Genomic DNA, 70990 nt, shown 5'->3' on the forward strand with positions numbered 1-70990 from the left:
GATGCACACCCTGGGCAATGGCCATCCAGACTCTCACTCCCTCCCCATGTGTAGGGAATTCCCTGCCACATCGTCCTGGTAGGAGACAAAGCCCACTTGCTTGCAGAAGATGAAAGGTCTAGATACTGCCCTCCAGTATCCTGGCAGTGGGGACATGGGCATGTGGCTTTGTCTCCAGCAAGGATTCCCACCCTACCTGGGACTTTGAATCAGGAGCTGGTGACTCAGAGAAGCAGGGACGGGGGAGAAAGCGTTTGGGTGATGGTACCTACAGGATTCAGTTTCTGGAAATGGCATGAGCTCTGCCTGTCAGGGTCTATCAGGAAATAGAAAGTACTGTCAGATGGAGGGACTAAAGAAAATTTAGTAAAGAGACTCTTGACCAAGATATGGGCCACAGTAAGAGAAACTGGTTAGAATTGTCATTGGTGAAGCAATAGGATGTATAACAGGGAAGAAAGAGTGACTCCCTACCTCCTGTAGGTCCAAGGAGCAAGGAAAGGGAGCTACAACTAGAAATTGCAGGCCGTGGCCTTCGGTGGGGGTGAGTGACACAACATGGTGATCAGGCAGGGTCTTTCTCCTCCACCCTCTGGTTTCCAGTCAATACTTCTCAGGGCTGAACCCAACTGGAAGCCAGAGAGCAAGGCGGGGGTGGGGGGGGGTTGTCATTGATGTGTCCATAGGGGTTGAGTTTCTGGAGGATGGAGTGGGATGGGAAAGAGTGCATCAGGAATGAATGATAGAGAGCATCTAGCACTGAAGCCTATGTCATACTTCCTGTGGTCTCCTAGGAACACATAACATACATAGCGACTCACGTAATTCTCAGAAGAAGCGTGGGTACTGGCATCACACCATTTTCCAGAGAGGCACCGCGAGGTTAAATAACTCATCCAATGTCAGCGTGAGAGTAGCTGCAATTCAAACCCAGACAATATGAATCCAGACTCTGTTCTTAACCGCTCTGCTGAGCCATCCAATAAACTAGCTATACATGGCTACACCCACTAGCTACACATGACTAAATATAAATTAGTCAATAGTAAACAACATCCAAATCCAGTAATTCCCCTGAGGCACATTTCAAATGGCTCACTACCTATGTGTGGCTAGCGGCTACCATCTTGGACAACACGGATAGAGAACGTATTCATCCTTCCAGACAGTTCTGCTGGACAGACCTGCGGTAGAGCTGGACACTTTAATCTGCACCATTTCAACTCCCTAATGCCTTGCAGAACACATTTGCACACGCTCCCATCAGTGGCTGTGACGTTCCTGGGCCAAAAAGGACAGGGGTCAGTCTGATTTGAAGATTTCACTGCCTTCTCAATGGCTGCTAGATGATGTGGCCTCAAGCCCAGCTCAAGAGATAAATCTGAGATGGTTTTATATAGGCCATGCCCTTTCTACAATCCCTCTGCTGTCCTGCCCTCTCCTCTTGAAATGGCAAGAACATCCCATAATAAGCAGCAGCACTTAGATCAAAAGAGACAGGGGATATGGCTTGTTCCTCAGCACTCTCCCCTCCACCCCACTTCAGAGATACTTGTCCTCAGGGCTTATGAGATGCTGGCACCCAGTGATATACAGCGTCCTTCCATCAGCCCCCAAGAGACAGTTCCGAGTTGGATTTCATGACCCCTGCCTCTTGACACCGATACGTCATCTCCGAAATGTCCAGCATTAGTAGATGAGATAAATGCTGGAGATGATGTAAATCCTACCTACCAGATAGGCTGAAGGTGAAGTCTAGCTCTGTCTAAACTGTTGGGACATCATGGAAAGGAATGTGAGTCAATATAAGGTGACCCTCCCTTCACATAAGGAGATGCAGGGTCTTTGTAACCTATAAAAGCACCTTCTGGGAGAGGAAGCAAAAAGTTAGAACTTCTCTACCTCTCAGCAAGCATTAGGGCCAGCATTTTATACACATTGTCTCTCACCCAATCCAGCGTGCATTGACACGTGTGTGATCATGCCATGCATGATCTTTGTCCAGCGCATCTGGACATTTTTGCATCTTATTAAACAATAATAGAGGCTATCCTTCATTGCTACTCATCATGTGCTGAGCCCTGGGCATGTTACATGGGTTACCTCACTTCTCACGACAGTAGCAAGATGGGAAACGTTATTATGCTTGCTTTACAGGCAAGGAAACAGACACAGAGGAATCGAGTACCTTGCCTGAGGTCACAGAGCTGGTTTCATGGCAGAACTAGGACTATAACTAAATCTGTCTGACTTTCAAACCCATAACTATCCTGCCATGGTGCTATTCTATACCAATATCCTGCAAACTGTTTTAGCCCTAGTATGATTTTTTTTTTTTTTTGAGAGAGAGAGAGAGAGAGCGCGCGCACAAGTGGGAGGGGCAGAGGGAGAGGGAGAGACAATCTCAAATAGACACTGTGCTGAGTGCAGAGCCTGATGTGGGGCTCGATCTCACAACCTTGAGATGACAACCTGAGCCAAAACCAAGAGTCGAATGCTCAACCAACTGAGCCACCCAGACACGCCAGCTAGCATGCATTCTTTAAGGGATTTTCTCCACCAGCCTAATAATATATAACAACAAATAGAAGTGGAACTGGACTGGTTGAAATGGAAGCTCCTAGTCTTACCTGCTCCTATACCCTGGCTTTCTCCCCTCCTACAGTTCCCCTGCACCCCCTCCACAGGCAACCACTGAATCAGCTCAGGGAATGCCTCAGACTTGGGAGGGGCCAGTTTGGAAAATACTGCCTACGCACCCTTTTAACAGACTGCACCGTACGCACCTTAATGCATACGGCATCATTAATGCAGCCAACTGCCTCCTGCTCTGATAAGCAATCTTGATGATACATTTTGTACACATTCATGATTCTTTCCTGGATAAAATTTCTGGAAGTGAAATGTTTGGGCCAAAAATGTGCCAGTTTTAACACCAGATTCTCCTTCAGAAAGATTTTACTCTGTAAATTCCCATCTGCAGAAACAGGTTCTGCACATTCTCCCCAAAACTGGGTATTACTATTTAAAACCAATTTTTGTCAATGCAAAGTTACATTGCAGTTGTTTTATTGTTTTTGTTGTTGTTGTTGTTGCTAAAAAACACATTTTAAAGTCTGCCAACTACTTGCCTTTCTTCTTATGAATCTCCTTTGCTGTTCATATACTTTGTTTTATTTTTTCCCTCATCTGGGGCAGTGATCTTTCATTATCTATTTGTAAACTTTATTTATAATGTAGTCATTAATCCTTTATGTATCATAATGACTGTAGACCATCATATATTCATATCTGTTATATGTGTCATGTAGAATATGTAACATTGAATTTTATCTTTTATATATGGTGTTTTTGATTTACAGAGTCTTAAATTTTGACCATGGGCTTACATTCTCCTCTCTTTTAATTCTTTCTTTTTAAACCTCAATCCTTTAATCCACTGGAAATTTAACTGTGAACCAACAGCTAAAATTTAAAACATAAAAGTGAACTAACTCCTCTGTATAACTAACTATTTCATTTTCTTGTCTGATTGCAATGGCTTGAACTTATCAGAATGGTGTTAAGATTTAGCAAGATGGTTCTCAATCCTGGGTAAAGTTTGACCACCCCCACCCCACCCCCGCCCCAGCCCTCAGGCACATTTGGCGATGTGTGGAGACATTTTTGGTTGTCACAACATGTCGTGGGTAGGGAAGTGTGTGTGCTGCTGGCATCTAACAGCTAGAGGCTGGAGTGGGGGGTGGGGAGGCTACTACACATCCTATATCGCACAGGACATTCCCCCACAGCAAAGAATTTTCTGACTCAGGTTGAGAAGCCTTGTGTTAACTCTTAGTGGAATTAGCAAGTCCCTTTTCTGTCTTGTATTTTCCCCATTGCAAACTAGAGCTTCATTTGTTAAAGGCAGCTTGCCTTAGCGTCTCTGTGACGATCCCTCTGGAATGCGCCTACCACAAACAGAGGGATGCAGGCAGTGCCATAAAGAACATAGATGTCTGGGTCGACATGGAATAAAGAGAGGAAAGCAATGCAGACACAAATCACACATTAACAGTGTATAGTGTTGCTTCCCGTCTCGAGGTATAAGAGCCTCATTGGCTACCTTCCTGTTGATTCTCTCCTGAGACTTAAGACCACCATAGGTTCAAGCACCACAAGACGTGTTCTGCAAGTACATGAACTTTGGAGTCATGAAGACCTGGGATCAAATCAGAGCCCAGTCACTCCCTGGCTGTAGATGTGAGACCCTGGGCGGGGTCCTACTTTCCCAGGGTTCTGGAGCCTGGGCTCCCTTATGGCAGACACTGACCTTGGGTGTCATGAGGTGAGTCCCTAGCTCAGGATCTGGAACATGGTCAGTGCTTATTTAGCATCTGCATGGAGTCCCAGGCACATGCAATCCCGCTCAGGTGTGATGAGCAACCCTTGTTCCTGAACAGCTCCCAGGAGCCTGAAACCCAAAAGAGGAGGCCAGCTGCAAGTCCCTGGCCAGTGTTTTGTGCTGGTTACTGAGATAGATCATTTTATTCTCACCACTGTACAGATGAGAAAGCTGAAGCACAGAGGTTAGTACCTTGCTCACCGTTATTCAGCTAGTAAGTGGTAGAAGCTGGGTTAGAGCCCCGGCACTTAGCCGCTTAGTCATGCTGCCTCTCAGCCCCTCCCAAGCCCCCACCAGCAGCTCAACTGAAGGAACCCGGCCCGGCCACCCCACCTCCAAGGCTCTTGCTGTCACTCCTCTCAGCGAGGTCACCAAGCCTGTGTTTCTGGCCCGAGGCCTGCAGGGAAGCACTGGCTGGATGCTGAGAAGGGGATGGCATTCCACCTGCAGCCCTTGTTCAGAGCAGCTGCTGGGGCCGCCACCAGTTGGCAGAAAGAGCTCTCGGCTCAAGTGCCGTCCCCAGAGGGCCTGACACTTTCCAGCATCCCGGAACTGTCCCCGAGGAGCCCTGGCGGCAGCTTCATGGTCTTGGGAAATGTACTTAACCTCTCCGAGCAGCCTCAGCTGGCATCTGGAAGGAGATTCAATTGCATGGTAATAAGCTTGAATCCTGCAGAGCCTGCCCTTTAATCACCAGCTGGAAAATGCAGCCCTGTAAGAAGCAGGCGGGCCAGAGAGCGGCCACGACCTCATTAACCTAATCCTGCTAGACTCCTCCGCTCCCCTTAGCTCAGCTGCAGCGCTGCTGGGAAGGTGAGCTTCTGGAGCAGAGGGCCCCTCGCCCAGGGACGCTGCATCCAGGCGAGCTGCGCCGTGGTGGGGAGGGTACACGCGTGGCCTGGCTGTCGCAGGGGTGCGGCAGAAGTCCTCAGGGCTGGGTCTCGAGAGACACCTGTTGCCAGCCATGTGGTGCCACATCCCTCTCAGTGGGAGCCCCACCGCCAGCACTGTCCTCGTCCTCGACAGCACACCGGGCTCAGCCCCTTCAGGGCTTTGGAGTTAGCCACTGCTCCCGCAGAACGTCATTTAATCCTATAATGGCACTGCTGTACCATCCACATTTTCCAGAGGGAGGAGACTGAGGCTCCGAGTAGTCAGGTGGCTTCCCCAAAGACTCACAGCAGCAGCACTGGCTTTGATCCATCTTGGGCTAGCCCCAAATTCCACGCTTTTGGAATAGCTACAGAGACATCGGGATACGTTAGTAATATGTTCCTGTGACATGTCTGTGCTTGTGGCTTAGAGCTTGTAGTGTGTGTTGGGGGATTGCCAGAGGCTTGAAGCCCTCGTCTCTCCAGGACAGAAGAATGAATCCTCCCAGCTCTGAGTGCTTAGTGGGGTTCTGGCCTCCTGCACTGTGGGTCTGTGGAAAGAGTGGGACGTCAAGCTATTGGTGTCCTAGGGACCTGGCTCTGTGGGACAGTCTGAGCAGAGCTGCCCCAGTCACAAGGTGTCCTCCTGTGCATAAGATTGTATTTTCCCCAAATGGCCACATTTTGTATTGTATTATATTTCCAGTTCCACAGATGCTTCTAGAACTTTGCCACTCCCCCAGGGAGGAATCGGAGCCTGTTTTCCCTCCCCTTGAGACCTTGTCAAGGACTGGACCGTGGGGGACAAATGCAGTGTGACCTCCAACATCTGTCCTAAAAGGCAACAGAGCTTCCTTCTGCCTGGCTCTTTCTCTCCCAGGCTGCATGGCTTTGCAACACAGCTGCCATGCTGTGAGGAAGCCCGGGCCATGTGAACAGGTGCATGGTGTCCCACTGGATGGCTCCTTGGTGGGTCCCAGCCCCCAGCCCCCAGCCTCAAGGCCGCCCCAGCAGACACTGAGCCGGGCACATACAATCTCTCTGCTGAGCCTGGCCCAATTTTGCAGATTTGTGAGTAAAATGAATGATGTTACATTTTTTAAGCCACTAAGTTTCAGAGTGGTTATGAGGCCATGGTAACAGGAGCATTCTGGACTCACTGCTTCCCAAGACAGCCTGTCATGCTCACAGGCAGTGCTGCCCAGTGGAGTTGTGCATGTTGTGTGGTCATGCATGTTGTAGGTGTGGGCACAGCTCACCAGGCCTGGGCCCTAGCTCCAGGCTGCATCGGCCTCATGAGGTGCACTTGTGTGAGTGGTCTTGTCCCAGGCATACCCCTCTTTTCCCCCTGACCCCACAAAGTCTCTGTATAAGCTAGCTGCCTCCCTACCCCCAGGTTGGAAATTCTATTTTGGGTTTTTTTTTAAAAGATTTTATTTATTTATTCATGAGAGATGCAGAGAGAGAGGCAGAGACACAGGCAGAGGAAGAAGCAGGCTCCCTGCAGGGAGCCCAATGTGGGACTCGATCCCCAGGACCCCAGGATCATGACCTGAGCCGAAAGCAGACACTCAACCATAGAGCCACCCAGACGCCTCAGGTTGTAAATTCTTAGAACATTTTTCTTCATATCAAACAAAACCTCCACTTTTACATTTCAGCCCATTTGTCCTAATTCTATTATCTAGGTCCCTGCAGAGTTAATCTAGTTTCATTCTGGTGTTTGGATGGTTGAAGACATCCCCCCTCTCTTCCCTTTGTCTGGTGAAATCTGTGGAGTTCTTCTGGTCTTTCCCGCTAGACAGAAGAGCATTTAGATTCTTCACTACCTGGCTGTCTTTATCCTTCCATAGCTCTTTTGTGGCGACGTCTGGCTCTACTCTGGCCACCCTGCCCTAGGTAGGGTCTGACCTGTGGCTGAAAGGAGCACTCGGGAGGGTCTGTTGTACTATTTCTCCAGCTCTCTTGAAACATCAGTTTAATTGCTTGTGGACCATGGGCTCTGGGCCCGCTGCCCAAGGATCAGGGACTCACTGTTGGGACCGGAAGACAGGTCCCAATTTTGCATTTGCCTCTAGGCCATGACTCTGCATCATCTCTTCCAAACATTTGTCTTCACTGTGCGGAGATCCCGTCCCCATGAAATGCTTACTCTCCATCCTCTGCTCCCCTGGCAACCAACCATCTGCTTTCTGTCTCTGTGGATTTGCCTCTTCTGAATACTTCATATCAACACAATGATAAATGTGACCTTTCGTGTCTGGCTTCTTTCACTTACAGAAGTGTTTCGAGGTTCATCCACTTTGTAGTATTTCTCTCTATCCCTCGTCCAGTCCCAAATGCTGGCCCAGTCAGGGGTTGGTCCTGACTGTCTCCCTTCTTACCCTGGGTGAACTTACAACTGTTTGGATCGGACATTGTGGGTTAGCAAACATGGGACACTGCCCGGAGGACCAGGCCCCAAATCCATCCTTCCATTCATGGTGAGGAAGATGTATGGGGGGGGGGGGGTACTTTTCTGTTCTCAGATTCTCTCTTGCCTCTGAGAAGAGGCCGATGGACACCTTGGCCTCTCGTTGGTGGGGCCTGGGTGAGACCCTGGTAAGAGGCTGGGGTGGGGTGAGGCCCTCCTTCATCTCCCCCAGCTAACCTCCCGGGCAAGGTGGAGCCCAACCTTTGGAGCTCCAACTAGGTCAGCAAAGAACGCCTCAGCTCCTTCACTTCCTGGGATCTTCGCCTTCCAACCTCCAAAGCCTCCTGTGGAGGATCCTTTCTGATCGGTCCATCAGAAGGGAGGTCAGAGCCCAGGGGACGCATCCAGCGGTGGATGAAGGCAGGTGCCTCCTGGACAGTGAGGAGTGTTGTCAACACAATAAAGAGACCTGCAAAGCTTGCTTAGACTTCTGCAGTATCTGGTCAACCAGAAAGAGCAGCAACAGCGGTAGCAGCAAGGAGACAGAGAGGCCATGGAGAGGAGACCCCGGGGCAAGCGGGTCCCTAACACCCTCTCCCCTTTGCTATCCTCTCAGAGACAGGCCTCTTTATATCCCTCTTGGTCTTTTCTTCTGCTTTTCACTTTCTTCTCCTCCTCTGCAGGTTTTCCATCTCAGAGTAAAAGCCGAAGTTCTTGTAAGGCTGATAAGCCCCTACTGATCTGCTTCTTCCTCTTCTGCCCTCTGGACTCATCCCCACTGTTTCTTGAACTCCCTGGATCTGCAGCCACCACAGGACCTTTGCATCTACTACTCTCATCTTCTCCTAGCTCTCTGCACCTGGCCTCTCTCACTGTCCTCATGCCTTTTACTCCAACATCATCTTCTCTGCCACTTATCTTAACCCCCCGCCTTCATCCTGTCCTTTTCTGACTTTATTTCTTGGCCTTAATTGCTAGCTAATGTGCACACATGTCTTGTTTTCTATCTTTTTTTCCCCATGTCTGTCCATCCAACTAGAATGGAACCTTCCCGAGGGTGGGGATTTTGTGTTTGGTTCACTGCTATGTGTCCCAGAGCCTGGCCCCTAGCAAGCGCTTAATAAATATTAGTTGAATGAGTGAATGAATGCTCTGCATCATGCCTAGAGGATCTGAAGCCTTGTTGGGAGGGGGTTGCTATCTTCTGACCCTGGGTGTAAAGTGCAGACTGGACTTGAACATGCAACTACCCCCACTAACCCTGGCATCGCTGGCTTCCATGCAGGGAAGCCTGACAAGTGGGAACAGGGGATGCTAGGTGGCCTACATCAACCACGTCTTTGCCTAGTACAGAACATGCTGCATAACATACCCAGGTCGAACCTAATAAAGTTCCAGAAACCAAGATGCTTCAGTGTGCTATGTGGCAGCTCTGGGGGCAACTGGTGGGTGTGGACCGGCTGATGCCGAGACCTCTCTGGATGTTGTGGTCCTCGGAACTCGGAAAGAATGGGGAGTGGGTCAGGGCCTGGGAGATTTTCCTGAGTTCTGATATCTGACGTATGTGATGAACAGCATCTGGTAGACACCAAGGGGTCCTATAATCCTGGAGTGGTAGGAACCTGGTAATCCCACATTGAGGTTTGGGTATGAATCATTGAGAAAAGAGGGCCAGTCTTAATCCAAAAAAGTGTAATGTGTACTTTATGTATCATCAAGTTGTCATATGTGTGTGTGTGTGTGTTTGATGGGGGGTGTCTCTGTGTCTGTCTATACGTATGTCTGTGTGTACCGAGGAGATGGGCACCAGAAGGGCAGCTCTGGATTCTGCCTCTGGGACACTCCAGACGGTGTCTGGTGAGTGTGGTGTTTTAGTGGCAATAAAGCTCTCTGAGACTCGAGTATAATTGCTTTATCTCCTTCTGTTAGATGTCTCTGGCACAGCGGTTTTTCAACCCCGGGCTGCACATTGGCCTCGTGCGTCGAGCTTTATTAAAATGCCGATGCCCAGGTATTACCCCCACGCCGGTTAAACCAGCTTCTGGATGTGGGACCTGGGCACTGATATGTTTCTGAAGGTCCTCAGGTGACTCAGGCTGGAAGCTGAGCAGAGTCCGCAGCCAGGAGATTTCGGGCCTGGCTTTTCTGTTAAGTCATCTTTGGCCTTGAGCAAGTTGCTTGATCTTTCTGGTTCTTCATTTCCTTTCTGAATAAGACAGGAATCCCTGCACCTTCCTGCCCACCCGCTGCCCATGGTTTGAGGTCGTTTATGGGTGAGAAGTTTTGTACATTCTGAAAAGAGAGCCACACAAATGCAAGGAAGTATTTGTGTCAGGCCTTTGTAGAAACCAGAAAATGAGGCCGGAGGTGGGTGTGTATAATTAGAGCGAGATCGTAGTGAAAGAGAAAAGCAAATCTACGAACTACAAACACTTTGCGAAAGTAGCCCAATCGGTTAAGGCCTGTGCTTGTTATTCCAGAAGCTGCCACTGGGTGGGGCCTGCCCCATGGCCTGGACCTCAAGGTATCCTTGGAGGACCTGTTTTGCCCTCTTTGATTAAAATAAGATTATTTACTGACATAGAGTGTATATATCAAGAGTTTATTGTTTTTTAAAAGATTTGTTTATTTTATTCATGAGAGACACACAGAGAGAAGCAGAGACACAGGCAGAGGGAGAAGCAGGCTCCCTGAGGGGAGCCCGATGCAGGACTCCATCCCAGGACCCCAGGGTCACACCCTGAGCCAAAGGCAGACGCCCAAACCACCGGGCCACCCAGGCGTCCCAAGATAGCAGTTTAAATGCCCTTCTTACAGGGTCTTTCCGGATCGGGTGGTGGTTTTCATTCTGCCCAGAGCCTGGGTCTTAGCTTCCTCCTCTCCTGACACTTCTGGGAGGAGCAGCACAAACCCTCCATCTGGAGGCCTGGAGTGGGCTCTGCTCACCCCTCCCTGCAACATCAGAAAGCTTGGCCTGCTGGCAGCGAACCAGGAAGAGGCCTGCTTGGCTGCTGCGGACCTAATTAGCTCTGGAGGGGCTCTTCTGTCAATCTGGCCGGCTCTGCTCCTCCCCCAAGCCCTGCATTTAAGGAGCAGAATCTGATTTTCTTCCCCCAGGGGCCCATTCTTTGCAAGTCACTTTAGCTCTCTTTCCTTTCTGCAGTCTGATCTGGAGACATCACGGTGGGGTAATTGTAAAAGCTGACTGACGTGTTTTTTTATTTTTATTTTTATTTTTCTCCCTTCAGTTAAGGACTAGAGACTTTGGTGCAGAAGCTAGGTCATTCATACCCACTGTCTTTAAAACTGAGCCCAGTGTACGAATGACTTTGCATAAAGCCGCCCAACACTTTCCTACAGCCACCCCAGCAATGTTCATCAGGTTGGTTGGCTGTTTCCCACCCCCCACCCCAACACCCCAACTGCTTGGAATACATAGCTGTGGATGTTATGATTCAATTTGTATAAACACAAAATGTTTAGAACAGCACACGTGAAACAATTCACAATAATTGCCTCTGGGGAGGGGACTAATGTTTGAGCTGGTCCGTGTTCTTACAGAAGATCTTCTATAGCAAGGAATCCTTGGGGATTCTTTTTTTTTTTTCTTAAAGATGTTATTTATTTGAGAAAGAAAGTGTGCATGAGTAGGGAGAGGGGCAGAGGGAGCAGCACGCTCTTCGCTGAGCAGGGAGCCCCAGGCGGGACTCGATCCCAGGACCCGGGATCATGACCTGAGCCACCCTGGTGCCCTCCTCCCCTCCAGGGATTCTTTAGCTGACTAAGTACAGCCTAATTCACTCAGCCAGACCCCAAAGACTAGATGCAGAGCAAGGGGATGCCCCTACCCCACCCTCTCATTCACAGTCCAGGTCCCTAGTGGTCCTTTCCTTAGGCTCACAGGAGCTCAGGGGCACGGGGAGTGGGTTTTCCAGGTGAGGTACCCAGATAGGGGACTAAGGAAAGAGGTCACTGGGAAAATTGCCGAGTGCTGTCAAAGCAGTGTTCACTGGCCCCCAACGGGAGGGTCAGCTTGAGGGGTTTCAGAGGGTAGGCAGGGGAGGTGCCTGGTCTGAATAGAGGCTGGGAGCCTGTACAACTTCTGGTCTCTAGAACAGGTGCCTCTGTGGTCTTCTGTCCCTCTCCCCACCTCCTTAGCTTTGCCACATGCAAGCCTTCCCCTTTGGTGGGCACGTTCCCCAGAATCGTCACCCAGCTCCCTGCCAATCCTCTCTCACAACACTTTCCTCTCTTCCCTTCTTTCTAAAACCTCATTTTTTTTAAAGATTTATTTATTCATGATAGACAGATAGAGAGAGGCAGAGATACAGGAGGGAGAAGCAGGCTCCCCACTGGGAGCCCGACATGGGACTTGATCCCGGGACTCCCGGATCATGCCCTGGGCCAAAGGCAGGCACTAAACCGCTGAGCCACCCAGGGATTCCCCTAAAACCTCCTTTTAAGTCACTGGGAAATCCTTCCCTTCTCTGGAGCCAAGACCTTCCTTGACTCTCCTTCTGGTTCTTGCATTGTAGACCGGGATGGCCCATTAGACCCGATCCTCAGTCAACCAAAGACCACATTTCCCCTCCTTTGAGGGCAGGCAGGTGTGGACCTTCCAACCTCTTCAGTTGGCAAAGATAAGTAGCAAAAGCAAAAAAGCAGTCAATGTTTCATCCTTCCATGCTCTGGCCAGTGATAGCCCTTTGTGTTTAAATTAAAGCACATCTGAAGTTGGTTTGTTGAGTAACCTCTGCACCTAGTGTGGAGCCCAACACGGGGCCTGAACTCACAACCCTGAGATCAAGACCTGAGCTGAGAGATTAAGAGTCAGACACTTAACCAACTGAGCCACTGAGGGCCCCCTGAATAAAACAGAGGCTCTAAGTGAAGGTACCCTACCTTTGCCTTTTATTCCAGCCCCGGTGACAGCTTTCTGTCCTACTTCTAGGACTTTGCAAATACCCTTCCCTCTGCCTGGAGCACATGTCCCTTCACTTCTCTGACCCCTGTCTTCTCACAGGGTTCCTCCTGGGCATCTCTTCATCCTACGAGAGCATAATTCTCTGACCAAGTTATTTGTTAGCATGCAACAAACTTTCATTCTGCTCGAATGAGGTGTGATAAGGTATTGCAGTGATGGCCTCCAGTGTATCCGCACCACCCTGTATCTACACCTTCCCACCCAGCTTGGCCATGTGACATGTGTGACCAAAAGGATGACAACAGATGAGATACAAGCAGAAATGTGAAGCAGAGTACTTGCCCCTTGGTGCTTGCCCTCACTTGTTGCTCTTGGAATCCAGCAATGTCGTATAAAAGCTTGGGCTAGTCTGCTGAGTGATGAGAGACACAGGCTCCTGTCATCCCTCTTGCACTGGTTAGCAGCAGGCCCATCACTTGATGTGTAAACGAGGCCATTTCAGATTACTCAGGGGCCAGGTATTTGCCAGCTTACTGCAGATGTATAAGCAAGTGCAGTAGGGATTACTCATGTTACCCCAAACCAGAAGGACTTCCCAGCCAACACAGAATCAGGAGCTAAATAAATGGCTCTTGCTTTAAGCCACTCACCTTCGGGTTTCCTTACACAGCTGAAACTAGCTGATGCATGAGGGAATTGACAGAAAGAAAAACAGCTGGTTCACTAAAGATATATGAAATTCGGATTTATGAAGTCAGCGGGAAGATGAATGCTAGCATAAAAGTGTAAATCTGATTAATATCCAACAGAGCAATAAAATGTAACCTTTGGAGTTATCTTCTGTCAAAAACCCAGAGATGATTGTGGTTAGGAAACAAAAGAGAAAGTTTTCCTTCCAAGAGTGTCAGGGAGTTAGACTTTCTGAAGGGCTGGATTGCCAAATACAAAACACACTGACCATTTAAAGAGAAAAAAAACTGCAAAATCACCAAGGTTATCAAGTTTCTGTGATCCTTTCCATGGTGAAAAACATCAACTTTCTCAGGCCATTGTCATAATTCCAAAGGCCATGACATATCTTCAGATATCAGCATGGCAAAAATCAAGGATAAATGGATTTTTGTGGGGAATTCAAGTTTATGGGAAATAGCCAAGGTTTTATGACGTAGGGCACCAGAGCCAGGCAAGATGATCCTGTTATTTTTGCTTTAGTATTATTATTTTTCCTAGCTGTGGTATAAACTTAATTGTCCTAGAATTGAAGTGTATTGGTGTCTGTTTTTATTTCCATACTTATTTACTAGACAGGAAAAAAAAATCATCTCTCCTTTCAGTTTTATACCTGTTAACTTATGATTTTATGCCCAAGCTCTAATGACAAATTTGTCCAACAAAGATACATTTCCCAAGATGACCCTTTGGTAGGCTTTATAGAAAACACTCCAGCATGGCATTAAATAGTCACACAATCTTTTTGTCTTATTTCCAAGTCCTACCAGATAATTTTCCATGCAGATCTTTCCGTGACTCATGAGTCCAGATGAGGTGACCCTCCTTTGTGCTGTCACAGCTCCTGTACCCACTTATCACAGCCTGGCATCCTTGGGGGTGGGGACATGCGCATTCACATTGAGGTTCCCCAAGTGGAATTCAGTGCCTTGTATAATCATTTGTAGAGTGTGAGGATCATCTAATTGTTTCCTCATAGAGCCAAGGGCAGTGGCTTTTGTACTTTGCTAAACAGCTTCCCAGATGATTCCCATAAAGTGGTGTATTGGAGCTGCCGGATCCTGGCTTGTGGGAGCCGACTGTGCACCTCTTTTCAACCCTGGTTCAGGGACATCACGTTGATGTTAGAATTTGGACTTGGTGGGAGCATTTACACCATGGAAGCCAGCAAATGCTACAAATGAGGGTTTTGTTTTGGTTTATGAGAGCCGGTTTGCCCACACCAGAGTCTGCTCATTTCAGATCCTAGGACTAATGTTTGAGAGTTGCTGACCTAAAGTGGGATCAGCAAAGTACAGCCTGTGGGCCAAGTCCAACCTGCTGCCTATCTTTATATTGACCATGGGTTAGGAATAGTTTGTACATTTTTAAAAGATTATAGAAGGAGGAGAAGAAAGAGGGAACAAAGGGGTTGGAGAAGTGACAGAGATCTTCTGTGGCCTGCAAAACCTAAAATGTTTAATATCTGGCATTATATGGGAAATCTCTGCAGATCTCTGACCTAGGGAAGCTTCTTAACCTAGATTGCATGTTAAAACCACCCTGGAGAGCTTCTAATACATTCTAATGCTTGGACCCCATAGTGCCTGAGGTGGGGTCTGGGGCCTCTGTGTATTTTAACAGCTCCCTGGGGGACTCACACTTTTCTGTCTGCGGGTCCCAGATATCCTGGCTCCCACCTTCCTCACTATTTCCCTAAATTGCCTCTATTCCCATGCCCCACCTGGTCCCAGCCACCCTGAGTGTTCCCTGTCTTACAGAGACGGTCTCTTTAGGGTTGCCTTGGATCTGAAAGGCATGTTTCACTTGGGAGCTAGTAAGAAGATGGGCAAGGCCTAAAGATGAGCAAACTGTAGACTGGGGTGCAAGGAGTGCTGATAGTCAAGCTGAGCCCTCACCCCACCCCAAAACATTGAGCTCATCAGAGACACTGGTCCCTTCCTACTGCTGATTATTTTTTTCCTACTGCTGATTTTAAGTTTAGTTCCATTATGATCAGAAAACATACGTTGTATGATTTCAATTCCTTTGAATTTGTTAAGATTTGTTTTATAACCCAGCATATGGTCTGTCTTCGAGTGTTCCACGTGCACTTGAAAAGAAAGTCTATTCGGTTGTTGTTGGGTGGAGCATTCTATAAATGTTAATTAGATTCAGTTGGTTTATGGTTGTTCAGTTCTGAGCTGACAGCAAGTTTCAACTTTACGGTTGAAACCTTGCTGATTTTCTCTCGACTAGTTCTTTTAATTACTGAGAGAGGAGGTGAAATCTCCTAACAAGTTCTAAATGCATCCATTTCTATTTCTCATTTCCATTCTGTAAGTTTTTGCTTTACATTTTTTGAAGCTCTGTTATTAGGTACATATACATTTATGATTATTCTGCCTTCTGGTGAATTGACCCTTTTATAATTATATAATGTCTCTCTTCATCCCTGCTAATTTTCTTGACTCTGAAGTCTGCTTGTTCTAATTTAACATAACTTTATAATTTATATAGCCACTCCAACATTTTTGGGGAGCATGTTTGCATGTTGTATCTTTTCTTATCCATTTACTTTTAATATACCAGTATCATATTTGAAGTGAGTTTCTTGCAGACAACATATAATTGGATAATAAAAACAAATCCATTGGTATAATATCTTTTTGTTTATGTATTAGATTTATATCTACCATTGTATTATTTGTTTTCCCTATCTCTTTAAAATATATTCTCTGGTTTCCACTCTTCTGCACTTTTCAAATTCCATTTCAATTATTCTTTTGTGTTTTTGACTATACTTTACTTATTTAAAGATTAAAAAAAAACATATTCATGAGAGACACACAGAGAGAGGCAGAAACATAGGCAGAGAGAGAAGCAGGCTCTCCGTGGGGGGAGTCTGATTCAAGATTCGATCCCAGGACCGCAGGATCATGACCTGAGTCGAAGGCAGACACTCAACCACTGTGCCACCCAGGCGCCCCTGGCTATACCTTTTTTTTAAAATAGGGTTTTTTTTAGTGGTTGCTCTAAGGATTACAGTATAGATACTGTGCTTACCTGCTCTCAGGGTACTTGGAATCAGTATCACGCTGCTTCTCACAGAATGTGAAAACTTTCTCATAATGTAGGTGCCTCTGCCCTTCTCCTATATTGTAGTTATCGTATATCTTACACATTAAATGTGCTATCAAAAACTTACGTTGTTTTGGAATTCATTTTTTACTCAGCTCTGTCCATTTGTTATCACACCACTCTGAGACCTGACCAAATATAAGGTTATAAAGATAACATATGGAATGTGGTAAGCATGTTTTTTGTATACAGGAAAAACATTTCTAGGACGGATTTTTATAGATATACCCATAGTGGGTGTTGGCAGTAGACTGCTTCCATTTTGTAGCTGGTTTTGAACATTTGTGAGCAGAAATAGGGGAAACTTGGAGAAACAAGGAGGAAGATGTTGCTTCAGCTGAAATGTACATCACAAGAGTAAGGAAGTAAGATAACCGGGTGAGACTGGAGAGATGAAGAAACAGGATGGGAGGAGGAGGAGACAGTGTTCAAGAGCCACAGACCTCTTAATTTTTCTGTTGGAGCAGAAAGACTTGGGTGATTGGGTTTGAATCCCAGCTCAGCCTTTTAGAAGCCATTTGACCCTGTGTGCATTACCCCTCCTCTTCAGCCGTGGTTTCTCTGTAAGAAAGCTGACAGGTGTTTATGTGCATAAGAGAACTTGCCAGTAGCACATATGAGGCATTTCATAAATGACGGTAATTATTACTGCCACCCAGGCCTCTCTGTATGTAGTCTGTTCCCTCATAGACATGTCAAAGCAGCTCATTTTATTCTAAAAATATTGACCTGAGGTTCACCCTCAGAAACTTTCCCTTACTGATGGTTCTCAGCCCTAGCTGTACATTAGAATCACCTGGACTTCTTAAAATATGTCCAGGCCCTCCCTCAGAGGTTCTGATTCAATTGATCCAAGAGTGATAGATGATATATAGATAGATAGATAGATAAGATAGATTAGATAGCTAAGATAGGTAGATAGGTTGAATGCATGGATAGATTAGATAGGTAGATAGATGATAGATGATATATACGTAGGTGAGATAGGTAGATAGGTAGATAGGTGAATGAATGGATAGATTAGACAAGAGGATAGATAGATGGGTAGATTGATGGTAGATATAGATGGGTGAGATAGGTAGGCAGATTGATGAATGAATGGATAGATAGAATGGATTACTGAGAATTGTTCAAGTAAGGACATTTTTGGCTGAGAGAGGTGCAGGTGTGCAAATGGAGGTAAGTGTCTAGTAACTGGCACATCCCTGTCCCCATGTCTCCTTGAGTGTGGTCTGTACTCTCCTAGCTGTGCCAAAGAAGCATCTCCACACATCTTTTTCTTGAGATAATCTTCCAGTATGGGTAAAATAGAGGCAATTGTACAATGAACCTCCATCACTCAGCTCCCACAATTACCAGCATTTCATCGATCTTGTTTCATGTATCCTGCCCCCTCCAGCCCCTTTCCTGGTGCTGGATCATTTTTAAGAAAATCCCAAATATCTTGTTATTTCACAACAGCGATTTTAAAAATCTCTCCAAGTGATTCTAATGTTGGTTGGGATTTGAAATTCACTAAACGAAGCCTCTTGTGGGCAAATGCTTGAGCCATTTAGGAGACCAAATCCTTCACAGGGTTTCCTAATCGAATAAAGCCGTGGAATCCATCTGACATAGATGCGCTGTATGTGCAGTTTCATTGTGTGTATGATAATCCAGCATGAATGGTAAGTAGCTCATGTAAATAGGTAATTAGCATGATGCACCTAATAAACAACACTAAGGTAATTTACTTTTCATGATATGCCCACAGTCCCAGAAACATACCACTAATACTCTTTAACAAAATTCAAAGACCTATGGATGCTACTCCGTAAAAGCCAGCATGCACCATTCCTAGGACTCAGAGGTCTGGCACTTTCTGTTCGAGCCCCTCTCATCCCCACCCTAGACTCCATACTGCCAGACTTGTTTCAGGTAAGATGTATCTAGCGGTCCCTAATCTACTAGGTACTGTTTTGAAATCATTTGCAATGCAACAGTAGGCTGTAAACAAATGATCTTAGATTGATCTTTGCTCTCAGTGGAAAAACAGCTACAGAACAGTGAAAAAACAAATGGTCCTATGATGGGAAAAAGAGAAAGAAGAGTTATTTAAGTTGTTTATCATTCATTCCCTTGGTGAGTTTTTACTGAACATCTACTATGTGACAAACAGTGGTCTAGGTATTTTAACACACATAGAACCAAATAGATAAAGATCTCCACCATCATGCTTACCAAAGCAGTTATGCTGCACCTCCCCCACACAGCAGCTCCCACAATCTGTTTCCCCACAAGTCAGTTTTGTTTTCCCTACAGTCAGCTCTTGCCATCATGCCCACTCTGCTAGCCCCTTGTTTTGGGGAGAGCGAAACTGTAGAAAGTGGCTATAGCAAAGGGAGTTGGGCAGGATGAGGAAAGTGATAAATTTCCCAGATACTTCTAGAACCACCCAAACTGGACTTGGGTGGATTTTGGTGGATACATTTGACTTTCTTGCAGAGAGGATGAGAAAGAGGGTGCCAACGGTGGAGACAAACCCCAGTGCTCAGTTGCACAATGGAAGACCCAATGAGAAGGACTCAGGACGAACATTGATGGGTATCATACATGCCCAGGTGGACAGGAAGTCATCACTATCAACTGGCAACATCTGCTCTGGAGTCAGGAATTGAGAGTAAAATAGGGAGTTCATCCCTTAATCCCTATGCTAAATGTTGAAATCCCATCTCTCCTGGTCTACCTCCTCCCTCCCACCTGCCTCCAGAGATCTGTTTTCTTTTACTATAGCTTAATCTCTATAGTTTTTTAGAGAGGGGGATGATAACAATATGTGCTCTTTCACACCTGACTTCTTTCACTCAGCATTGTTATTTGGAGATGCATCCTCATTGTTGCCTGTATCTATAATTCATTCTGTTCTATTGCTGAGTTGTATTCCATTGTTTGGATACGCAGCCATTTGTGTATCTATTCACCCGTTGAAGTGTTGATGGATATTTGAGTTGTTTCCAATTCTTGGCCACTACAAATAGAGCTGCTACAATCATCTGTGTGCAAGTGTTTGTATGGCTATTTTCTTTGTTTTCTCTTGGGTAAATAGCCAGGACTGGAATGGCTCAATCATCCGGTAGGTGTTTGTTTAAGTTAAGAAGGTACTAAACTCTTGTCTGAAGTGATTGTGCCATTTTACATTCCCATTAGCAATGCATGAGAATAACAGCTAGTCCACACCCTTGCCAACGCTTGAGGAGGTCTATCTTTTCTCATGTTAGTTATCCTAAGACATGTGTATGGATATTTTGTTGTAGGTTTAATTTACCTATTAATGGATAGCAATGTTGGGCATCTTGTCACATGCTTATTCGCTTTCCTCTTTGGTGAATTGCCTTTTGCCCATATTGTATTGTTTGCTTGCTTCTTGTTAAGTTTTGAGGGTATTTCATATTTTATTTTTAAAAATATTTTATTTATTTATTTATTTATTTATTTATTTATTTATTTATTTGAGAGAGCATGAACTGGGGGAGGAGCAGAAGGCAAGGGACAAGCAGACTCTGCGCTGAGCATAGAGCCAATGCAGGGCTCGATCTCATGACCCTGAGATCATGATCTGACCTGAAATCAAGAGTGGGAAGCTTACCGAGCCACCCAGGTGCCCCTGAGAGTATTTTATATAATTCAGTTAAAAGTCCTCTATGTGGTATGATTTGGGAAGTTTCTAAATTCTCTTAATGGTGTCTTTGCAGAACAAATGTTTTTAATTTTTAAGAGTCTAATTCCTTAATTTTTTAAAGATTTTATTTATTTATTCATGAGAGACACACAGAGAGAGAGGCAGAGACACAGGCAGGGGAGAAGCAGACTTCCTGCGGGGAACCTGATGCAGGATTCGATCCCAGGATCCCGGGATCACACCTTTAGCTGAAGGCAGATGCTCAACCACTGAGCCACCAAGACTTCTCACCTTAATTCTTTCTTTATGGATTGTACTTTTAATATGTCTGACAACTTTTAACTTTTTGCTCATTGCAACTTCACAAAGATTTTCTCCTTTTTTTTTTTTCACTTTTTAGAAGTCTTCTTGTTTTTGGTATACTGTTTAGGTTTATGATCCCTTTTGAGTCATTTTTTTGTACAAGGTGTTAGATATGGGTAATTTTTTGGGTGTGGATATCTGCTTATTCCAATGTGATTTATTGAGATGAATACTCTTTCTTGACTGAACTGCCTTTGTGCCTTCATTTAAAAAAAGTTCTTCATATATTTTTGAGCTCTATTCTCTTGATCAAATTATCTTATTTGATGACAACACCACATGATCTTGATTATTCAAGCTTTATAACAAGTCGTGAAATCATGTAATGCTGATAAGTCTTTTCCATTTCCATATGAATATTAAAGTGAACTTGTCAATTAAAAGAATAGTCTGTTGGGATTTTCATTAGAATCATTTAACTCTATAGATCAATTTGGGGAAAACTGACATTTTAAGACTAATAAATCTTAGACCCATGGACAAGGTATATTTTTCCATTTCCTTAGGTTTTCTCTAATTTATCTCAGCAGTGTTTTATAGTTTTCAATGTAAAGAAATGTTTTTTCTCTGAACGTTTTTAATTACATATTCAATTTCTTTAATAGATATAAGTCCATCGATTTTTTTCCTGAGTATGCATTTATAGTTTGTCTCTTTCAGGGAATTAGTCCATTTCATTTTGTTTGTCCAATTTACTGGCATAAAGTTGTTCATATTACTCATTTAATATTTTAAAAATATCTATAAAATCTGGGCATGTCACTCTTCTCACTTATAATATATATAATTATGTCTCCTTTTTTCCTGATTAGAGGTTTATCAATTTTATTTATCAAAAAAACAGCTTTTGGTTTTATTCATTTCTTTTTTTGAAAAAAAAACTTATTATTTCATTGATTTCTACTCTGATTTTTTTATCTGCCCTTCTGCTTGATTTGAGTTTATTTTGCTGGGTTTTTAAAAGACAGAATATAAGGTTTTAAAACTATACATACATTCCTTATAAGTACTTCTTTAGTTGAATCTCACAAATTTGGGTATGTTGCTTATCATTTTTATTCAGTTCAAAATACTTTCTAATTTCTTCTTTGAATGATGCACTACTTAAAAACGTAATGATCACTTTCAAAATATTTGGGAGATTTTCCTAGATAGCTTTCCGTGATTAGTTTCTAATTGAATTCTGCGGCGGTGAGAGAATATGCTTTGTATGATTTGAATGACTTAAAATTTATTGACACTTGTTTTATGGCCTGGAATATGGTTTGTCTTGGTTAATGTTCTGTATTCACTTGAGAAGAATGCATATTCTGGTGCTATTGGGTGAAATGTTCGATAAATGCCACTTAGGTCAAGTTGGTTGATAGTATTGTTCGCTAAGAGGGTAAACTGTGTAAAGTGCTAGCACCCGGTAAACGATTAATGTTATTTTTTAAAAGATTTTATTTATTTATTCATGAAAGACACAGAGAGACAGAGACAGAGACACAGGCAGAGGGAAAAGCAGGCTCCCTACAGGGATCCTGATGCAGAACTCAATCCCAGGACCCTGGGATCACGCCCTGAGCCAAAGGCAGATGCTCAACCACTGAGCCACCCAGAAGTCCCTAATGCTAAGCATGGTGGCAATACAAGTATTATAGACTTAAAGTAGGACTATACTGATCAATAAGTCAGTAATTAATCATCATTCTTTCCGGTTTAAATTACTTGTGGCACAGGGCATGGAGGGGGCTGTGATTTATAGATGTCCGCCCATTGTGGTTGCTGGATAACCAACCACTCACAATTGGCGTATATCAAGTATAAATGATAGGGGATGATGATAAATGGATTTCACCTCGGGAGCCAAGTTCCATGACCCCTGCAGTGCCTGGTGAAGGCCTAATGGCACAGTTACATGACCCTTGATTGATGCCTTCCATTAGGGCAGGTAGGTCATAGGCTGGGTTTGCCATCAGTGTTAGAATCAGTCTCCCAGAACTGCACACAGGGCGAGAGAAAGGGTAGGATCAAATGCGTAGGGCTCCACCCAAGTTTTCCCAGCATGGGATCAAGAGGTACCCTTGTACCTTTCCAAAGCCCTTGATGTGTGTCACCCAGCCTGCATCTCAAACGGCCCCCTGGAGTAGATGGTTCTGGCCTTAATATTCCCAACCTATAGAAAGGGCTCAGGAAGTTTCCCTGAGGAGTGCTTGAGAGAGTCCTTCTTCACTGCCAGCCCTCTGCCTTCACCCAGAGAGGAGGGATGGGGTGGCTGGACTAGTAGGGGGGAAGGAATCAGAAGACATAGGTTCCAGACCGGGCTGTGTGGTCTTGGGTGAGTTGTTTCATGTGCTGGGGACTGAGCTTTCTCACTGTAAACATGGGGCTTGGGCAAAAGAGGTGCTTCCTGATTGTGGGTATGGGTGCCAGGCATGGCTGGACCTGCCTGGCCACCTGCCCAGTGCACCTGGCCCATATCCACATGCAGTGGGCTGAGGAGCCTCCTGGGAGGGGATGGCTACCAACCGTGAGAATTGCTTCTCACCTGTGCTACATGACCCCCTCAGGGTCTACGCCATTTTGCTGGGGGAAGTAAACTCATAGGTAAAAGGAAATCAATTTTGTTTGAAGATTCTGGGACATTTTATAAGTAGTGAATAAGCACAAATGTGTTGTGGAGCAAAAGACAACCTTTGTACAAATTTTAAAGAGCAAAAGAAGTTTTTAAGAAATTCCTTGTTTTGGGGGTGCCTGGGTGGCTCAGGTCATGATCTCTGGGATCCTGAGATCCAGTGCCTCACCGAGCTCTCTGCTCAGTGAGGAGTCTGCTTCTCCCTCTCTCTTTGTGCTCTCTCTCTAATAAATAAATAAAATCTTAAAAAAAATAAATTTATTGTTTGAGGCAGGCCTCCACCAGCTCCACCCCCGGTTTTGCTCCTTCTCTCCTCTGCCTCATGGTGCCTTGGTTGACAAGTGTCCCAGGCAACAATGGCGCCATGCCTACCCAGTGTAGCGGGAGCAAAGCCTTTGAGATTCAGGAGGACAGGGGGTCCATTGTTCAATCTGTCTCCAGCTCTCCTCTCCCAGGGGTTTGTGTCTGAGCAGGGCTGCATAGACAGAACTGGGAGAAACCACTTCTCTAGCACCTTGCATTGCACTGTGGCCCAAGCAGCTTGGCTTTGACCTTGCTGTGACAGAGGGGCACAGCCATCCACTCACCCCCACCCTGCCACCGACCACCCACCACCATTGGCCTGGTGTCGAGTTTCATGGTAAAGAGTCAAGACCAGCTCTAGCATTTGCAGAAGGTGCAGGTGGGGTGGGGGTGGGGAGTGGGGGACAGGAAACCAGTCATGCTGGGAAAGTGGGGGATGCAGGAAGGGGCAGAGGAGCAGGTGCCCTGCTCACAGGCCTCACCTGGTTTAGTACAGCCTTGTTTGTGAGTCCACGAGATGCTCTTTTAGGACCCCCAGAAATAGGGGGGAAGGTGCCATTTGTGGAAGGGACAAAATGGGCTGAGCATGGTAGGTGGGGCGGCAAGAGCCTCTAAGCCATTGTTTTCTTCTCATACTACCTCCGTCCACACAGGCCCTCGAGGTCTGCAAATTTTGGTTCATTTGTTCCTCCCCAAATCCCCAGGGGGGTTTGTGGCAGTTCTAATGGATTGTTCTAAAGGTTTCAAAACTCTAATGGAAATCATAATACATCTGTTTTCTGCTTTTTGCATACCCTGTTATGGATGTAGTTTGATTAATAAATCATGGGGAAATAAATTAATTATTCCTTGATGATTAGTCTCCTTGGCAGACAGCGTATTTCAAGACAAGGGAGATACGGGGGGAAGAGAACAACAAAGAAGGGTCTCGATGTTGGAATAGGTTGAGGAGGAACAGATCAGAGGCTCCTTGGGGTTCTTTCCAGGCCCACAGGTCTTCCAGGAGAAGGCAGCACGACCTGCCAGAGGCTGGTGGTACCAATGATACAGTGGGAGTGATTGAAGATTGAAGACAAGGGTGGGGGGACGGCCCCTGCAGATTCAGGGGATTGGTAGGTCAAGAACGAGAGGTGGTATGTGTGTGTGAGAGTCACATGAGGTAGACCTTGGTCTCTCTCCCAGGTCTGCTGTGCCCAAGGCAGACCTTCAGAAACACTGGAAAAAAATCCAGGATCAAGAGGCAATAGGCCTGGGGTGCCTGGGTGGACCAATGGGTTGAGCGTCATCCCTGCAGACTCTTTCCCTGCCTCTTCCCTCTTTTTATCTTATACCAGCACCACCACCCCCCACCTCCCCAGAGCTCCCACACCCAACCTTCTTCCTAAGCAACAAGGAACTTGAGTTTCTTGAAAACCAAAATGCAGACAAGGCCAGAGGAACAACCAGTTCATGCCCCTGGCCAGCACAGGACACTAGTCACAGGCGACTGGGGACTGCATGGGCTGGCCAGGACTCGAAGTTCCCCACATCTGATGGAGCCGCCTGGGGTGGCACTGCCTGGCCAGGGTGCTGTGTGATGGTGGGCAAGGTCTGTTCTCCCGTGCCCGGGGAGACGGAGGAGATGGGGACTCCTGGAGGGCAGCCTACGGGCTCGAAGGTCAGCTTTGGAGATCCGTCCCTGTGACGGTGTTGAGGCTTGAGCATCAGAGCCACCCCTGGGGTGGGGGGCTTGGTCCACATGGTTACAGAGCCCACCCCACAGCCTCTCTCTTTGTAGATCTGGAATAAGAACTCCCTGGGTCGAGGTGGGTACACCTGGATTGAGTTGCTCACCCAACCAGGGCCGGACACTTTGCCCTTCTAAGAAGTTCCCAGGAGAGGCTGACTCGGCCTGTCCCAGGGCCACATCTTGAGAATGGTCGTGTCATTGTTCCCAGGTGGCTGCAGAGAGGTGGGGTAGGTGTCCTATATCCTGAGAGGCTCAGAGCAGAGCCAGAACTCAGATGTGGACCTGGGACCTTGGGCCACAAGACTGAGATTGATGAGGGCCAGGAGGGCCACTCAGAAAGGTGGGATCGGGACCAGGGGACATGGGACTGTGGCTGTGTGTGCTGGGGACGTGCCACTGGGGACACCCTCCAGAGGGTCTCTGCCCTCCTCACACCCGGGGACAGGCCTGTGGTCTGGGCTGGAAGGGAAGACAGTGAAAAGGAAATGACCATCTAGAGGCTGGGGCTCGCTTGGGAGCAGTCCACTTGGAGGAGGAGGAGAAGCAAGGAAACAAAGACACAGAGTCGGGGCTAATGCACATCCAGGTTGTTAGCTTGGAAACATAATCTGTATCTACTTTATTTCTTCCCAGGCCAACTCGGGGGGTTTGGGGGTGCACAGCCCAGCGGAGTGGGGGCATAGCAGAGGTGTCGGGAGGCCATGGGACTCAGTACCTCATGTCCCTCTCCCTTCCCTGAAAGACACCAACTTCAGATGTGACAGGATCTCCTGAGAAGAGCAGTCTGTGGGATCCCGGAGGGGCCAGGGCCAGGGGGGGATATTTGTTGGATAAAGAAAGGAAGGAGAATCTGTGGGTGCCTTAAGTTCAGAGACAGCCCTCGCTGGGACTTCCATGCTTGGTCCTTAGACACAGACAGAGTGCTTTGTCCTCACGGAAACCTTGGCATTCCCAGGCGTTGCTCAGCGTCCAGCATTCTGATGCCACCATCCAAGGGTCCCCGACAAGGACCCATAACCTGTTACCTGTGTTCTCCCGGCTGTCCCTCTTCCCCTGTGTTCCTACCCTGCCAAGAAACTTCTTGAAGCCTTGGATGAGCCAATTCAGCCCAAACAAGCTCAGCTAACTCTTAGCACCTACTGTCTCATGTGTCTGCCAGGAACTAACACAACCGAAGTCTACATCAGATGCTTCTAAGTGATGAGATGCGGACCCCAATATCCCACACAGCTTCCGCCCACCCTGCGCCCTCCCCAACACTGCCCCAGCTGTCTCACAACCCTTCTTCCTCAAGAACAAATAGAGGTGGTGGGAAAATGAACGAACGCGAGCATACCTATGGCTGAGCTTGTCTCTCTGCCTCTCTCTTCCCTTAGGGTTGGTTTTTACCCAGAAGGCTCTTTGGTCCCTCATGCAAATGTGTTTCCAGGCTGGCCTCAATAAGGCTGGACTCAGGATTCACCCCCCTTCTCCCATCACACTGCAATGTCACCGAGAAAGGAGTGGAAGCCTGGCAGCTTCAAGGCTTCTGGCTGAGGGTGGCTGCAGAGCCTGGGTAGAGCCACCCTCTGCCCAGAATGCCCTCACCCCCTGCACCTGTGGGTCCCTGCTGGCCATCTCTGCAGTAAACTATAAGGCTAGGGGTGTGTAAAGTGTGGACTTGCCGGTTAGTGGCAGATTTGACTCTAAATAGCTTTATAAATGGCAGGTGCTGAAGTCTTAGAGTCGCCAGGCATCCAAAGTTTATAGCTCTGTGTTTTAATTTCTGCAAAGGAGCAGTGTTGCTTTCTCAGGCATTTGCCCATTCCGGAGGTTGTGCGGATCTCTGGGGGCCAAAACTGAGTCCCCTTCGATCCTTGTAACCATGAGGTCATTGTCATGACCCTCAATAGGTGAGGATCACCTAGAAGGTCACTTAGCCCGTCAATGGCAGAACCAACTGAGTTAGGTCATTGAAAGAGCCCAGCTGTCTTCCCAGGGAACAGACACAGGGAGAGGCCACAGAGATGGTTCCTTGGGAGAACTTTCGGGAGGATGAGCCCAGTTCCAGGGGCCCTGCCCATAGAAACTTGGCCGCTGTGTCCTTCTCCCTCTCTGCCCTGCCTTGCCTGGCGGGATGGGCCCTCATGCGCTCATGGCTCTGGCATCTGAAGAGACAAGGAGCAGTGTGGAGGCCCGGGCGCTCAGGACCACATTTCCGCGCACGCAGTACAGTCACGTTGAGGCCCGAGGCGCACTGGCTCCTGACTCACCGGCAGCACGAGTGTGCCTCACCTCCTCTGGGCACTGTCCTGCCTGCTTGCTTGCTTGCTCTGCCCCAGGCTCAGCAGGGCTCTGGAGAAGCCAGTCAGCAGTGTAGGGAGGGGAAGGAGGGCTCGCCTGGCAGCCTATGACACCTGGACACCAGGGCTCCAGTTCCGCGTCTCTAAAATAACAGGGCTGCTCAAGATCGTGGCTCTTCAGTGTGTCATGTGGCCTGCCTGCAGTGGCACCACCTGGGAGCTTGTTAGATATGCAAAGCCTCAGGCCTCTCCCCAGACCCACCGGAATCAGAATCTGCATTTAACAAGCTCCCAGGGAGATCTGCGTTCAGTGGTAGTGCTGACCCCTGAGAATGACTTCTGTCCTCCAATTCTGTCCCCTACGGGGTCCCTGAGCATTATCCTGGGATGCACTCCGTTGTGGACCAAACCCTGCCCCAGAGGGGCAATGTGGCCCCAATTTCCACACGCACTGTCTAAACGTGCCTTCTCCATTCTAGCTCTTAGCCAGGGCTCCCCGATGGTTGATGCCTTCTTACGTGGACCCCCTTCTTCTCGGGGGCTAATGGCAGGGCAAGCAAAGTGACCAATTGAGTTTGCATGCAATGCACCCCCTACTGCTACTATCACAGATTCTCTCCCCATTGGTTCTCCAGAGGAGCTGGAAGCAGAAGCTATGCCCTCTAACTTGGGAGAGGGCTCAGGGATGAACACGTGCACAAAGGAGAAGACCATCGTATGTGCATTTAAAGTGCCCACTTAGCAGCCACACAAAAGTGAGCACGGGAAAGCTGCAGGTCAAGTGGGCAGGTCCTCGCAGTGGGTATGACAGGGGATACCAGACCCCACAGCCTGCTCAGCCTATCTCAGGCCCCTCTGAGACCGTAAGCTCTGGGCTCAGCACAAGCCCACTCTTTTGAGATTGGCATATCTTGAACAGCGTGGCTGCTGTGAAATGAAAGCCAACAATTGCATTTGGGTCCCAGCCAAAGAAAGGAAAACCTGTTCCACTTCTAGAATTAAAATAAAAAAAAAAAAAACAAGAAGGAAGTTAGTTGGCTTCCAACACAGTATCTTCCTCAGGAACTAGCTGCTCAGGGTGGTGTTGATGACACACCACCCTTCTTTCTGTGCTAACATTTATTAGCACCTCAAGTGAGAGGAAGTGCTTCCTCACTGCGTGGAGTCAGGTGAGAAACACAAAGAAATGTCCAGGTGGGAAAATCAATAGGATTACACAGATGGTCAAGGAATCTTCTGGAGTAGGAGGGGGAATCATTCTTCTTATTATTCTTTTCTTTTTTTTTTTTCTTTAAGATTTTATTTATTCATGAGAGACACAGAGAGAGGCAGAGACACAGGCAGAGGGAGAAACAGGCTCCCTGAGGGGAGCCTGATGCAGGACTTGATCCCAGGACTCCAGGATTATGCCCTGAGCCGAAGACAGATGCTCAACCACTGAGCCACCCAGGCAACCCTGGAACCTTTCTTCTTAATGGCTTATCTGGAATGTTCTTTTGTGAGAGCTTGTCAGGTTTCTGAGTCCAGCCTCAATGCTGAGAGGCCAGGCTGGTGGCTGAGCATGGAACTTCCAGAAGATTCATGGTGTCAGGAGAACCCATGATGTATTGTCTCTGTCCACTGGGCTCTGTGTGCCCTTTTCAGAAGGTGCTATGCCCAATGTCAAATTCCAGAACTTGCACAGAAGCAGATTCATCTTTTGAAACGAGGCTGCTGTCAAGCTGGGAGTTTGAGAATTCTTAGAGACAAAGCAGACTCAGAAACAAGTTGCATCATGGTAAAGCCGAAGGCCAAACATACTTCTAGATTTAGAGAACTACCTCGTACCACAGGGCATCTGAAGTAACTTATAGGGAACACTTATACTTTTTTAAGGTGAAATATAAATAAAAAGTACAAAATTAGACCAAGGAAAATATAAGTTATTGAGGCAGGTCAAACACTGGAGACGAGCACACGCACGTCTGATTAGCCTCTGAAGGGGGACTGTCGTAGGTGGCTTTGATAGTCGGGCTGCATTTGACTAGATGCAACTGAGTTAAGATAAAATGAGTCCTGCTCTTAGGATCAAGAAATGCAAAACAAGAGGACAGCACAACAGAGGCAGAGAATCGCCTAGAGGACAAGGATTCTAGCCGAGTAAAAGCTCAATGTGAGCCACCCGGGCAGCCTGGCTGTGCACATGGGCAGGGCTGCGTTCATCATTAACAGCGTCCAGCACTGAGGAGGGCAGCCTCTTGCACATGGCAGGCCCTGCTTTGCTTCCGCAACCAACATGTTGCTATATGTCTCCTGTTCCAGCTGGGCCATACCAAGAGATGGGGTCCACTTGGGCCATACCAAGAGCTTCCTTCCGAGGCTCCCATGGCTTGTCCATGGAGCCAGAGAGAAGTAGCAATAACACAGCACGATGTGTGCTTGCAGGAGACCCCATTTAGACTTTTGCGCTTGGTTCTGTTAGACTTTAACAGGACATTGACAAGAGGAGCAGCGGGGATGGGACTTGTCGTGGCATCTAAGCCCACCATGAAGTTTATTCCATCAGAGTCCCAGTGCAAGAACTTTGAGGCTTCTCAGGTTCTCCTGGAACAGGCAGGGCACCAGCAGCATAGATAGTGACGTGGTGCAGGGGCACTGGACTCTTGATGGAGATTGGAACCTTCCAGAAGCCTGGCATTCATGCAATGCAGGGGCATCCCAGCGGGTGCTTTGAAAGCCTCTGCCTCGCAGCCTCTGGATCCTCCTGGGTATGAGTAAAGGATGCGGGGCAAAGTGGAACATCTTCCCGCTTTGATGCTACTCTGTCGACAGACGGGACCTGTGTTGAATGAATGAAGATAAAATGGGTCAGCTCGAGATTTGAACACATCATTTCAAACCTGTGTGTTCTTGGAGTCAAGAGGACTTAGGTGTGAATTCTAGCACTGCCTCTCCATAGCGCAGTGTCCCTGGGCTAGTTGGGAACTGCTCTGAGACTCAGTTTCCTCCACCTGTAAAATGGGTATTTGAATCCCTGAGCTGTGAGCATCAGATGAAGTCCTGAAAACAAGTGATTGGCCAGTAAATTCCCAGTCACTCATCAAGTCTGAGTTCCCCCTCCCCAGCCTTTACTGTGGGCAAAGCTAATGGCTCTCCCAGAGCTCTGGATTCCACCCCCAGGTCCACCTTGGACATGGCCAGACATCCGGCTGTCTTCCTTTCTAACTCTGGTGTCTTCTTTGCCTGTACCCTGGCTCCCCCCCTCTCTTCCCCTTACCATCCTGCTCAGTCTTCTTGAAGATGGATCTGTGCTGGCCCCTGTCCCTTTGGACATCTTGACAGCCACTCCACATGCAGCGCTGGTCCTATTTTATCCCCACTTGGTAGTGACAAAGGCTCATGGCCACATCCAGCCCACTCTGCTCCGGCTACAGGCATTCGATGGTCGGCCCCCTACTCTTGACATCATATCCTCTTTGTCACCTGCAGGATGTCGCTCCCTTATTACTACCGGGAAGGTCCCTGTAGGCTTCCCAGCCTGCCTTCCTTCTCCCACTCCCCCCAAAGCAGGCATGGCTCAAGGTTCTGCCTTCGGCTCCCGTGGGAAGTAACCAGGGCTGGGCCAGAGGTCAGCAAACTATTCTGAAGGAGACCAGAGAGTAAATAAGGTAGGCGTTGCATGCTATATGGTCTTCGCTGCAATTTCTTGGCTCTGTCTAACTCTGTAAAAAGCACTCTGGACAGTGAGTGAGTGAGTGAGTGAGCCTGGCTGGGTAGTAGACTCACAGAATGGGAAGGGACTTCGACTCGGTGCTCCTTGACCCTCATCTGTACAGGTGATTAATGATCGGTGATAATGATGACGGGTTCTGCAGGGCAGTTTGATAGGGTGAGTGGGATCATGTGCAGGGCCTCCTTTAGAGAATCCTAGGCATCCCCCCCTTCCATCTGGTCCCCACCCCCCCCCACACACACACACCCTGCTTTCCTCCTCTGTCTCTACCTGTGCAGCCTGTACAAGCTTATCCACGGTCCCACCTCCATGCCCCATCTCCCTTCTAAATTTAAAACCTGTGCATCCCACGCCAGCTGGGCCATTCTGCTCAAAGGCACCATTTGCCTCTCAAATGCTGGTGTGTGCAGGAAAGAGCATCATCGGAAGCAATCCTGAGCCGTCCCTCGACTTCCCTCATCCTCAGGGCAGCTGGGCTCTCTGCAGCCTTTGACACCACCGCCTGGCTATCCGGGACCAGGATGGACCATCCGCTGGGCCTGTCTGTCCCCACTCACGCTGTCTCCATCTCCTCTGCTCTCCATGGCCCTCCGTTCCTGTCCGTCTCTTACTATCTGCCTGCTGAGCTTCCTGAGTGGTCCCCTGCCCGCCCCGCCCCCCTCACCTATCCCTGCACCTGTCCCTGCACCTGCTACCATAAGCAGAGCCTGGCCATTTCCCTTCACAGCCTCTGAACTCTCCTCCTTGCTTTCCAAACATCCCAGTCCTCATCTTGCATCCAGTGGCCTCCAGTGAACACTCCCGACCTAGTCCCACCTGTTTGCTTGCTCCTTCCAGAATATTCTTTCATTTTGTTCTTTCTGCAGTCCTTCCCTCCAGCTCTTCCCAAGTGCCGTCTCTGCCTGTCACGTTCTTTCCTGCTCCCGGGGACCCAGGCCAGATGTCTGAAGCCACACACACACACACACACACACACACCCCTTCTTCACCCCTACCCCACCCCACCCCTGTAGGATCTCTTCCTCAACGGGGTGCTCAGAGCACCGTGCAAGACCAAGCTTATCTCCTGGCACACATTTTCTGTGTGCTTTTGCGGAGTATTGTGTACTTGCTTTATCTCTCCCCCTATATTAAACATTCCTCCAGGGATTAGAGAAACATCTGGCCCTTCACGCTGCCCCAGGACTGTGTGTGCACCATGGCCTGGGTGTGCGGAGCTGGCGTGCAGGCCTTTCCACCGGGCCGTACCCTGAGCTGACCTGGCAGCCCCTGTGGGCAGACGGGGTGTCTGCATGTAGGAAAAATGTCGATGGTGAGGAAGAGGTTTCACTTCCCCGGGCCCAGGGCTGCGAGCCACCCATGCCCTTGGGCTTCGGTTGCTAGAGAGAGAGAGAGAGAGAGAGAGAGAGAGAGTGTGTGTGTGTGTGTGTGTGTGTGTTTCTGTGAGTGTGTATTTCTGGTACGTGTGTGGCAGGTGTGAGGGTGTATGTGTGTGTATGTTTGGGGTTGGGTGTAGACGTACACCCTCATGTAGAAAGCCAAGAGTCCTCACCTGACTCTGCCTGGGGGTTTATCTCTAGCTACAAGAAATGCCCAGCAAGTGAAACCATGGAACAAACAGATCTTTCGAGAATATAGTGACCGAGTGATAAAATCAGGTGGCAAGTTGCCTCACTTGGTACACAAGGCACTCATTCGAAATTCCTGGGGGCGGCTGGGGGGCGGTGCTTTGAGGTTTAGTGGCCAGGCTGCCCTCTAGTCACTGGAGAACCATGCAGGCCACAGGCTGAGGGCTCTAGAGACTGCCAGGCCCTGCCCTGTCCTGACCCCAATTCTATACCAGACCTTGTGCCGGGGGTGCAACCCGCTTATCTTGGGGAGGGGGTGGTAGTGTTCTAGCAAACTCATCGTCCCAAAACTGAAGGATGAGCTCGGAAGGGCGGCCTCGGACTCTGAATTAAGGGGAGTCCATGCTCTTTCCTTTTACTCCACTCTGAGAATTGGAGAATTGACGGTGCCAGTTGTAAACTGCCCATAAATCCTGAGTGTGGTTAGAAATTATGCCCAGGCCAAAGGTCACAGACTACATGTAAGGGGATTGGGATGAGTCGTTTTCAGAAATACGTTTTAGCATTAGGACTTGTGTCCTCAGGAAGCCTTCTGTGACAGTTCAGTAGATAAAACTGTGGAACACCCCACTTTTCTGGAGCTGTATATTGTCGGGTGGGTAGGGCTGCTGTCCTCTACCCCAGGCCCTGAGGGGTCTTCTCAGAACCTGGTTAGAACTTTCCATGGGGGGCACCTGGGTGGCTCAATGGTTGAGCATCTGCCTTCGGCTCAGGGTGTGATCCCGGCCCAGGGTCTTGGGATCAAGTCCCACATTGGGCTCTGCTTCCCCTCCTGCCTGTGTCTCTGCCTCTGTGTGTGTGTGTGTGTCTCTCATGAATAAACAAATAAAATCTTTTATTTTTTTAAATATTTTATTTATTTATTTATGAGAGACACACAGAGAGAGAGATAGAGACACAGGCAGAGGGAGAAGCAGGCTCCATGCAGGGAGCCCGACGTGGGACTCGATCCCGGGTCTCCAGGATCAGGCCCTGGGCTAAAGGCAGTGCTAAACCGCCTAGCCACCTAGGCTGCCCCAAATAAAATCTTTAAAAAAACATTTTTAAAAAAGAGGTGATCATATGACACTTGAGGGGTGTCTATCTCAGAGGAAGGCCTTACTTTTCTGTAACGCACCAACTACCTGCATTGTGACAGAGAGGTTCCCTGAAGTACCCTTGTGTCAGTTAATTATCGCTCATGGGTGCCACACACACATGAGCCCACTTGGTCTCTGCAACATCCTTATGAGGCCGCCCGGGCTCGTCTGATCATCATCTATGAAGTCGGGGCTGTCATTAGCACTATTTCCATTTTATAGGTTTGGAAAATAGGGCATGGGGACGTGAAGTAGCTCACTCCAGGAGTTACTTACACAGCTCGTAAGGGACAAAGCTGGATTCAAACCAGGCAGTCTGGGTCTTGGCCCATGCTCCTCACCACTGGGCTACTGAACTCCTTTCTGGGGAAGGACGTAAAGGGCAAGGACCCTCACACTAGGAACCCCTAGCTGTTCGAGCAAGTGACTTGGCTTCCCCAAATGAACTTGAACTGGTGATCATCACCCTTACCACCGCCACCACCACCACCATCATCTGTGCCATGGCCAGGTTGTCTTTTGAAACATAGATCCAGTTATGTCAAGCTCCCACCCTTGCTTACATTCTCTTTAATCACTTCTTACTGTTCTGAAGATAATGACCAAATTCCTGCTTTGCTCACGCAATTGCCTCTTCCTGAAAGACTCCACTTTCTGGGTCAGCTTCTCTGTTGGCCGTTCCCATGAAGTGATGTCCCTTTCCTAGGACAAAAGGAAGACTAGGAAGTTTTCCCCTGACTCTGTTATTGGGCCTCCATCTCACTAAGAGTCTCCTCAACGGGAAACCCCTTGAAGGTAGAGACCTATGTACCTTATCCTTCATGGCATCCCTAGTGCCTTGCACAGTGCCTGACATGCCTTTGGGAAAGAGCCAAAAATTAGGGTTTTTTTTGCTTTGGGGTGCAAGCTGACTCCTTCACTACCAGTTTGAGGTGCACCAAGTACTCTCAGTGGGGACTCCAGGTCAGTTTACTCACCCTCTATTATATGGTTAGTAAGGATATGTGACATTTGTAAAAACCACAGGGTCTGCAGAGAGCCATACCTCATTTTGGCCCCAGTGATGACAAGGGTGGGCCGTGTCAGCCTCGTATTACAGATGAGGAGACTGAGGCTTGGGGCATGGTGCAGCCTGCTCCCGTGTCCCCCAGGCAACAAGTGATGCCACTCGGAGTGGGACCCAGGCCCTCAGACTTCCCATCTCTTTTCCTTTCACCTGCCGGGATCAGGTTTTACCCTCCCTTCCAGAAACCTCTTCAAACTGCTGCTCTGGTCTCTCCATTCCAAGGGTCAAACAGAAACCCCCAGAAGAGACACAGGAATTATTACCTTCTGCTTCCAACACAGCCATGACCTTTATCCTCGCAGCCAGGGCTGGAAAGGGAGTGCCCGGCTGTGCCAGGCTCCCGGCCACTGGGGCGGGGTTGGGGTTGGTGGGGGGAATGGTGATCATCAGCCCAACGAGGGCTCCTGTTTCACTCTCCTGGGGAGGGCTGCCCATAATGCAAGGCTGTGGGGGGCCAGACCAGCTCAATCCTTGGCGCTGAGTTGCCCCTGTGAAAAATCTTACAATTATCTGCCTCCTGGGTTACATGCAATCAACCGTGCAGCCGGCCTGGCTGGGAAGGGCCGCTCGGTCAATGGAATGGCCCGCCATGGTCTCTTGACTTCTGAGTCTCCCAGACCAGCCGGGGCCGGGTGGGGATTGGAAGGTGGGGTAGGGAGGCAGTGGTGGCTGCATGGAGTGTGTGTGAGGAGGGTGGGGTGAGAGCACTGGCTGAGAGAGAAGACAGGTCCTCCGCCTGTTGGTGCATATCCCATCTGCAGGTGGAGGGAGGAAGCAAGGTAGAAAGGCCCTTCTGGGCCATTCCCCGCTGCAGGCCAGCCTGCACCACCTCCATCCACACAAGGGCACAAGCAACCATTGGGGCATCTTCCATCCTCTCCCAGAGCTAAAGGCTTTCCTTGCCACCTAGAGTCTTCCCAACAGAGAATCAGGATGGGCTCTTTTCTCCCAAGTTCTGAGCTGAAGGAGCAATTTCATGCTCTGCGTGGCATATGAGGAGTGGAAGGGGCTGTGGAGACCCTCTATCTAGACTCCATAAGGGCCCCAGGGGAGGCGACATCTGTGGCCCACCACAGGTGAGCTGGGGCCCAGGTCAACAGAACCCCCAGGCAAGGTGCAGGCTCCCAGCTGCTTGCCCACTCAAGCCTGCCCTTGCTCGGCCCAGCCTCCCTGGCCACTCCTCCAAGCAGACCTGGTGTGCACTCACCTCGTCCCTGGTGGAGCATCCTGGGTGGGAGTGGCAACGTGTCCCCTCTCTTCCGACAGCCCCAGGTTCAGAGCCAGGTGCCTGTGCAGTCCGCATCCCTCCTTCCCTGCCTGCAGCCAAACTAAAAGTCCAGTTTCTCCAGAGGTTCCTCGATGTTGAGGGAATACCAGCTGATCCAGAACAGCAGGCTGAAAGCCAGGATCAGGGCCCCCGTGTAGACCAAGAAGTCCCAGTAATCGAGGGAGGCGAGGATGCCCAGTAGCAGAAGCACCAGGCCCACGGCATCGAGCAAGAGGGCCAGGACAAGGAGGAAGGCGCACCGGCCCGGGTTGCATCTTCCCCACCGCCTCCCCAGGAGCATTGCCCGGGGAGAAGCGGGAGGAGCCGAGCTGCACTCCCGGGGGTGATTTGCATGGGAGGGTGGTGTTTCTGCGTCTTGCCTCTGCCCTTGCTCCCTGCTGGGTGTGAGCAGCCGAGGGAGCCGTCAGGCTGTCTGGAGCCACAAGGAAGTACACGTGGATCTACCTTTATGAGCATGGTAGCCAGTGGGGCAGGATATTTCTTAACTGCTTCATGACTCAGGAATGGTCCCGACCAAAATAGCCTGACATCACCGGCAGTGGGACTGGTCATCGCTGGGCCAACCGAGTTACGAGGTGGAGGCGGAGTCAGGGGCCCTGGGAGGGATCTTCGGTGTCAGCGAGGGGCCCTTGGGTGGCCGGTCCTGGGACCCTCGCATCCTGGGCAGGTGCTGGCAGGTTGCTTCACCTCCCGTGGTAGGTGCGGGACTTTCCTCCCCCTCACCCCCTCTGCCCTACTTTTCCTGGTGCCGAAGGGAGGTTTTTAAGTAAAAGATGTGGGAGAGACCTTGTTGGCACAGATAGATTTTGAAATTGTGTCGGGAGAGTCGGTCAGTGCTAGAGACCAAATAGAGACCCAGAGAAGGTGCTGTGTCTTGTGGATCCCTCCACTGTGAAGACCTGGGGGCCTGGCTTCCTACACGCTGGCTCAGGCCAGAGCCTAAAGTGACAGAAGATAGACGGGGTGTGTGTGTGGGGGAAGGGGGTGCCCTCTGGCCTCCAGCTGTGGACCAACAGGCAGCGCCAGGCGCAAGTCAAGAAAGGCCTACCTGGTTCTCTGCGTCTCCCGGACCTACTGACTTGACCTTGGCCTCCTGTCTCGGTGGCACTGCTCGCACCCCCCAGGGGTTATGTAGGACACGATGGCCTTGTCACGGTGGCCTCTCACAGTGCCCCTCTGTCCCTGATTCACTGCGGGATCCTGACCTGCACACCGAACCTCTCCGGGACTCGGTTTCCCCACACAAGTGAAGGGAATCATTTCCACTCTTTCCATGCCTTCCCGGGGGGGTGAGAATGAACAGGTGACCTCAGCTTTGTTTCAGAGTGTGAAACAACCGAGCACCCCAGACTGTGCTGTGTCCAGTCAAGCGAGGGCTCCTGCTAGTGACCTGCCCCTGGCCTGGGCTCCCCTAGTGCTCCCTGTGTCCCCCCAGCCAGCCACGCCCTGCTGGCTCCTCCTGTCCCACCCCTCTTCCAGTGGTCCCACCCCTGGGCTCCAGGCTCACCTGGACTGAGAGACTTTCAGCAATAAAGCCCTGGGGTGGGGGGTTGGACAATTAGTGTCATAGATTTCTTTAATTAATCAATTAATTCACAAGCAGGGGGGAGGGGCAGAAGGAGAGGGAAAATCCTCAAGCGGACTCTACGCTTAGCGCAGAGCCCGAGGGGCGGGGCTCCATCCCATGACCCTGAGATCATGACCTGAGCCAGAAACCAAGAGTTGGATGCGCCACTGACTGAGCCACCCGGGGGCCCCCTGTGTTAGAGATTTTAGGATCTGAAATACCAAGAGACTTGACTCAAGCCAGGTAGCCCATCTGGAGCATCGCCAAGTGAGAAGTAGCCGAGGCCAATCTCCCAGCCAGTGTTTGCTTCCCTTTCTGAGTACATCCTCCAAAGCAGTTAGGTATCGATACAGGAGCACCTCCCGCTGCTGGAGAAGCTGGTGTCCTTCCCACTGTCCCCCCCACCTCCCGTCGGCAGCTGTGACCAGGAGGGGCTAGGGAAGAACAGCTGGCAGACAGCAATGCCCATCTACGGGGGTAGGTTTAGTGTCTCAGCAGTGGCTGTGCAGGGCCAGGTGGGTATGTCCAGGCCTGGCTGTCTACAGGTTCCCAGGTGCCTTTGCAGAGTCCTATGTGCCTGCGAACAATTTTATTATTATTTTTTAAAGATTTTATTTATTTATTCATGAGAGACACAGAGAGAGGCAGAGACACAGGCAGAGGGAGAAGCAGGCTCCCTGCGGGGAGCCCGATGCAGGACTCCATCCCAGGACCCCAGGATACCCCCCAGGACACCCTGAGCTGAAGGCAGATGCTCACCCACTCAGCCACCCAGGCATCTCCCTATGAACAATTTTACAGTGAAAATCAGAATGGTTGATCCCCGTACTCCCATCTGACTTCAGAGGACAGGTCAGAGAGAAGCCAGCTCAGCCTTACTGGGCTCAGACCCCCACTTAGTATCCCAGGGAAACATGGGTTCTTCGGGCACTAGGGATCCTTTTTATTGCTACTATTTTCACACATACACATACACACACACACACACACACACACACACACGCACATGCACACGCATACATGTTTCCAGCTGAAGAAACTGGCCCTCTCACTAGCAAAAGGAACAAAGATCCAAACCACTCACAATTTCGTATCCACAGCTAATCGGCATCCCCCACTTGGTATTCAACCTCCAGAACCATAAATACCCCTTTTCTTATAGAAATAGGCTGCGTTGTGCACCCAGTTCTGCAGCCTGCCTTCCTTTGTCACCCCATGTGGCCGTTCTTCCATGGGGTGAGCGGTGGGCCCCAGGAGGGAGACCACCCAGGCTGAGGGAGCCCCTGATTGTCCTTCCTGATCCTGTTTCCTGCACACGGAGCACTCTGGATGTTTACACAGCTGGGACAGACGGGGCGGTTGGTGGAAAGCCAGGTGAGCCTGGAGCCCGGGGGTGGGACCACTGGAAGAGGGGTGGGGACAGGAGGAGCCAGCAGGGTGTGGCTGGCCGGGGCCGGGAGGGGGGGTGGACACAGGGAGCACTAGGGGAGCCCAGGCCAGGGGCAGGTCACTAGCAGGAGCCCTCGCTTGACTGGACACAGCACAGTCTGGGGTGCTCAGTTGGAACAAGGACACCAGCCCCTCTGGCTCCCACACAGAGCTTTCCTGACCTGTCGCCTTGTGGGCTGTAGTAGCCACTGTGGGAAACAGCCATGTGGTGTTCCCGGGGCTGCTGTGACAGTGAACCTCAGACTGGGGCCTCCAACCACAGGGATGGATGCCTCCCGGTTCTGGAGGCTGGAGGTCTGAGATCGGGGTGTCCTCAGGGTGGGTTCCTTTGGAGGGCCATGAGGGAGACTCCATTCTCTGCCCCTTCTTTGCTTCCGGGGCCTTAGGGGCAATTTTGGGTGTCCCTTGGCTTGTAGGTGCCTCACCTTCCCATTCAAGCATCATTCCCCTGTGTGCCTGTCTCTGTGTCCAAATGTCCCCTTTTAATATCAGATGAGGGGTGCACTCCACTGCCGTGTGACCCCCTCTTAACTAATTGCATCTGTAACGACCCCGTTTCCAAACCAGGTTCCGATCCTGGGGTCTTAGGGGTTAGGATGTCAATATATGGATTTGGGGGGATGCAATTCAACTGGTAACAATGGCTAAGAAGGTTGTTCATTTGGTTTTTGAACCTTCTTTGACTTCAGCTACAGCACAGATTCAAGATTTAGACTTGCAAACCGAGCTTTCTGATACAAACGTAATTATGAAGCCAGCACCCCGTTAGAGGTGGCCCACCATGCCACCAGGCACTGGAGAAAACAAGGTGGCCCGGCTATGTCACTGGGAGAGGAGCTGAAGAGAGATTCTCTCTTTCTCTCTCCTTCTGCCCCTTCCCCCACCCTCTCAAATAAGATAAATAAAATCTTAAAAAAAAAAAAAAAAAGAATTACAAAAACAAGGAGATGTAGGACAATGGGTATCAGGGATCCCTTCCCGACTACAAACGTGGGGTGTGGGGCACCACTGGATGCCACCCTTTGGCCCCTCCACTCCACTCAAGGGACTTCTTGGGCTGCTGAGGCTGTCCCTACCTCTATGGCTCAGAGACATTTGTCCTCCTTGCTGCCTCACAGACCTGCCTCCTCTTGGCAATCAGCACCTTGTCACTCCTGTGGAAAGCTGTGATTTGTCATCTCCCTGTGATGTCACCGGGATGACAGTGTCTCCATGACCTGGATTCTAAAGGTCAGGCCAAGACCAAGGGACCAGAGACAAGCCAGCTGGGTGCTCAGCTGACACAGAGTCACAGTTCCCGGGCCTGACTATATGGATGACCAAGGCCCGGTCATCAGCTGAGTGTCAGGGCTCAGATGCTGGGCAGGCATAGCCACATCAGCCTGTGCCACTCACTGAGTGACCTTGAGCAAGTCCCTTGCACTCTCTGTGCCTCAATCTCTTTATTATAAAATAACCCCTTATTTCCTGGGGTCCCTGGAAAGATTACATGAGTTCATAGGTGTAAATTGCTTGGCACCTGCATGCTGTAACACAGACAAGTGTTTAGTCATGGATGTCTTTACATCATGCCTGCCCCAGTGCGTCCACAAGGAACACCCCAGGTTGGAAGGGATCCACCATCAACTCTCCTAAACGAGCATCTCTCCCCTTTATTGGTCTTGACTTCTCCTGGTTGACTTCTCCTGTTTGCGGCTTCCTGCCCTCCGAGTCCTTTGACACCCACTGAGACCAGTTAAGTCATGCTGGGCCTCTCTCCAGCCTCATTGGGCACAGGGGCTCTGGAGATGGATCCCTTATTCTCATGAAATGCTCTCCTGGTCCCCAGACTCATCTTTATCTGCACCATTCTCACATCTGTTGCCTTACCCCTATCCTGTAGTCTGGTGTTTATCGAGCCTTGTCTGGGATTTGGCCCCGTATGTGCTAACTCCATGGTTTGGCCACAGCTATGGTCTGCTTCTGTTATTTGTTATATAATAATTTATTAATTTGTTAATATGTTCTTATGGTAGCTTGTTAATTTCATTATTTTGTTAATTTTTTGGATTCTTTTTTTAAGCTTTTATTTATTAGAAAGAAAGGGGGGCAGAAAATGAGCAGGGGAGGGGCAGAGGGAGAAGCAGACTTCCGAGCGGGGAGTCTGATGTGAGACTCAATCCCAGGACCCCAAGATCATCATCTGAATTGAAGGCAGATGCTTAACCAACTGACAGACCCAGGTGCCCCCTTTGGATCCTTTTTTTTTTTTTAACTTAAATTAATTATTGTCACCATCAGTGGAAAGCTATCACTCACTATAGACAGCAGGTATTTTAGAATACATACACTGAAAACAAAACAATGTAATTAAACTAGACCAGGGGTCCTCAAACTTTGTCTGTAATGGGCCAGATATTAAACATTTTCGACATTGTGGGCCATGAGGTTTCTGTTATAACCACTCAGCTCTCCCATGGGAGAAGAGCTGTAAACAATATATAAAATGAATGAGGTGGTTGTGTTCCAATAAAACTTTATTTACAAAACAAGGCAGTGTGCCAGGCTTATCAACTCCTACAACCTGAAGTTGCTGAACCTGAAACCTATACTTACTTTGTCAAGTAGAGGCCTGAGATTCACATGTTTCGGAGGGGATTGTTTCACAGTGTTTTCCCAGGTGGAAGCCTAGGGTCTTTATTTCCAGAAATAGATTCCTGCTTGCCTCAGGAGTGTCTGACAATATTCATAGCTCTTCGTTGGGCTACAAGGGGCTGTTGGGCTACAAGGGGTGGGGGGTGCTTGAGAGACTTTCCTTTAGTGTGTATTGACTGGGCTTCTAGAATCCAGCTGCCTGCTACCCACAGGCTCAGCAAACATTTCAGCTCTCTCCCCTGGTCTTTCCATCTTATTCTGCACCGGGCTGCTCTAAACCATCATCATTCCCATCCAGACCTCAAGAGTATCTCCCTAACCCCACAAGCCTCCTTCCCCTTGCTCGTCACCTTCACTCTCACAGGTTGAAGACGTCACCCACTATTTAGCAGAGAATTGTATTTCTGTGCCCTTGTGTTGCACTTAAATTTCCATGGGGCATCTCTCCACCTTCGGCATCTGCTTATCCCCACGGCAGCCCTATACCTGCCCCAGCGTTGAGAGCAGTTAGGAGATTCACCTACATTCACTTGGCAATTAAGGAATGACTACAGCTACGCCCTGGTCCTGTTGGCTGGGATGCACTGAATCCCTCTTTTTTCTGCTCTGAGTCCCTGTGCCAGCTCTCTCCCCAGGACCTGTGAGAATCAAGTTCATTTCTTTCCTACTCATGTTCAATTGTTACATTTTTTAAAACTGAACTATAGAAAAATATATACAACACTCATTTAGCATCTTAACTTTTTAAAAAGATTATTTATTTATTTATTTGAGAGAGAGAGAGCTGGGGAACAGAGGGAGAGGGAGATAGAATCTCAAGCAGACTCCACGCTGAGTGCAAGCCCGATAACAAGCCTTGATCTCATGACCTTGAGCTCACGACCTGAGCCCAAAACAAGGGTTGGATGCTCAACCAACTGAATCACCTAGGCGCCCCACATTTTAACCATTTTTAACCACATTTTGTTTATCCAGCCACCTGTCACTGGATGCTAGGGTTGCTTCCACTTTTTGGCTATTGTGAATAATGCTGCCGTGAACACAGGGCTACTAATACCTGTACGGTGAATCCCTGCTTTCAGTTCTGTTGGGTATATACCTAAAAGTGAAGTTGCTGGATAATATGGTGACTCTGTGTTGAACCTTTTGAGAAGCCTCCAAACTGTGCTCCATGGTGGTGCACCATCTTTCATTCCCACCAGCGGTGTGCAAAGGCTCCGATGCCCACATTCTCTCCAGCACTCGTTATTTCCCTTTTTTTTTCTTTTTTAAGATTTTATTTATTTATTCATGAGAGACACACAGAGAGAGGCAGAGACACAGGCAGAGGGAGAAGCAGGTTCCCTGTAGGGAGCCTGATGCAGGACTCGATCCCAGGACCCTGGCATCATGACCTGAGCCAAAGGCAGATGCTCAACTGCCGAGCCACCCAGGCATCCCTGTTTTTTGTTTTTTTTTTTGATAATAGCCATCCTAATGGGTAAGAAGTGGATTCCTATTTGACTTGATCGTTGTTTTTATAATAGTCCCTGATACATTTGCAGAGGGCATTTGTCAAGTTCTCCTTCGTCCTCATGCAACCAGGCATTCCTTCCAGCCCGGAAGCAGCTCCGCCTTCTTATAACTAACACCCAGTGTTCATTGCATAGACTCATTTCATAACAGCCGACTCCGGGCTCTCGGGAAAGCTGAGTGTCTTACCAGAGTTGCTCCATTTCTGCCCAGATCCGTTCCAAGTCTCTGTGTATCTTTCCTCCTCCTCCTCCTCTTCTTGGTTTCTACTTTCTTTCTTTCTTTCTTTCTTTCTTTCTTTCTTTCTTTCTTTCTTCTTTCTTACTTTCTTTCTTCTTTCTTTCTTTCTTTCTTTCTTTCTTTCTTTCTTTCTTCTTTCTTAAGATTGTATTCATTTATTTATGAGACACACAGAGAGAGAGGCACAGACACAGGCAGAGGGAGAAGCAGGCTCCCGGCAGGGAGCCCGATGTGGGACTCGATCCCAGGACCCCGGGATCATGCCCTGAGCCAAAGGCAGATGCTCAACTACTGAGCCACCCAGGCGCCCCATCCAGTGCTCCTACAGCTCCCTTTCCAAAGCAAAATGCCTCCACGGTAATACCTTGAAGTCTTATCACTCAGGAGAAACGGTCTCTTGCACTTCTGTTTGTTTTTTTCCCATCACACCCATTTAGTTTTACTGTCCATTTCTACTGGCACTCAACTCTGAAGGCATTGCTGGGCATATAGTCAGAGATGTCCGAGCTGTGAGTCCTAAGACATCACCACCGGGTTATCTGCTGGGTTTGGTGCTAGAATCTATCTTTCTGTCACAATTCTGCTTGCCATGGCTTGCCTGCCTCAGGAGCAATCCGCTGTGGAGCCTGTTTTCAGGGTGCCAGGGTTAGCGGCGCAAGGCTTAGCTGCCCGTGACACACTTCCTCTCCCAGCCAAGCCCTGGACCAAGCTCCAGGGTTATGCTTCGGTGAGTTCTCACCCAGGCCCCCAGGCCGGAGCTTCAGGCCTGCCCCTCCACTCGTGGGCTCTGCGGGGAGCTAGGCTCAGCTCTCTTGACCTGCTGAAGCATCTATAGGTGCAGAGTCAGCTCTAAGTGAGCAAGAGAAAGACAGTGTCTGCCTTTAGGGAGCTTATGGTGGCAAGAGGGTAGAGGGGAGAGAGAAGCAGGTGCCCATCAGTCATGTCAATTAACACATAAGTACAACAGAGATCAGTGGTCCAAAGTAAACTGAGATTATTTAAATAAATATATTTTTTAAAAAGCTATTACATATCATAATAAGTTACCAAAAGAGCAATGGGAACCAAAGAACACAGGAAGCAGTAAAAACTGAAGATAGATGCTGAACTTAAAAATGTATATATATAAATAGAAAAACAAGGGAAAGAATGTTATTTTTCTAAACTCAGGAAGGCAACAAGAAGACACAGCCTAGGACCTAATTACGGATATGAAAAGGGTAGTATATAATACATAGTATATAGTATGTGGTACCTAGCATAGAGTACTTAGCACAGTATATGTGTAACATGGGACTGTAGACGGTCTGAAGAGCCCCATTCCCAAGTGGGTTCTCAGCTGTGCTGGTATAGACCAACGCTATCCAGTAGGGCCCTCTGCCATGAAGGAAATGCTCTATCATCTTTGTTGTCCAATATGGTAGCATGTGGCTCTTGAGCGTCTGACATGTGGCCAGTGTGACCGAGGAACTGCAAGTTTAGTTGTACTAAATTGTAGCCAACCTAAATTCAAATGTAAACAGCCAGATGTGGCTACCATATTTGGGTGGTAACACCATCCATCTCTTGAAAGGCTTGGACCTTTCCCATTTGGCCGGGTCCCAACTGGCCCTCCTGAGCAACCTGGGCCTCCAGACAGGGTGCTTTGGCCTTAGGATCAAGAGACCCAGCTCGAAGCCTGATTCTGCCTCTGTGAGCCAAGGGCCCGGTGTCCAGCCTGGCAGCTTAGACACTGCACTGGTGCCCATGAGCTCTGAGAAGGTTCAGGGTTCTCCCGCAGTGATGACGTCTAAGGGCAAACAGATGGCTCCTTGAGGAAGAAGCTGGGGAAGCAGAAGGAGGGAAGAGTAGGGCACAGAGGGACTAATGTCTTTGCTCAGACCCATCTGTAGTGGCATCTAACAGAGCACATCCAGGGGTGGATCCTTGCCTCCCCTGGGCCTACTTGGCCTTGCACTGGGTTCTTTGAGACCTGCGCTCCTGAACCCACAAAAAATTGGGGACTCTCTCTTCCCAGGCTCTAAGAGCTTTGTCCTCACCAAGCCAAACTTGTACAAGTACTTCTTGTACTCTCTGGAGAAGGAAGGAGGCTGAGGAGCGGGAATAGGACGGGGTAGAGGTTGAAGCCGACTTCTCCCCGGACCCCTTGTCCTTTTCTACAGGATGGCCTATAACTGTGGGCAAGTCTGGATTTCAATTTCTTCACCTGTAAAACGGGAGCAGTACTATCTACCCTCGTGACTCCTGTGCAGAGTCACTGGAAGGACAAACTGCCCTATAGGGTACTTCAAGGAAGGCTTCCTGGAAGAGGTGATGCTTGAGCTAGGAGTCAGTTAGATGGAAAAGGGGATAAGAATAAGCATAGGCCAAGGAGGGAGCAAGTTGAAAGACGCAAGGGGCGTCTTTTAGAAAGATGCTCTGGTTGGAATATGGAGAATGGATTGGAGCAGCATGAGCCCGAGGGCAGGGAGGCCTATGAGGATGCTGGTGACCTAACCTGGGGGCCCTGGGGCTGGATAGAGGGAGGCCTTGGAGGGGTTTAGGACTGGGGGGATTGGGTGTAAGGGTGTGGGCAAGGAGGATTGATTGGTGGTATCACCCTCTGCTGGCGCACAAGTGGATCCGAGGAGGCAGTGCGGGGACACACAGTGAATTCTTCTGACACCGCTCAGCAAGCGTCCAGGGCCATCCAGGGTGGGAGGTGCTGCCTGGGGCTCAGCACAGGTGACAACAACAGAAGCCAGCCAACTTGAGGGCCATTAACTGAAGCCGGAGCTCAGCTTGCAGGCAGCGGGGCAGCTGGGGTTGACGGCAAAGGGTGACGGCACAGAGGGATGGGGGGGCTGAATGGACGTGAGGAGGAGGAGGATGGAGGTGAAGGAGCAACCAGAGCAGCAGGAGAGGCGCCTTCCAGCAAAGACACAGGCCGACAGCAGCGCACCTTGTCCCCCCAAGGTCCCCTTTGGGAAGGAGGTGGTATGGCTTCCCTTCTCAGGGAGGCTCCTTCGCTGGAATGTTCTGCTCCAAACCTTCCCCTGGAGGCCTCCTTCTCCTTCTTCAGGCCTCAACACCACCTGCCTGCCCCCCACCCTATTGCTGCCCCCTGACCCTATGGCCTGCATCGCTCTCTGACGCTGGTTTGTTCATTGACGGTGTCCTTGCTCCTTGCTCCTGGCCTGTGTGCCTCTGCTGAGGCCAGCTTCGGGGCTCTGTTTCCTTCACCTCCTTCTCCCCGGCTCCTAGCGATGTGTCCGTGTCGAGTGGATGGATGGAACAAAGTTGTCTTTCAGGGACCACATGTGAAAGGCCTCTTTAGGTCATCCCAGGCCCTTCCCAGGCAGGGCATCCTCTGTCCTCCGGATGAGGCAGGGACCTGTCTGGCCTGGCCGCGGCCACACCCATCCCAGCCTTCCTGCTCCCCAACACCCGCCTACTAGGGAGTCACCCCCCTCCCTGGCCTTGACTGCAGCTCGCTCGCCGGGCACCTCTCATTAGTCTGGGTTACGCTGCTCTGTCTCCCGAAAGCAAACACACCCTCACCCCAGGACTGGCAATTCCTGCTGGCTCATTACGTGGAGCTTTTCTTCCCTCTGCCAGTGAATGGGCACTGGGGGAATGTTTGGCGACTGTGCTCAGAATTAGTCACCTGAGGTCCTTACCTGGATGCTGAGTGACAATGAGCACGTTGTGAACCGGTCTGGGACCAGCCTCTAACTATAAACAGTGATGCCACTGGGAAAGCCTAGCACGTGGTTGCAAAAATGCTGCTTTTCTTCTTTCTTCTTCTTTCTTTCTTTCTTTCTTTCTTTCTTTCTTTCTTTCTTTCTTTCTTCTTTCTTTCTTTCTTCTTTCTCTCTCTTTCTTTTTTTTTTCTTTTTAAGAACTTGTTTATTCATGAGAGACACAGAGAGAGAGGCAGAGACACAAGCAGAGGGAGAAGCAGGGTGGGATTCAATCCCAGGACCTAACCCAAAGGGAGACGCTCAACAGCTGAGCCACCCAGGAGCCCCAAGCCTAGTGTCTTTATGAGAGGGGATCAGAACACAGACACACACACAGAGGGAAGACCTTGTGAAGGCCCGGTGGGGTGGGTGGGGGAGAAGGCGGCCATCTGCAAGCCCAGGAGAGAGCCCTCAGGAGGAGCCAGCCCTGCCAACACTTGGATCTTAGGCTCCCAGTTTCCAGAACCATGAGAAAATAAATGTCTGTTGTTTCAGCCGCCCACCCCCCACCCAGCCTGCGGTACTTTGTTCTGGCAGCCCTAGCAAACTCATGCAAGGATCTGGCCATTTGGAGAGATTATCTTGGATTTTCAGGGGTGGAGGGGCCCAATGTAATCTCAAGGATCCTTCTAAGTGAAAGAAGGAAACACAAGGGCCCAAGAAGGAGGTGAGGTGGCCATCAGTGGAGAAGTAGAGATCAGAATTGTTGTGATTGCTGGCTCTGAGGACGGAAGAAGGGTCCACGTGCCAAGGGACATGGCAGCCCCTAGACGCTGGCTAAAGTGAGGAACAAGTCCTCCTCTAGAGCCCCCAGAGGGAACGCCGCCCCACCAACACTTTGATTTTAGCTCCGTGAGATCCTTTTTAGACTTGTGACTTCCAGAGTGGTAAGATCATAAATGTGGTTGTCTTAAGCTACTCAACATGTGATTTTTGGACACATGGAGATAGATTTGGGACCTCACAGAACAATTGAACTGTTAATAAAGAAGCCCTTTGCAGACACGTTCGAATGAGGCCGGGCTGAGGTCGAGGGCAGCACCCACAGAGAGACCAACATCCCAGGAGAGGGCAACTCCCACCGAGTGCCTTTGACAGGAGGGAGGGTCTCAGGACAGAAGTGTAGCCACGTGGAGGAAGTGATTCACCACCACCATCCCCCAACCCCCCTCATCACACACACCAGAGCATGTTCTTCAAAAGTGGTGCTGTTGGAAGGCTGTGAGGAGAAAGGTCTTGGAAGAAGCAGTGAAAACCAAGACCGTGAAAATAGAGCGGTGAATATAATTGGGAGGGGGCGGCTCTCTCTGTGCGAGCCTCCCCATCACTAACCAGTGGGGTGCTCCCGCTGCCCTGCTGTCCCCACCCCCTGGGGCCAGTCTTCCCCTTCCCGCCCCTGATGTGGGCACCTGGCACGGTGCCATTCCAGAGCCTGAAAAGGTCAACTGTGGGCCGGGTGGTCCTCCCACAGCGTCCCAGCTTATTCCCTCTGGCCCATGATCAGTGGCCCTCGGCGCCCTCCTCCCAGGGCCACCTGCCTGCTTGCTAGGCCAGAGCCTGAGCCTCCATCCCTTCATCGGGCCCAGATCCCATGTCTCACACGTAGTCCATGCTTGGGGGAAGGGGGATTGAAACGCAGGGCTAACTGCTGCTCCCAAGACACAGATCCAGAGGCTGCATCAGAGAAAGAGAGAGCCGGGGCACCGGCCGGGCCGTGAGTTAGACAAGCCCTGCTGTGGTAGCATCTGGCATCCTTCTTCTTTTGGGCCTCCTTGTCTTGCAGCCCTGCAGGAAAACAGCCATTCCTTACATGTATGCTTCTTTATTGCTGGAAGAGGAGCCCAACCTGGTCTGCATGATTATCAGATGGGCTGTTGGCAACCGCTCCTCCTGTGCTTGGCAGTCACTCGCTTTGGTGCTTTGGCTGGAGGGCCCTGCTGGGGAGTGGGAGATGGCCTTCACTGTGGGGGAGCGGGGGGGTTGGGGAGGTGGAGGTGACTCTTGCTGAGCCTTCCTTCTCCTCGAGGTAGGAGACCTGACCTGGAGAGCCCCTCCTCCTTGCACCTGCAGCTCCCAGGAGATGTGCACATAGCCCCTCGAGTAGAGCAGGCCCCCGGTGGAGACCCAAGGGAGTGGGCAGCGTGGCGCTGAGGCCTGGCTCAGCTGGTATCACCCCTGGAGCTTTGGGCAGCAGCCTGCATAGTCAGAAAGCTCGGATGGGAACTGGCCACTCCCTGGGGGTTCTGAGAGCACAGGCTCAGGGGGCCGAGGTCCGAGGTGTGCCAGGAGGTAGGACCTGGATGGGTGACCACCAGTGGAGCTGCAGCAAGGAGAGACCAGGCCCAAGGCTCATCAGGGACTCCCTTCTAGTCTTAAAAAGACGGAGGGAGGGTCTTTTAAGAATGGGGTTGGGGAAACAAGCCCTGAGCCCCTCTCTCTGCAGAAAGCCTTAGAGCTCAGCCACTTTGCTTCCTGGAAAAGTGACACTGGATCTTGACTTAGATCCTTTTGGTTCTAAGCACTAAGCACCCCCGTCCGTGGGGGGTGGTCTGGAACTTTCCAGTGGGTTATGAAGTTGTCCTGTGATGTGATGTGAGGCCATAATAGGCCAAAGTGCGAGCCCGTTCCAAATCTTCCTACTGGTCAGCAGAAGAGCCTGGCCTATGAGGCAAAGGCTTGGAGGTACCATGGTTACCAGGCTCTGGTAGTGTCACCATTCCTGCCTCTGACCCTATTCTGTGAATATTACCCCTTGCCTGGTGCCTGGCTCGTAGGAGGTGCTCAGAACCCTGGGCTCTTTCCTGGCTGGAGGCTCCTCTTGTCTCTCCGCCTGGCTCCTGGCTACTTTCCTGGCTGGCCTTCTGGGCTCCTGCTTGGTTCGTCCTCCACTGCCTGTCTCCAGACCCCAACTGTACTCCTGCTTCTCCCCACTTGCTGCCCCGAGCCCACCACTGTGACCCTAGGGCCTCTGAAGAGCTGAATGGGGTGAGAGGGGGAATGGGTGTGGCCTCAGGAACCAGACCTTCGGGGTCTTAGTCCTGGCTTGTGTTGTCCTTGCTTGGTGTCCCCAGGCCTCATTTATCCTATCTGTAAGGTGGGGATGGTGGTAACAGTAGCAATGGAGAACAGGGTTTTGGGGAAAGATTAAGTGACACGGGCAGGTTTCTGGGATGCCCTCTTCTAGACCCTTGATCTCCGAGGGCTGGAGACAGTGACCATGTGTTGGATGTGGGGGGCAGGGGAGGGGACGGGGCGTCATGAGCCTGGCAATGCTGCTGGAACCAAAGGAGGAATAAAACACTGCCTGTTCATCCAAAGCCGTCCTTTCTTTTCCCTTTAAGGACAGAGTACACTGGAGGAAGTGGAAAGTCGAGGTCACAGTGAGTCTGGTAGGGGGCCTAGTAGAAGAGGGTCAGGCTTTAAGACCTGGAGAAGCCAAAGAGGCTGGACCAGGAGAGAGGAAGAAAGGCTTCGTAGGGAGAGGGTTGCCACCCTTCTAGAGTTCATGGGGACAGGCTGACCTCCAGGTAGCTGCCTGCCTCACCCTGGCCCACTGGCTCATTCTGGAAGGTTCTTCTCCCCTATCTCTTTTTGGTCTCAATACTGAGTTTGTAGCGGAAAGGAAGAGACAGAGTTTCTGCTCTGCGTGGGGCTCTCAGCTCCCACCAGGCATCTGAGGCAGGAAACCCGCTCTCCCCCCCCCCCCCCCCGCCCCCTTTCTCCCAGATGGCATGCTGCAGGGAGGGGCAGGTGGTGAGGCGGGTGCACCATTTAGAGGAAGGAATTAGAGGACATGGTCTCGGAACTCCAAGCTGGATAGAAAGGAATGAAAACACAGCGGACACTGCAATAGAATACAATTCAACATTACAACAGTTCCTTTGGGACTCCGAATTAAATCAAAGTCGCCCAAACAGAGAAGCAATGGGTGGAATGATACCATTCAGGTAGCCGAACATGCGGGTGCTGGCCTTGTCCTCTTGATCCACGGGCACCAAAAGAGTAGTGGGGGTGATGCCTTTTTTCCCCCAGAAATGTGGCATCTGATGCTGGCTGCATTTACAGGTCAGGTGCATTCATACCCCAGTCTCCTGTGCAGCGATGGTCTTTGGCAAAAGCCCCTCATCGTGATGTGGGCATGTTCCTTGACCCATGCTCATCACGGATGATGCTTGGAGAGCTTTTCTCATTATTCTTCCTGAGACACTAGCTTAAGGGGGTAGGGCGCGTGGGCAAGTGCTCCTGGAAACCGCAAGATGAGTCCAGATCTTGGATACCTTCTAGAGTCATGGCTGCCCCCAAACTTCCTTCTATCAAGACACACGTGTTAGCAGCACCCACACAGACCCTTCTAACACAGCTGTGCCTGGACCACAAGCTTGGGGGTGGATACGAAATGAGACACAGGAAGTGTGGGTTCCCAGTGAGCTAGCTGGGGGTCTACCTCACTTGCCCCCATATGCAAAGCAACAGGAATGGAAGAGTGATTCCATAGGGCCGGTAATGAATCTGCATTCCTGTCAGAGGAAGGGACATGACCTGTAAGCCCAGCCACTTGAGGCACCAGAACTACGATTGGTGACAAAGCACTTGCGACGGCCCCCCTGCCCCACAGATTGGTCTGTCCCACCTTTGTTCAGGGGACAGGTTAGCTAGCAGACTCGGCTACACTGTCTGAATGAGAGACATGGTCATTTGGGGTGAAGCCCGAAGGCCACAGGCTCCCCAAACTCTGGGTTCTTGGGGTGGGGTGGGGCACAGGGTGTCCATGGAATTTCCCATGATACAGATGGACCCATGTGAGATTCTGACTTTGCATATGGAACCACCACGAAGGATGGAGATGCCTGGAGGCTTGTAGAGAGAGAGAAAGAGAGAGAGAGAGAGAGAGAGAGAGAGAGGTTGCGTGGTGACCAGGGAGGTGGGCCCAGAAGCCCCCGTGAGGGGACACAGCTCAAGCCAATAGTGATTTCGATGTGGGATGCCCTCCCTTCACACCTTACTATCTAGTGCTCTCCCCTGGGCCTCTGGCCTGGCCTAGGGCAGCCTCCTGGTGTGTCACCTGAGAACCTCTGGTTGCTACCGGCAGCCCCAGATTCTGGGAACACTCACCTCATGGGTGCTCTCTGCTTGGTGGGTCCCCTTGAAACTCCCTTCCAGTCTAGGACCTCAGTGTGGTCTCTGGAGAAGCTGTACTCTGGCAGGTGGGAAGCAGGCCAAGAGAGGGGACATTGCTGTGCAGCTTCCTAATTGTGTTACACTCCCCACTCATGCCACACGAGCTTCTATATGGCCATTTCTGCTGCTCAAAATGCCTCCCTGCCTCTCTCCTGCCCCCTTTACTAGCTCCTATCTTTCCCTCTGTTCTCAGTTCGGATGACACAGTGTCTGGCAATCCCTCTAGTGAGCTGCCCCTTCTGTGTTCCCACACCTGCCACATTTCTCCCACAGAAATGGAAGGGAATCACCCCTTGACCTGGTTGTACTCTCTCACTTTGGATAGAAGGTGAAAGCAGGAACCTTGTCTGGCCTGTTTCCATCCCAGGGCCTGGCCCAGAGCAGGGCACCCAATTAATGTTTGCTTGTTTGGCGGGTGGGGACAGGGAGAGCAGATAGGATTTCCTAAAGCAAATCCTATCTCTGGAAACCCACAGACCATTCAGAGGTGGCGTGCCCTCTTGGTTTTGGTTCTCAATGGAGGCGAAGGAGAGAACAATCCTACAGAATGCCTCTGTAGGTCTCTGTCTTGCTGTGCTAGAATTGAGGGTAGAGGCGTGAGTTGAGGGAAAGAGGAAGTTAGGGCAACATGCACTGACTTGTTCATGGCTAATCGTCAAGTTCAGAGGGAAGAACGGTCAAGAAGAAGAAGGTCAAACTGTGGCACCCCCAGCCTTCCCCTCCCACCCCACCCCCAACCCCAAAGGTCTCTGACGTAAATACTGTCTTAACTGGGATGTAACTTCCTCAGCCGGCTGACTTGCAGAGCCTTTCCCAGGGGCATTGCCCTCCACTGTTCGCTCTTTGGGATATTTCTTACTTGCGACTTGTCTTGTCCCTTGAAATGCCAGTCAGTATCTCATCTGCAAAGTCGGCTGAGGCTGGCGAACCCAGCGAGCCAGAAGCCGGCCTTCCCTGTCTTCTATGAGGGAACTCCATGGGTTGGTTTGAGTTCAAGAAAGATGCAAATGGGGAATGCAGCTCGGGCACTCTGACGTGCAAACGTGAGGTTCTCCTTTTGGGGCACAGCCTAGCCCAAGGAATTTCCCAGCATGCATAGCACTTGGCAGAGAGAGTTAGATGAGCGATAGCTGGATGCAGGTGCAGGGAATGAGCCGCGAAAGGGGGTGGCCGTGGCCAGCATCACAGAAGGCGTAGCAATATTCGCAAGACTAAAGGAGATGCAGCCAGCAGCATCCCCCAGCGACATGAGGAGCCCTGAGCTCTGTCCCACGGGGAGGAAGAGGAAAGCCTGTCCCAGGAAGAGGCTTTGCCTGGCTGTCTTGTGGCTAACCACACCCCCATCAACCACCACCACCAAGAAGATGGGGATGTTGGATGTTATCAGAGCTCCTCCTGGTCAAGGCCACAGGGTGACGGGGAGAACAGGGCGAGGCCACCATCAGCGATTCAGGAAGAAGGACTTGAGGGTCTGGAAGAAAACGGACTTCTGTCTCTGCTTCTGTTTCTTCTTGATGATGGGCACCCACACCAGCCCGCACACCAGCATCATGAGTCCCAGGGACAGGAAGGCAGGCCCTATCATCTTAAGGACCTTAAGGCTGTTGTCACCCAGCTTTAGGGTATAGGCCAAGCAGGTGATGACCACACCAAAGAGGAGGATGGCGCCACCCACCGACATGATGACGATGGGTTTGCGGTAGATTTCCCAGTTACTCCGGGGCGAGGTGGTGGTCCAGACAGACTCACTTCTGGAGCTGATGCACAGGGAGCTGGCAGTCTGGCTGGGCAGCAGGTCCTTGGATTCTGGAGACTTCTCGTCGACCTCCAGGGCCTTGGGGAGAGCCTCCATCGTCATGGCTCCTCAAGACTGGGCACCCAGTACCCACAACAGCTAGAAGCAAGGGTGAAGCCAGTGGAGTCCTCACACACCCTTCCTGTTCCCAGCATCCGTCTCCAGCCTGGCTCTCAGCGGAGGGCGATACTGGGTTCTGTGCTAAAGCCAAACAGAAAGATGAGATCCACATAAATAAGAAACCACTCCCTGGCATTTTTTTTTCCTTGTGAGAGATAAATACTATAGGATTCTAATCAATTGCTTTTAGGATTTAAAACAGGGAACAGTGGGAAGCCTGGGTGGCTCAGTGGTTGAGCATCTGCCTTTGGCTCAGGGTGTGATTCCGGAGTCCTGGGATCGAGTCCCACATCAGGGTCCTCACAGGGAGCTGAGCCTGCTTCTCCCTCTGCCTGTGTCTCTGTGTCTCTCATGAATAAAGAAATTAAAAAAAAAAAACAGGGAACAGTGGTACCCCTTTTAAAAAAAAAGCCAAAGCCATGGTTTATCGAATGGCATCTTATTTTCGGACTCAACCACTTTCTCACTGTGTGACCTTCAGTGAGCGACTTAATGTCTCTGTGCCTCAGTCTTCCCATCAATAAAATAAAGATAACAATACTATTCATCTCATAGGATTCTCAAAGGGTTAATTGAGTTAAGACGTGTAATGTGCTGGAATGATGCATACATAGCATTCTTGCAAATGCTTCGTAAATGGTATCGTTTGCCAATCACAGAGTGAGGAGCAGCCAGAGGTTTGATTTGAACCTGTTCTGCTCTTGCTTTTAAAATACCAGACTACATGTGGGCTAGAGAACATCTTTCTGTGCAGCCCGTGCTTGTAAACATTTTTCCAAGACAGGACAGCTAGGTTCCGAGTGTGACCTTTTCACATCTAAATGCCCCCTTTCCCCATCCTTTTTGTGAATGACATCAAGTCAGATTCCTTCCTTCCCATTCTCAGGCCTATAAAGGTGTGAAGTCTAGCCAACCACCTGTTCTGATTTCTCATCCAGAGCCCTTGTGTGTACCCCAAGGTCACCAGAGCCCACTCCTCCCCCAGTCCCCACACAGGAGAGGCAGCTGGTCACCTGTGCAGAGCACCTCCAGAGTTTCTGAGTGGCACCACTTACCTGCCAAATCCTCCTCCCAAACCATGCTAGCTCAGATTCCTTTACCTTGGGGTTAAAACCTTTCATTACATAATCAAATATTGGGGTTTGAGGGCCAACACCTATATGTTTGCAATAAGGCAATAAGATATGAAAGACCGAATTTAGAAACTTTGCTGGTATTGGGTCCTTTTTTGTGTGTGGGAGGAAGGGGAGGCTGAGAGAGCCCAGGTATGCATCCTGGAGGTCCTTGCCGAGTCACCGCCCTAATTCATTGCCCTTGACCTGTCTCCAGAGGGTCTGGGGCAGTGGTTCGTACCCTAGAGATAGATGCTGCATCCCTTTCCATCCCTTTCAGTGAGTGAGTGACACTCTACGACAGAGAAACAGGAGCACGGTTGTAAGTTTTTTCATAGTTTTACCTTTACTCAGTTTAAAGGACAATTCCATTCTGAGATTATGTTCTTCTTTCTTTTTCTTTTGGCAGTGGAATATTCCTCATTTTATGAAATGACCATGATGGAAAGAGGATTATTGGCTTTGTTAGTATTTGTACTCGGCAATATAGAAGTTGGTCATTTTATGTGGATATCTATGTATCTCTCTATCATCTATCTATCATCTATCATCCTCTATCATCTATTTATCTATCACCTATATATCACCCTCTATTATCTATCATCTATCATCTATCCATATTCCATTGTCCTGGTTTAGGTGTGGGGGCTAGTAAGTCTCAGGGAGTTAAGTAAGCAGCCCAGCCACGGCTTCAGTAAACTGGTGTCAAGTGGTGGTCCCTCTGATGTCAGGGACCTGAACCTCCCCATCATCACATAGACACCTAGAATAAGCTCAGTGACTTGCTGGAATTGTGAAGGAGTGATTTTGCCCAGTGTGGGGTTCATTTCATGCCTGACCTCCTGCCCCTCTGTCTACAGCCACTCCTGCCTCCTGCCTGGCCAGCAAGAAGGACTTCATTTTCTAGGCAGGAACCAAAGGAGAAGCAAGGGTGAGCCCTGTGACTTTTCTTCCTCCTCCTATCCCCTGCTGGCCATTGGGCTATGGGAATGGTCACACCCCACAAACACTGCTGCCCTGTGTGACATATGATGCGTGTTCCAGACCCGGCTGTTATAATTCACATAGAGAGAGGCAGAGACACAGGCAGAGGGAGAAGCAGGCTCCCCTGTAGGGAACCCATTGTGGGACTTGATCCCACTACCCTGGGATCAGTCCCTGAGCCGAAGGCAGACGCTCAACCACTTAGCCACCCAGGTGCTTCTGGGCTAAGGGGCTTCTAAAACTATCTTAGATCAGTCCTCCAGTGACTCAGACTTGAATTCTGAGAATCCAAGTTTCCTGAAAAATCACCGACTCAGGGATGATAGGAGGTTCATCACACTTTATTAAAGTCCTAAAAGATTCTCTCTCTCTTTTTTTGATATCAGGGTTTCTCAACCGTAGCACATTTGGGCGGGGGGCATGATTTTGTTATAGGGAGGCAATCCTATGCATTGTAGGGTATTTAGTTAATGGCCCTGACCTTTACCCACCAGATGCCAGTAGCACCACCACATCTGGTCATGATGATCAAAAATATATCTGGCAATTGCCAGGTGTCCCCTGTGTGTGGTGAGGGTGGGGAACTAATCTGGTGTGTAGACTGCCACCTCATACCAGCCTTTCTCTTTCTCCTAGCTTGCAAACTGCCTGAGGGCCCAGGCTCTGTTTACTCATCTGCCATGAGGAGGGGGCCCCCTAGCCTGGCCCTTAGCAGGTGCTCCAAGGACTTGGCCTCACTGCTGCAGCTCTCTGAGGACCCAGAGAGCAGATGGGGAGCCAGCCAGGTGAGGGCAACCACATGTTCAGGTCTGAATTAAGTTCTTTGGGGTTTGGTTTGTATGTCTCAGAGGATCCCTCACTCCCTGCAGTGGGCTGACTTGTCCACCCAGAACCTCAGAATGTGACCTTATTTGGATTAAAGGTCTTTGCAAATATAATTAAGGCAGGGGTCTCCAGACAAGGTCATCATCCCCAAATACCAGTCCAATGACTATGGACTCCATACAGAGGTAAGCCATGGTGAAGACAGACCCAGGGGTCAAAGCAATGCCTCTGCAAGCCAAGGAAAGCCAAGGGTTGCCAGCAACGGCAAGAAACTAGGAAAGAGACATGGCCTGGATTCTCCACCAGACCCTCCAGAAGGAACTAGCTCTAACGACACCTTGATTTTGGACTCTGACCTCCCAAATAAACTTGTGAGAATAAATTCCCATTGTTTTAAGTGACTGCATTTGTGGTAATTTGTTACAGCAGCCCTAAAAAATGAACACACCTGACTTTCTTTGAAGTCTTTGACACCTTAGAGGTGGACAAGTACTGAGGCCCCAGAGGCTGGGCTTATAGGGGAGAGACAGGAAGGAAGGCTGGAGGGCAAGGCCTCCTGGACTCACCACAGATTTGAATATGGGCTTGGCCCCCAGGGCAGCCATTTGAGAAGAGAGGTTGAATTGCTCTCCACGGAAGCCACACTTTTGGAGGGTCAGGAGGCACACTTAGAGCGGGGAGACTGTAGCCCACACCTGAGGTTGGGTAGGCCATGGGCTGGTGCCAAGATGGCACACTGGTCTGGGGCCATTTGGCCATGAGAAGGAGCAGGAATGACCCCAAGCCTGAATGTGAGCTGACCTCCGAACATGACCAAGAGAAGCCAGGCACACTTCCATTTACATAAAATGAGATTCTATTTACATAAAATTCAAAATCTGTGCTATTTGCAGGGAGGATAGTAGTTACCTTTGGTGGGGGTGGTGGATGGGGAACGCACTGGAAACTTCTGGGAGTGCTCTAATGTTCTGATTCTTGAGCTGGCTACAGCTGGTTACATGGGTGTGTCCTATTCATGCTGTGTGGTTGTGATAAGACTACTTTTCTGCATGTAGGTTAAACAACAATAAAATGTTTAAACAAAGATAATTAAAAGGTATAACTAAATGCAACATTTTTTTTTTTTTTGGATTCTGACTAGAACAGACCGATTGTACAAAAACATTCTGGGATCATTTTAAGGAAGGCTGAATTTGGATTGGGTGTCAGATGATGCTAAGAATTTAACATTTGTATTTGGTACGATAATGATATTATGGACACAGAAGAAAACGTCTTAAAGGTAATGGAGCTACATCTTGAAACAACATCCAGGAAAGAAGTGCCATGATGCTGTGATTCACATGAAAACATCAGATTCCAGGGCAGCCCAGGTGGCTCAGTGGTTTAGCTCTGGCTTCAGCCCCGGGCCTGATCCCGAAGACCCAGGCTCGAGTCCCGCGTCAGGCTCCCTGCATGGAGCCTGCTTCTCCCTCTGCCTGCGTCTCTGCCTCTCTCTCTCTCTGTTTCTCATGAATAAATAAAATCTTTTAAAAAAATCAGATTCCAGATACATATGACAAAAAGCTCAATAGTATTAAATCCAGATGGTGGATCTCTGGGAAGTTCGTTATGATCACTAACTCTATTTTTATGAATGTCTGCAAATGCTTATAATAATGGGAAACTGAATATACAGACAGACAATGGCCGGACCACATCTAAAGCCAGAACTCTGGGGCGCCTGGGTGGCTCAGGGATTGAGCATCTGCCTTCGGCTCAGGGCATGATCTCGGGGTCCTGGGATGGAGTCCTGCATTGGGCTCCCCGCAGGGAGCCTGCTTCCCCCTCTGCCTATGTCTCCGTCTCTCTCTGTGTGTGTCTCACAGATAAAAAAAATAAAATCTTAAAAAAAAAAAAATAAAGCCAGAACTCCCAGGGGCGCCTGGCAAGCTCAGTGGAGCATGCAACTCTTGATCTCTGGGTTGTAGGTTTGAGCCCCATGTGGGGTCTGGAGATTACTTAAAAAAAAAAAACAGAACTCTGACCCCAAGTCTGCAGGAAGCAGCCCAGGAGGCCAACCTACTACCTGTGTAAGTCTTGACTTTTAGGAAGTTAGGCCAGCGTCTCCAGCAACCAGCCCTGCAAGCCAAACAGTAACTGAGGACAAACTGCCTTTTGACAAATAACACTGAAGCAATCCAGTGGGGAAAGAGAAGTCCTTTTGTCCTTTCGACAGATGTTGAATGGGGAAAAAAAAAAAAAAGAAAGAAACCTGACCCCACCTCACAGCCTTCAAAAAAAAAAAAAAAAAAAAAAGGATTTGAGATGGATCAGGGGCATCACCTAAATGTAAAAGCGAAAACCAGAAAGATTTTAGGAGGAAATGGTGGGGAATACCGTTGTGACCCAGAGGCAGGCAAACTTTCTCAGACTGGGCAAGGCCACGAAGCAAGTGAGGTAAGAAAAGCACTAAAGTAAGATTTCGTCATCATTGAAAACTGTTCGTTAAAAGCTACTAAGAAGAAATAAAGGTGCAAACTCTAGTTTGGGAGAAAAGTTTTTGTGAAATACATATTTGTCAAAGGATTTCTACCTGGGACATATGAAGAACTGCTACCTTGGAGTGATAAAAAACACAGCCAGTTTCTGGTTGGGCCATGGTGGGTGAGACCCTGGCCAGGGTCAAGCGTGCATTCATGTTCCTTCCACCCAACTGTTCTCGATGACACCTCGTGACCTTAGCGAGGCTGGTAGGGTGGGACTGCAGGAGGAGGGGATCCAAGGCAGCCCCCTGTCTCTGGCCTCAAATGGCCTGACATCTCGCCCAGCAGTTGTTCTAGAAGGTTCCAGGTGCCCTGAGCTGCTTCTCCAAAGCCGAAGCTGCAAACAGTGTACTCAGACAGGGGGCCAGACTCTCCATACCGAGCCGACTGCCGTTTATCAGACACTTGTTGTGGGGTGGGACCCACGCGGGGCACTCTGCACCATGCCACAGGACCCTCCCCCAGCGCCCGAGATGGACGGCGGACCATCACCCCACGTTGCAGGTGAGGATCAGAGAAGTTAAGTGGTTTGCCTGAGGTTACCTCAGTGCCGAGGAGCCAGCCAGGGTCAGAAAGGGGGGTGTCTTGGAGACCGTGTGCCTCCAGAGCCCGAGTTTGGGTGGATCCTGCTCCCCCTGGGACAGTTTTCATGTTCTTGTCAAACCAATGGGACAGGGAGCAGGGAGGACACTTGGAATGGGGCCCGGGCAGTGAACAGAACCGCAGCGGTGGCTTCCTTGGCCGACAGGTGAGGCCTTGCTCCGCGGGGTGGAGGTGCCAAGGATGGGGGCGGGGACTGGGGTCCCTAGGCTCTGTCACAGGCTTCCAGCTGCTCTGCTGGCCTCAGCTCAGGGACCCCTAGGTAGGGGGGGCCTGTTACTGTCACTCCCATTTTACAGATAAGGACACAGAGGTCCAGGCTGCCTGGCTCCAGCACCGTGCTGTCGCAGGGATGGAGCTCACCTCTCCCTTCTCCTGTCTTCCCTGCCCTCTGTCCTGGCGTCCTGCCACCCTCTTCCTGCACATCTTCACCTTGGCACCCACTACCCTACCACCCTTTGCTGGCTGCGCCTTGTCAGAATGTGTCAAAGCTGGGCAGTATTAACAGTCTCTAGATTTAGCCGATAGAATGACAGGTGCCCGGGGAAATCTGAACAAGTCCTTCCCTTCCCTTCCCTTCCCTTCCCTTCCCTTCCCTTCCCTTCCCTTCCCTTCCCTTCCCTTCCCTTCCCTTCCCTTCCCTTCCCTTCCTTTCCCTTCCCTTCCCTTCCCTTCCCTTCCCCTCCCTTCTCTTTCTTTCCATTTATTTTTCTTTCTTTCTTTCTTTCTTTCTTTCTTTCTTTCTTTCTTTCTTTCTTTCTTTCTTTCTTTCTTTCTTTCTTTCTTTTTCTTCTTTTTTTTCTCTTTCTTCTTGTACAATAATGCACCAAATACCACATGGGACGTACATCGAACATTTCTATGTTGTTTATGAGAGATTCAGTTTTAGCTGGGCATCCTTCTACGCTAAGGGGCAACTCTCACAAGAGACCCCACTGCATTTGGGCCCCGAGTTGTCTGTCTCTTTTCAAACTTCTCCTCCCTGATAGGAGCTGGGCTATTCTGGGAATCGCAAGAACCAGAAGCAGAGCTCAGTGAGAGGGCATGCACCGGCTGCCTTGCTTGCTGGAGGCTGGGCCCAGAGAGCCCAGGTGGGAGGGAGAACCGGGGAGGGCCCGGCCGCAAAATACAACTGGCAGCAATAACACGATGGCTTATTTCTGAGAAAGGCTCATGCCGTGGACTTGTTTGCGACATTCCCGAGAGACATGGAAGCTCTCTCTCTCTCTCTCTCTCTCTCTCTCTATTGCCTGGAGTCCTCACCACCGCCCCACCCGGCTGTCAGTTCCAGGCACTGCCCTCTCTCCAGCAAGACATTCAGTTGGTGACCCCATTCCTCTGATAAGATGAGTGGAGCCCGGTGTCTGAGCTGATAAAGTAGAGGCCAGAGTGTTTCTGAATACGCCGCTCCTGTCACCATGGCTCGGCCACACATCTGTCACCTGCTCACGGTGCTTCTAGGAAGGGAAGTCCCTCAAAGGTCACACTCAACCCAGACAGTGCCACTCGCCTCCCCCTTCCTGTCACCCAGCCAGCACCCCGGCCCTGCCCAGTAGCAAGGTGGAAAAAATAGCTCAGGTGATAATGTCTGCTTGTAGGAGGCTGGCTGGTCCCCGTGCACATGTTCATCCTACGTGGTTCTGTCCCTGTTATGTGCCTGCCTGGTTTCCCCATTCTGAGATGAAGCATGCCCCAGCCAGCTTGCTATACCGTGTCTCCTGGGCACCTGCTCTGGGCTCCTGCCACACCTGCATGCAGCAGGAAGGGACCAGCGGCAGACGCTGAGGTCTCATCTGGGATTCCCGGGAGGACATTCTGAGTGTGAGGTCCCGCCCATGCACTCTGGGAACAGAAGGCCATGCCTGGTGCTTCACTGTCTGGATTTTTTGGTTCCTGCCCAGCCTTCCCAGCCCCTCCCAGCTGCTACGGGTAAAGACTAGGTGCTAGATACCCAGGGCTGAAGCAGCCGTCTGCACCCGGTTTTCCGTCTGCCAGGCACATAGCACGGCAGCCCCCTCCTCCCCTGCCACCATTCTCCCTGGGTAGTTCCCTCCAGCCTGCTGGTGGCTGGTTCACCCTGTCCCAAGGCTCAGTTCGTCATATTTGTGTTCCATTTCTAGTTCAGAGACTCAACACACTCCAAAGCAAAGTTAAAAATCAGCTCATTTCTCCAGGGAAATGGGAGGCCAGAGAGGATGGATCCCCCTCCTTACTTACTGTCCTCAACGTCCCATGGGAGAGGATGGTGAACCCGGTAGTCACACACGGCTCGATCAGGGGCAGGAAGCTTGCAACGAGTTTCTGTTCAAGTTCTGCATCCCAGCCGGAGAAAGCCTCCCTGGCCCCATCTAGGAGCTGGTGTGCAGCGGATCCCTGCCACTGAGCAGGCTCCGGTGGGGATGAGCTCACCAGGATATGGGCTAATGGGTTAACCCTTTGCGGGCTGCTGGCACAGGCACTCGTGATGTGGCTTTGTCTCAGCTCTGCTCAGCCACTATTGGACGGATCTTGTGAAAAATTAATGAAGCTTCTCTGCAGTCTGTCTTCAAGTTTTAGTGCAGATGTGCATTAGGTCGGTGTCTGGGCAGGGCTGCTTCTCTTGGCCTGGGCTCAGAAATCAGGAGAGCCGGACTTTCTGGGTTGGTGATGTGAGCGATGGTGATGGTGGTGGTGATGGGGCTGCCAGTGGGTGGATTTCTCAGAGGCTCTGCTGGCTCTGTCCAGGGCAGGTCGTGACAATGAGATCTGGGAGCTTGTGTTTGTTCTGAGGGTTGGAGAGGGCAGGTGGAGAGGTTATTTAACATCCACGTTTCCAAGAGGGCAAGGGTGCCCCTTGGAACCTCCCAGTGCCTGTGGGTGGGCACCATGTGTGACAAAAGAGCAGGAGCACATGGGGTACTGCCCCAGCCCAGGCCCAGGCGTCTCTGAACTGGGGGCATTCAGACGTTCACCATGGCCTCTCCCATCCTCCCTTTTATGCCCCTGTGGCTTTTCATGTGACCATGATGAGAACCAAATGATAGCAGCCACGAATGGAGGGCAAGTGTCTCTACCTCTGCAGTCGGACTGCGTTTGCAAAAGCTGCTTGTGAGGCATTGGGTTGTCCATCCCCAAGGTACTGAGCGGGACCCAGAAGCCAACAAAACTGCCTGAGATGTTGAAAGCCAGACTGGCTCTGCCCTTCCCGACACTAGCTGGAGGATGGGAGAAGCCATGACTTCTGCTGGCTGTGAGCCACCGGGTGGGGGACAGTCCTTGCCAATGGTCCCATCCACTGGATGGCTTCCTTCCCAGTTTCTCAGGGAGGCTCTCCCAGCAGTGGTCCAGAGACTCAGAAGACCAGGCAGGCAAGGGGATCGTTCATCTTTGCCAGCTTGATTTCTACACCAGCTGCACAAACAGGAAATTTCCAGACCCAGAGAAATGGCAAGAGGGGAGGCTCCGAAAGCCACACACTGTCCACTCTGGGGATGAGTGTCCCTGGGAACTCGATCAGAAGGCTTTCGAGGACATTCTGCACTGCTGTTACCGCCTCTGCCTCTATGCTCTCCAACCTGTGTATGATCCGTTTCTCAAGAAGAAACCCTGGGGTGAATTATGCTGCTATGCAAGTAATCAAATCACATGTTTCCCCTTAAGTCCAGACTCTGACGCTTCCTCTGGGGGCTGCAGGGTTTGGCAGGTGGCATCGGCACGGTCGTGGGGTGAGACCAGCCCTCACTGAGCCCTTTGTCCACGTCGGGCACCAGGCCACATACTTTGCATGTGTAATAATTCACTGATGGCCCCATGGAGCCCTCTGACATAGCTGTGTGAGGCAGGCTGCTATCCGGATACGTGGCTTTGGACAAATTACTTCTCTGAGCCCTGACTTCTCCACTTAGGGAGTGGATGCGATCATGACCATGTCAGGGAGTTTATGTAGATTGAATAAGCAAATGCATATAGCAAGTGCTCAATGAATATCGCTGTGCCATTAATATACAGAATACACATATAAGCAGTGTACAGATATTAGCATATATGCAGATGAGGGGAGATTTGGGTCCAGGAGAAAGTGTCCAGATTGAAGCTGTGCTGTCTGCAGGCTCATCCCTAGCGGGACAGAAGAAGAGGTGTGAGAAGCCAGGGTGGTCCCTGGACAGTTGACTCCAGCCTTCCCGGGAGGGTTACTGTGGCAGTTGGGATGTCCAAGGGGGAGAAAGCAGGCCTGGCATTGCCTAGGAGGGTGGCTCTTAGTTCTCCGATCCTCCCTCCGGAGCTCCTAGCCACTTCAGCTCAGGTCCGCTCCCCCTTGACCAGCTAGCACCATGTTCCAAGGTTTGATTGATGAGGTGACTAATCACCCAGGTCTGCTCCAAACTGAGGGGCCTCTGGGACACAGCATGGGACTCCCAGTGCTCAGCCAGGCCAGTTTGAAGCCAAGTGGGATGAACTGGTTACCCTGATAAAGGTACTTGGAGCCTCTGTGCCTCTGCTCATGGGCTCTTCTCATCTGGAATGCTCCTTCTGTGCATCTTCACGGAGCCACTCCACCCAATCTGGCTTCACCCCCTCCTGACCTCCTCAAGTGCATGCTGGGTTCAGAGCTCCTCCTCTGGGCTTCTACAGTTGTTCTTTCTGTGCTCAGTGATTGTCCTGACAAACTCCTTGGAATGCATCTTTTTAAAAAAAGATTTTATTTATTTATTTGAAAGAGAGAGAGAGAGAACACAAACTGGGGAGAGAGAGAGGGAGGGATAAGCAGGCTTTCTACTGAGCAGGGAGCCTGATGTGGGGCTCAATCCCAGGACCCTGAGATCATGACCTGAGCTGAAGGCAGATGCTTCACCGACTGAGCCACCTAGGTGCTCCCCCTTGGAAGACTTTTAAAAATAAAAACATATATATACTGAAAGTTTAACATACACAAAAGTGGAAAAAAACAATGATCTAACAAGCCCTTGGGTATCCACAGTCCAGCCTCAGCTCGTTGTGTTTCATTTGACTCCCTCCTACATTTTTTTATTTTAGTATGATTAAAGCGAATCCAGACTCTTCTTCTTTAGTTGATCCCTGCAAATAGAGATGTGTATCTCTAACAGATAAGGACTTCCTTCCTCCCTATTTATTTATTTATTTATTTATTTATTTATTTATTTATATATTACAAATAACAACCACCATCCTAATCATACAGGAAACTTATACATGACTTAATGTTAATACTCATTTCACAGTTATATGTCCCTGGGTGTCTCAAACCATCTTTCTATGGTCAGGTGTCCATAAGCAGGATCCTGCCCCGCACCAGCCCAGCCCTTACTCACCGGAGCTCCATCTCCCGAGCTTCACTGCACCTATGGCAGCCACTCCCTGCTCTGCTTACACCACTTGGTTCCTGAAGATGCCAGGCTGTCTGACTTAGCCAACTCCCACATTCTGGACTCAGCTGGTGGTCTCCTAGTGGTACCATTTAACATCTTCCTCTGTTCTGCAAAGGCTGCATCTCAACTTCACTGTGGCCTGGGATCCTAGGGCCCTACCTTGGCTCAGAAGAGGCATCTGGTCGGTGCAGAAATAAGTGGCTGAGGGAACATTCACAAGGTACCTTACAATTTTCAGAGGCCTTTTGCCTCCATGGTTTTCATGGTAGTCCCATGATATGGGCTAGTCACATTTTTTTTTTTTTTTAGATTCATTTATTTATTTGAGAGAGAAAGAGAGATCTGGGAAGGGGCAGAGGGAGAGAATGTTCAAGCAGACTCCCACTGAGTGGGGAACCTGACTCAGGGTTCGATCTCACGAGCCATGAAATCAGGACCTGAACTGAATCCAAAGTTGTATGCTTAACCGACTGAGCCACCCAGGGTCCCCTTAGGTCTGCGTTCTGTGTAGTATCTCAGTCATACTGCTGGGATGGGTCACTGAGACTCCAGGTGCCAAGATCATTTCCATCCTCCCCTCCCTGCCTCTCACATTAAGTCATGGGGATTCACAAATAGGGACACTCAGGTGGACTGCAGGTCTCTGAGTCCTCATCAGAGGAGGCCTCCCTGAGCAGGCATTATCAGGGGCCTGGGCAGCTCCTGCCAATGCCCCTTCAGAGGGGGAGCTAGGTCTGAACATGAGGAGGGAGCCTGGGGCTGGTGCCAATAAGAGAGGTGAGCAGATAGGGATCTCACCCTAGGCTGCAGGGCTACAAGTCTAGTGAAGGGATATCTGTGTTGATACCTCGTCTTTCAAACTGTTTGCCCCAGTGTCTTTTTACTGGATTTTAATAACCATTATGACAGCTTCCTATGTTGAGAAAACCCAACAACCAAAAAAAAAAAAAAAGAAAAACAAAATCCAAACACCACCACATTTGGAGATTATGCTCAGAGGGAACACCTGCTTACACCTGGTGATGTTCCTGACCCAAACCTTGCCCGAGGGAAGGCACAGACATCGGCTGAGGTTCCCATGCTCCACAGGACCCATGGCTCCTTCTAGGGCAGTCCAGAGGCCTTTGCGTTTTCCAGGGTTGGAGAAAATCATGCAAAGCAACTACTCAAATCTGGCAGCCCCAGAAGAGCCACCTCCTTCCACCTGGCCAATCTTGACCTCCTGTCCTGTCTCATCAGGGGCGCCAGGGCCAAGAAGATGGGACTTGAGGATCCTTTAAGTCTCTCTTCTGCGCCCCCTCGTGGGCCCCTTGAGAAACTCAGTTAAGTAAAAGCATCTCCCCACTGGTCCCTCTGGCTTGGTCAAGTGTCAACATGGAGCCTAGGGCTGCGACTAATGCCTTCCCTTCCAGCCACCCTCATCTTGGCTTTTCTTTCTTCTTGTCTCTTCTCACACTCTTTTTCCTTGTCTCTACCTTTCTATCTTTCTCCTGTCTGTGACAGTTCTTAACATGTCCATGTCCTCATATCCTGGGGCGGGGGTTGGGGGGGGGGCACCCAAGGAGATACTACTGCTCCTTTTCTTTGTCGTACATATTAATGCAGCAGGTGGGCTAGGTCCTGTGTCGGGGAACTGGGAGTGCCCCCCACAATGGGAATTTATAATGTGGGGTGGGGGCTGGAGGGTGGGGACCTGAGGGGTGAAGGGACTGTAAACTGAAGAGTTTACAGGAACCAGTGGGAGTGGAGTCAGGGAGGAAGGAACATTTTCAGGGGGTTGGGTCAGGAGCATCGGGACCCACCAGGACCTGCTGAGGTTGAGTCCCGGGAAGGGGTGCCACACCAGGGCTGGGGGACCAGAGGTCACCAGCCTGGGACCAGACCTGGAGTGTGGGGCGCGGTCAGAGGCCAGAAGTCACCTGCTCCTTGGGTGTGGCTGCCATCTAGTGGCGTACGTGAGGTAGTGTTGTTGTCTGAAGTTGACTTCCATTAGTCCTTGGCCCGCCTTGGGCCAGCAGCAATCCTGTCTGTGGTGTGTAATTAACCCAGGACCCGATGCTGGAGAAGTCGACTTCATGTTTGCTGATAGAGGCGATCTCACAAAAATAGCCACCACCGTTGCAAAATGTCAAAGGGTTCAGGCTTGCTAGTTTTTGAATAATTTAGAAGATTCATGTATTCATCACTTCATCAAATATTTATTGTATGTCCATTATATGCCAGGCACATTTCAGGCTAGGCACTGTAAATAAAGAGAGGACCTCGATGAACTGTACTATTGATGTGGCAAAAGAAAGACAACTAAACCAACAAGTCCAATCCAGAAGGAGAAACTCTTCGATGCAGCAAAGTCTGTGCTGCGCTTTGAGAATGCAAAGGGAGATCATCTTAAAACAGATTGGCCTACAGTGGTAACTGAGATGGGGGGGAGGGGGAGAGGCTTCTTGAAGGAGGTGATGGCTAAGATGAGTCTTGAAGGACATAGAGGAATCAGAAAAAAGAATGTTGGAGGAGATGTAGGTTTTGGTGGAGGAGGTGGAGGGGGTGAAAGTGGATGTGGTGATAGTGGTGGAGCTGGAGGTGAAGGTGTGGTGGAGGTGGTGATAGTGGTAGAGGTGGAGGTGGTGGTGGAGGTGAAAGTGTGATGGAAGTGGTGATGGTGGAGGTGTGGTGGAAGTGGTGGTGGAGATGGAGGTGGTGGTGGAGGTAAAGGTGTGGAGGTGGTGATAGTGATAGAGGCAGAGTTGGTGGTGGTGGAGGGGGAGATGTGTTGGAAGTGGTGGTGGTGGAGATGTAGATGGAGGTGGTGGTGGAGAATGTGATGGAGGTGGAGATGTGATGGAAGTGGTAGTGGTGGAAATGGAGATGAAGGTGGTAGTGGAGGTGGAGGTGAGGGTGGAGGTGTGATGGTGGAGCTGGTGCAGATGCAGGAGGAGGAAGTAGAGATGGTGATAGAGGTGGACGTGGTTGAGGTAGAGGTGGTAGTGGAGGTGAAGGTGGTGGAGGTGGATAAAGGAGTGGAGGTGGAGGTGGAGGTGCACAGATGTAGGTGGAGAAGGTGGTAGTGGTGGTGAAAGTGGAGAGGATCTTGGTTCAAGAGCCAAAGTTGGTTGATGTTGGCATTGATCAGGAGACAGAGGGAACAGACCATGGGAAGCATAAACTTTCCAGTTCCTTTTTTTTTTTTTATGAATTCCCAAGCATTTGGTTGCAGATCCAAGGAATCCAATGGAAATTTTGCAGTGTTATCTAACCATGTATTTGATTTATAATAATAGTATGATGGAACTTCGGAACTGGAAGGATCCCAAATTATATCTCAATACATTTAAGCAATTCTCCTGTTAATATTTACACTGTGTTCCCAGTTTCTCTTGCTAGGATAACAGTACCTTCCTGTGCCTTGGGTGATTGGGATAGGCCCTTCCTTCCTTCCTTCCTTCCTTCCTTCCTTCCTTCCTTCCTTCCTTTCAGATTCAACAAACCACTGTGACTAGCTGCTATGTGCCAGGCTGGGCATATTTGTGATTCAAAGGTACGTGAGATCCCAGCCCTGCCCTCCAGGGCCTGGAAGTCTAGTGGGGGCAACAGACAGGTAACTAGGTGTAGACAACTGTTAAGAGACAGCTCGTCCCCAGGCAGCAGGAGGATCTAGTCCTTTGCCCTCCTCTTTCAGGAGGCACCTTGCTCTCGGGTACTGGGGAGAGAGGGGCTCTTGAGTCGGCTGGTCCTCTGTGTACCTTCCCCCTGGGCTGCTGTCTGGCTCTGCCTATCTTTGTCAGGTCCATCTCAGGCCTCCACCTCCAGAGCTCCCGCCACTACAGGGCGTGTGTGTGTTACAGATACTTAACTCTAAATTTGAGAGAGAGCGCAGGATTTCCAGGCAGGGAACCACTTAATTATTATTATTATTATTATTTCTCATTTAGAACAGTTGCACTGAACACAGCTGAGCTGACACATAGACAGTTAAACCCTCCCTAGGGAAATCTACGGATTATACGATACAATTGTTTTTTTTGTTTTTTTTTTTTTGCTGAACAATGGGTTTCTGACTTTTACCTCATGTAAAGATTTGTGTAACCACTACCATAATCAGGATAAAGAATCCAAGGTGTTCCCTCAAATTATCCCTTTAGCCCTTCTCTTTCCCCTGGTAATCCCTGGTGTGTTTTTTTGTTTTTTGTTTTTTGTTTTTTTTTGTCTTGAGAGCTTTGTCCGACAATGGCACATAAATGGAATCGTACACCTTGTAAATGTCTAAGACAGGCTTCTTTCATTCCGTATCATGACTTCAGGATTGCTTTGAAGAGATGCACCCATTTGCTCACCTATTCACCTGCTGAAGGGCAACTGAGTTGTTCCCGCATGTCTGACACTTTCTAGCAGAGCTGCTAGAAACATTTGTTTCTACGTTTCTTTGGTTCACATAAGTTTTTCTTTCTCTAGGAGTGGGCCTTTGGGGTCATATGGTAAGGGTATAATTAACTTTATAAATGCCAACGGGTGTTCCGGGGTAGTCACACCATACAGCAATGTATGGCGGAGTTCCCATTGCTCTGCATGCTCATCAGCCCTGTATTATTAGGGATTCTTTTTTTTTTTTTCCTTCTCGTTTAGCCAATGGAACAGGTGTGTAGTGTTATCTCTATTCCACGTCTCCTCGTGACTAATGATGTTGAGTATCTTTCTGTGTGCTTATTTGTTACCCTTATTTCCTTGCTGGGGAAGTGTCTGCTGATGCCTTTTGCCCAGTTTTAAAGATGTTATTTATTTGAGAGAGAGAGAGAGAGAGAGAGAGAGAGAGAGAGAGAGAGAGAGGAGAGAATGAGCCATGGGAGGAGTGGAGGGAGAAGGAGAAGCAGACTCCCTGCCAAGTCAGAAGCCCAATGCAGGGCTCGATCCTGGGACTACAGGATCATGACCTGAACCAAAGGCAGATGTTGGTGCCCTGCCTTTTGCCCATTTTTAAATTGAATAATTTGGCCTCTCATTGTTGAGTTTTAAGATTTCTTTATACATCTGGATAGAAGTCTTTTGTGTTTGCAAATATTTTCTTCCAGTGTGTAGCTAATCTTCTCCTTCTCTCAAGGAAGTCTTTGTTCTTAGGTGATGGATAATGGCCCCCTCATGGTTTCCCTTGACCCACCGGCCAATCTGCACTTTCCTTGGCACAGGAGGGAGAGCTGTCTTT

General features: G+C 49.7%; 2 protein-coding genes across 2 annotated transcripts; both read right to left on the bottom strand.

The window, feature by feature from the left end:
- Window positions 1–28687: 28687 nt before the first annotated feature.
- On the bottom strand, window positions 28688–36576 carry TMEM238L (transmembrane protein 238 like). Its single transcript, XM_072732061.1, has 2 exons — window positions 36087–36576; window positions 28688–30212 (listed from the first exon to the last, which is right to left on the bottom strand). The coding sequence occupies exon 1, from the start codon at window positions 36445–36447 to the stop codon at window positions 36208–36210; it is 240 nt and encodes a 79-aa protein (XP_072588162.1). The 5' UTR covers window positions 36448–36576; the 3' UTR covers window positions 28688–30212; window positions 36087–36207.
- A 14560-nt stretch (window positions 36577–51136) lies between these two features.
- On the bottom strand, window positions 51137–62929 carry PIRT (phosphoinositide interacting regulator of transient receptor potential channels). The gene is made up of 2 exons (XM_072730368.1): window positions 62648–62929; window positions 51137–54465 (listed from the first exon to the last, which is right to left on the bottom strand). Exon 2 carries the CDS (start codon window positions 54325–54327, stop codon window positions 53911–53913), a length of 417 nt encoding a protein of 138 aa, XP_072586469.1. The 5' UTR covers window positions 54328–54465; window positions 62648–62929; the 3' UTR covers window positions 51137–53910.
- Window positions 62930–70990: the final 8061 nt, after the last annotated feature.

This window comes from Vulpes vulpes, chromosome 12, assembly GCF_048418805.1.
Source record: "Vulpes vulpes isolate BD-2025 chromosome 12, VulVul3, whole genome shotgun sequence".
Taxonomy (NCBI): Eukaryota; Metazoa; Chordata; class Mammalia; order Carnivora; family Canidae; genus Vulpes; species Vulpes vulpes.

Bases quoted from the DNA above. Each gene is read 5' to 3' on its own strand.
- TMEM238L (XM_072732061.1), bottom strand. From the start codon at position 36,447: ATGCTCCTGGGGAGGCGGTGGGGAAGATGCAACCCGGGCCGGTGCGCC.
- PIRT (XM_072730368.1), bottom strand. From the start codon at position 54,327: ATGACGATGGAGGCTCTCCCCAAGGCCCTGGAGGTCGACGAGAAGTCT.